Genomic DNA, 52,543 nt, shown 5'->3' with positions numbered 1-52,543 from the left:
TCAATTTTTTTTTATCCTGGGACTCCATTCTAGGAGCACAGGGCCACAACCAGTAGGCAATGGGACACACAGTCGCTCTGGGTCACCCAGCTGGGAAGTGTCTGAGCCCGACTTGAACCTAGGACCTTTCGTCTCTAGGCCTGGCTCTCAATCCACTGAGCTAGCCCAGCTGCCCCTACTTTTAGGTTGCAGTTTCTTTAGCAGATGTAGTTTTTACAGGGTGGGGTTGCTAGCCCCACGCCCAACCCTCCTCCTTTTTCATCCGGGCTAGGGACCGTCCTTGGCCCAGGAGTGGTAAGGATGGGCAGTAGGGGTCAAGTGACTTGCCCAAGGTCACACAGCTGGAAGTGTCCGAGGCCGGACTTGAACCTAGGACCTCCAGTCTCTAGGCCTGGCTCTCAATCCACCGAGCCACTCAGCTGCCCCCAGCTATTATCTCAATAGATGCTGAAAAAGCCTTTGACAAAATACAGCACCCATTCCTATTGAAAACCTTGGAAAGTATAGGAATAGAAGGACCTTTCCTAAAAATAATAAACAGTATATACCTAAAACCATCAACAAGCATCATATTCAATGGGGATAAATTAGAAACCTTTCCAATAAGATCAGGAGTGAAACAAGGATGCCCATTATCACCTCTATTATTTAACATTGTACTAGAAACACTAGCAGTTGCAATTAGAGAAGAAAAAGAAATTGAAAGTATCAAAATAGGCAATGAGGAGACTAAACTATCACTCTTGCAGATGATATGATGGTTTACTTAAAAAATCCTAGATAATCAACTAAGAAGCTTGTAGAAATAATCAACAACTTTAGCAGAGTTGCAGGATGCAAAATAAATGCACACAAATCATAAGTATTTCTATATATTTCCAACACATCACAACAGCAAGAGGTAGAAAAAGAAACACCATTTAAAATCACCGTAGACAATATAAAATACTTGGGAATCTATCTACAAAACAAACACAGGAATTATACGAAAACAAATACAAAACACTTTCCAAACAATTAAAACTAAATCTAAACAATTGGGAAAACATTGATTGCTCATGGGTAGGATGAGGTAACATCATAAAAATGACCATTCTACCCAAATTAATTTACCTATTTAGTGCTGTACCTATCAAACTACCAAAACCCTCTTTTTTACTGAATTAGGAAAAACTATAACAAAGTTCATCTGGAATAACAAAAGATCAAGAATATCATGGAAATAATGAAAAAAAAATGTGAAGGAAGGGGGCCCAGCAGTACCAGATATTAAACTGTATTATAAAGCAGTAGTCATCAAAACAGTATGGTAATGGCTAAGAGACAGAAGGGAGGATCAGTGGAATAGACTTGGGGTAAGTGACATCAGCAAGGCAGTGTATGATAAACCCAAAGAGCCCAACTTTTGGGACAAAAATCCACTGTTTGACAAAAACTGCTTGGAAATTTGGAAAACAATATGGGAGAGATTAGGTTTAGATCAACATCTCATACCTTACACCAAGGTAAATTCAGAATGGGTGAATGACTTGAATATAAAGAGGGAAACTATAAATAAGTTAAGTGAACAAAGAAGAGTTTACTTGTCAGATCTCTGGGAAAGGAAAGATTTCAAAACCAAGCAAGAGTTAGAGAAAATTACAAAATGTAAAATAAATGATTTTGATTATATCAAACAAAAGATTTTATACAAACAAAAACAATATCGCCAAAATCAGAAGGGAAACAACAAATTGGGAAAAAAAATCTTTATAACAAATAACTCTGACAGGGGGCTAATTACTCAAATATACAAGGAGTTAATCCAATTGTATAAAAAATCAAGCCATTCCCCAATTGATAAATGGGCAAGGGACATGAATAGACAATTTTCAGATAAAGAAATCAAAAGTATCAATAAGCACATGAGAAAGTGTTCTAAATCTAAATCATTAATTAGAGAAATGCAAATCAAAACAACTCTGAGGTATCACCTCACACCTAGCAGATTGGCTAAAGTGAAAGAAGGGGAGAGTAATGAATGCTGGAGGGGATGTGGCAAAATTGGGACATTAATGCATTGCTGGTGGAGTTGTGAACTAATCCAACCATTCTGGATGGCAATTTGGAACTATGCTCAAAGGGTTATAAAAGAATGCCTGCCCTTTGATCCATCCATACCATTGTTGGGTTTATACCCCAAAGAGTTCATAGATAAAGAGATTTTACAAAAATATTTATAGCTGTGCTTTTTTGTGGTGGCAAAACCTGGAAAATGAGGATATGTCCTTCAATTGGGGAATAGCTGAACAAATTGTGGTATATACTGGTGATGGAATACTATTGTGCTCAAAGGAATAATAAACTATAGGAATTCCATGTGAACTGGAAAGACCTCGAGGAACTGATGCAGAGTGAAAGGAGCAGAGCCAGAAGAACATTGTACATAGAGAGTGATATACTATGGTAAAATTGAATGTAATGGACTTCTGTACCAGCAGAAAGCAATGAGACAGGACAGTTCTGAGGGACTTTTGGAAAAGAATGCTACTCACATTCAGAGGAAGAACTACAGGAGTGGAAACAGAAGAAAAACAACTGCTTGAACACATGGGTTGAGGCGGACATGATTGGGGATGTAGACTCGAAACTACCACACCAATGCATCTATCAACAATTTGGAAATAGGTTTTGATCAATGAGATGTGTTAAAACCAGTGGAAATATTCATCAGCCATGGGGGTTGGGAGGGAGCTGGGGTGGTGAAGGGGAATGTAAGAGCATGAATTATGTAAACATATTATCTTTTCTAAAAAATAAATATTAATAAGTATTAAAAAAGAATTCTATGCTAAAAGTAAATTTTTCCTTTTATAAACCTTCATAACATCCTTAGTTGTTTTATGTTATTTTATTTATCATATTCTATTTTTAAACTACTTGAAATTCAGATCTTTTATTAATTCTTGCATCTCCCACATTGCTTACCACCCAGATTTGAATAGAATATGAATTCACTGAACATTTGTTAAATGAATGAAGAGCTGATCTTGCAAATCTTACACCAATAAAATTTTAAAACTTTTCTCACTTAATTGATAGCTATAATTTCCTTCATTTAATTGCCAAATATTAATTTTTTTCTATTCTTCTTTGATTCAGAAGTAGGCAGAGCTACTGTTACACAAAGAAAAATTTCCAAAACTGTACTCAGAATAGCCTTCTCAGTAATCCAGAGACAATTAACAAGTTTCAGTGCTAATGTGGCCTCATTACAATTTCTCAATGCCCAAAGAGATCTTTTAAAATTATCTCATTGATTATCTCCACTTTGGCTTTTCTTGACACAGACACTCTGTTTTTGTTCTATCTCTATCAAAATAAATTTTCCTCTGTATCCACTTCTACTTATTTAATTTATATCTATATCATTGTAGCATTTGGATTTGAACCAATAAAGAATATGAGACCATTTCTCTTGGAATAATATTGGATATGTAATAAAACAAGGGAAATATGAATGTATGTGCTAACCAAGAGGCTTGTATTTGAGGGCTCTATGTGGTATCAGCTGGGTCTTAAGGCAGGGAGGCTATCTCTTTAGTACAAGATAATTGGGACAGCCAGATATTGTGAGAGTCTGGCTGAAAGGTTTTATTCAGCCTCCCTGCTGTTATTCTAAGCTCCCTTCTAGAGAGCAAATCCAAGTCTATAGGAAGTCAAAGCTGGTTCACTTCCTGCCCAAGATGGATGCCTGGTTTAGCCCTCAAGAAAATAAAGGAAAGTTATTCTTTCATTCTTCAGCCTTTGCCCTAGTAGTTGGTATAATGAATCACCAGAAGTTCTTTGTAAAAAAGCCAAAGGGGTTTATTAAAGCCAAGGGTAAGCTGAGGGAAAAGGGATTAAGATCTGTTAACTGCTGCTAAGTGAGAAGCTGGTGCTGGGGGAGGGTCACAGAAGAAGGGAATCAGGCTGAGGGAAACAGCCCCTCAGCCAGGGATGAATTCACTGCCCTGATGTAATAAGGTTTAGCAGATTACTAGATGAGGTGATGGCTTGGTTTAAGGTTGTCCCTACCTGCCTATAGAAGCTAATTCCCACAATCTCCACTGAACAAAAATACCTTCCTCCCAGGGCCCAATGAGGAAATCCAGGGATAGCAGGAGGTCAAGGGAGAGGTCAATGGAATCAGGCAAAGCCCAAAAGCCAAAAAGCCCTTGTTATGATGATAATAACAGATAATTCGGAGAAGCAGATAAATGTGTCAGGGCCAGATAGAGCTTCAAGTCAAGAGCCACAGATTGACAGGGTTCAGTGAGGAAGGAGGGGGTAAAAACACTCCTGGCTCTCAAACCCCTCCCCCCTAAACAGTTGCTGGTTTCAGTTGGAAATGAAGGCAGGAATGAGATTCTTCAGGTAAGTTTCTGTTATGACTGAAACTCCAATGATGTTTTGTTTCTTTAATTTATATTCCTCACAGGTCTGATAGATGAGTAAACAGAAGCTAGTTATATAACTGTTGAGGACAGAGATGATCTTCTTAAACTGGCAGCAGACAGGATTCAAACTAAATGTCCAGGCTGAGTTGTGAGTATTCCCTCAAATAATTTCTAGGCACAGATATTGAAAGGTAAAGGTTATATTAGGATGGTAACAAGGAAAACTAGAGAGGTTAATGAGGATTTTAGGATAATGAAAGGTGAACCTGAACTGTTGAAGCTGCCCTTCCCCCCTCACAGGAGGGGATGAGGCACTTAATTAAAACTGGCTCTCTTGCTATTAATGAATATCTTTACTCTCTAATCACTAAATATTTGTTGTATTGAAGTTGATATAAACTAACCCTATTAAACAGGCTAATCATTATGTAGTAACCACACTGGCTATGCCACTATGGCCTCTCAAGTGAACCCCCAAGTGTGGAGTAGTAAGCAGGGTGTCTGTTCACTTCAACCGCCACAAAGTAACTGCCAATTCTTCTCAACTGCCCCCTCGCCCAAAGTTCTCCGGGGGGGGGGTTCCCTGGAATTCTGGGTGAGGCTGTCCCTGTATCTTTGCAGGGATTCCATGCTTTCCATCCTTCAGTTGGTACTCCAGGGATATTTATAGCCCAGCTCTAACAGTTTTTCCATTTTTTTCCGGGTTTTTCTGTGAGACCAGAACTCTGGCTGGGTTACATTCTATTCCCCCCAACTGCCAGGATTGCCTCAGGTGGATTTGCAAGTGCAAGAGATTCTTGCAGCAATCCTGCATTACATTTATTAACGAGGGCTTGCAACTTCCATTAACAAAGATTGGATCCTTCTCAACAGCCTTCTTTCTCAAAAAAAAAAAAAAAAAAAAAAAGAGTTGTATCCTCTTTTTAATTGGCCTGACAATTCAACCTTTGGACCTCCCCTGACAGTCTCATTGGTAGATATTTGCAAGAAGCAGTGGACTAAGAGACTTCAACTCCTCTCTCATTCCTTCAAAACATGGGAGGTCAGTCTTTGTCCATAAAAGGAAGATGCCAGCAAGCTCTTTCCTTCCTGCTACTTGGCTGAGCCAACTTTGCAAAGTGTGTTAAATCTTTTTAATCCTCTTTAAGATCTCAACAAAAGAAGGAAAGTTCCAACCATAGCCTGGGGTGAGGAGAAACTTGGGAGTAGCCTCAAGTATGACTGCAAGCTATTTCAGCCTGATCACAGGAATGTTAAGGGGGAAATGATTTCATATAACATCACAGTTCAATATTAATTTTCCACATGATCTAAAATTGTATTTATATATTTTAATTTCTATTCTTATCTCCATCTCTTCCCCATCTATATCATCTTCATCCTTATTTCTATTTCCATTTCATGTATATTTATATCATTTCTATCTCTACTTATGTCATCTTTTGCCCTATTTTCACTGTCTTCTGCTTTCCTCTTTCATTTCACCTCTGACATATAACACATTAGCATAAAACCTAATCATCCTGTGCAATATGTTTCTATGATAAATTGTTGCTTGGAGTTAAAACGTGGGATTTTAGGAACACATTCATATAGTGGGGAAAGTGTGGTATTTAGAGTTGTAGAACCTCAGCTTAAAATTAGATTATCCTGGGCTTCAGTTTCCTTATTTTTAAAAGAAAAAGCATTAGACTGAATGTTATTTAAATTCCTTCTCAATTTAAAATCTATTTTTTCTTCTTATTTTCTCCATATCTACAACATGAACACAGCATGATCCTGGACTTTCCCTTCCTTCTCTTCTACAACCTGAGATCTACTTCTATTGGTCCTTTCTATGGCCCAGAGACAGAAACTTAAGAAGGGTTTGATATGATTTATGTATTGGGTAGACATGGGAAACTATGAAATGGTAGAGGTGAATGGTAAGGGCAGAGATTCAGGTCATTCAGTGAGACCAAGGAAGAACAGGTTTTCCTGCCAGTAAATTCTCTTCCTTACTTCTTTTTTCTGTTATTGATTTTTTCTCTACTGCTATAGGTCTTAGGGGTTGGTTTGTTCAGTCTCATATGCTCTTCAAGTACCTATTACCTTTAATTATGTTTTCCTTTTTCTTTACTAGACTATGGCAGATTTGAATTTGCTCTCACAAGTTTTCCCCTAACTACTTGCCTCTTAAGCATACAGGTAGCTCTTTAAGAATTTCTTAGAGCTTTATTGTTTAAATTGCAAAGGACAAGGGAAATAGAATGTAAAAAGGATCTTTCCTATGACCATTTTTCCTCCATTTTTTCTTTTTTGTACTTAGATCTTGTCAGAAAAGACAAAATTGGTTTTTGTACACAAAAGATGAAATTTCAATTTAACTGTATTTCAGAAGAAAACAGACTCTGACTGATAGGCCTTTGTTCTTAGGATCTGAGATGAAAATAAAAAATCTGCAGAAAAGAACAAGATGGTTGAATGTTAAGAAGATGATATGGAATGCTGCTTTGCAGTTTGGGAAACCAGTGGCAGTGGATGAATGGCATTGGATATTTAAATCTCTTCTCTCCACTTTCTACCACCAGTCCTACCACCATGCACTAGATTTAGGTAGAATGAGAAGTAGGAATGGGATACAGGTGAGAGATAGTCCTAGGCAACAGATGAAAAGAGGATAAAAAAAGAGGGGGGAAATATCAAAAGGCAGAAATTGGTTTCCATGTAAGGAATGAAAGTATGAGAATATATGTGGGGAGAAGCTTAGATTTGGAAGAAGCTTCAGAAGTTTTCTGGTCTGACCCTTAACTGAAGAGGAAAACTCACTAAAACTTTCTTCATAAGATCATGTAGCCTATGCCAAATGTCATATAAGTTTACAGTGCTCTAAGAGTTAGAAACTTTAAATCAGAGACTGTTAATCAGGACAAGGGGCTGAATGAAAGGAGGGTGAAAAAACGTGATCAGAAGATAATTAGCTAAGAAAATTGGCAGAAGTTCTGGGACTATTCACCTTGCAGTGGATGACCAATAATGAGAAACAAAGGTCCAAAGTTGCAGGAAAACAATTATTCCATCACTTTGGGCAAAAAGATAGTTAATCTTTACTTTTCCCCTTAGTATTTTTATGGAGGAATCTCTCCCAATGCCTGAGCCATAGAATGTGTTACTTCATGAAGGGAAGGTTGCATAAAGCCCCCATTCCTAAGGAATGGCACTCATGCTTAAAACTGCAGATAGTGGAACTGAAGTAGAAAGGTATTTTAGGGGCAAGGGAGCTTACCTGGGCCTCAGAAATGCTCCTTTAGTAAGCTATCTATTTAACCTATATTTAATATAGATTAGATCCTTTCAAGTATGGCTCAGTACTTGGCTCAATAGAGAAAGTAAACAGAATCAGGACTTTTGTGATCCCAGAAAAAGCAGGAACAATAGTAAAAATAGAAATAACAAATATGAGTAAGATATGCATTTACCATGTACAAAATCCTTTGCTAGGCTTTATATATACAAAGAAAAAATGCAATATTCCTTCAAGGAATCATCAAGTACTCTACTTACCAAGGAAATGGCATTCTGAGATTTGGTTGCTTTCTTTATCTGAGGGTCTGGCCTACTGCTGTATCAATGAAATACTTACCTGACCTTAAGAAATGGTATAATTGCCATCCTTTAGAATCCTTGTCCTTACAACCTGATTCTTATTTCCTTCTTAGAGTACACATTTCTAGTTTCTGTGTTTTCATGATGTTGGTTTTCCTATTTTGGGATGTCTTTAAATACATTAGAATGCCAAAATTCAGAGACTGAATATTCTACCTTGCTCACGTTTCTATCATTGCTATGGCCTTTTTACTCCATCCCTAGGAAAGGTGATTCTCATATTTGGTTGACAAAATCATGTATATAGTTCATGAATCCACACAAAGAATTATTTCTTTATAGCCAGACAGTAAAAAGACAGAGAAAGAATCCAAACACAGATTCATTCCTATATAGATCTATTTTCAAATTCCATTCCCTCAGAAAGATTTGGAGATTGCTTTCTTGATTTCAAAAAACATGCTTCTCACACTGAAATACTGATTGAACTCAAGAGCACATAAAATTCTAGGCAACAGATGGCTGAGGAGTGGAAAGAAAGAAGACACAGAGATGATCTGAGATGCTATTTGGCAAGTTTGTCTCAGGACTGAACCTCATCCACAAGTCATGGAGAAATGATGAATCTCATGGCAACCTTTAAGTCTCTCTCTATTAAAGAATCAAGTCTATTATAAGGGTTCAAAATGCAGATTGTATCAGGGGAGAATTTTCCATCTTATCCTAACTAGTTCTCCCCCTCAAGATTCAATGTTCTCCTGGGAATGTCTCCTAAGTGATTATTGTAATCATTCCATTCTCATAGCAAAATTGCTTTGCTTTCATGGATCCCCCAGTTCTCTATTCTTTTTTTTTTTCAGTTCTCTATTCTTAAAGGGTTAGGCACAATCACAGCACCAATATAGGAGACTGGATCCTTATTTGGGACTCTCTAAACAAGATTCTGATTTCTGAATTTTGGCACCAGAATACTTAGCCCTTAGACAAAATTTCCTTTCATTTCCATGTTTAAAAACAAGAATTTGCACAGTGAATAATTCTATTTGTCTAAAGTGGTCTATCTAAACAGGTTTATTTCCTGACCATGGAACTGATGGACATGTGATGAAATATTATGGTTGCTTGCCAACACTATACTCTTCAAGATTAATGCTATCTTCCTAAATTTTAGTTTCTCTTTCACATTTCTTTGTGCATATGTTGAACATTAATTTATCTAAACTTACTTTAACATTAATTATATTTTTAATCAGTTTTTTTCTTACTATGTTCCTGAGCAAATAATTCCTTTAACTCATTCTAGATATAGAATGGGAAACAAAATAAGCAATAGAATCATAGTGTTAGAAGGAATTTTGGTCATTATAAAGTTCAAGGTTTTCCTTTAAATATGAAGAAACTGAGAAACAGATTTTTTTCCAAGGACCTATATCTGCTGACATAGGTGGAAATAGAATGCAGGTTTCATAATTGATTTCTTTTTCTAAGTCTTTTATATTTCTTTGTGGGAATAGTGGAGTTTGAGGAGAAGTATTCCCTTTTATTTAAAAAAAACATTTTATTTTCTTAAAAAAAGAAACTGTGGTATCACAGTGATACCCTAAGAGAGAAGCTTAGTTAATTAAGCAAAGCAAATCAACATATTTGCTTTTCTAAAGACATTATACCATTTTAAAGTAGGGAGACATTATATATCCTGATGTGGGCACAGCATTCTTTCCCATTAAGGCCAAGAAAATATATTTTTATTTGCAATACTTTTGCTGAAAATGTTTAGTGTTTTATGTCTTCTTTAACCCTAAAACCTCAATTGACTGCTATAGTCAGAAGATTGAGAAATAATGTGGTCTATTGGATAACGACCCAGCCTCAAAGCTAGGAAGACTGGCTTCAGTTCCTATAATAATTATGTGCTCCTAGGCAAGTATTCTAGGCAATTCTCTCTGGTTAAAAGTTGCAAAGTGCTGATCTACATCGACAAAAAGAGTTTCCTTCTAAACAGGTTCCTCATTTCACTGGAATCACTGGTCCAGTCCTTATTCTTATCTCTCTGTCTATTCAGGGGACAATGAAGGCATTATGGAAAGCATGCCACATTTGGAGTCAGAAGTCTTGTATTTAAATCTCAAATGTATCTCACATCTCCCAGATCTCATGTGTAATACTAAATAAATCAATCTCTCTGGTCCTCAGTGGTCTCATGTATAAAATGAGGGATTTAAGCTAACTGGTCTTTGATTAATTATTTTATTCTAAATCTGTGATACTATGATTCTGATTCCTAATAGTTTTTTGCTTGCCCATAACCTCACAAATCTAATGAAATTATTCTGTATATACTCATAGATTCATGCTTAGAAAATTAATGAGATTACATGGTCATTGAAGTTTAATAATTATGAATGCAAAGAACTTAATTTTTCTTGTTTTCCATCTAAAAAGACTGTTAAATAGGTGGTCTCTCAAAAGTCTCTTATGTTAAGACGCTAATTCTCTTCTCCCCAGAACTTTCCTCAGGGCTTCCTTCATTTCCCTGTTCCTAAGGCTATAGATCATAGGGTTTAAGAATGGGGTGACAACAGAATAAAAGAGAGTCACAATCTTTTGGGTCCCAGAGTCATTCCCTGAAGCTGGCTTCACATACATCACCATCACAGATCCATAGAATAGTGACACCACAGCTAAGTGGGAACCACAAGTGGAGAAGGCTTTTCGACGACCTGCTACTGAAGGGACTCTTAGCACAGCTCTTAGCACAAGGGCATAAGATCCCATGATGAATCCAAAAGGAGCAAAGAGATTCAGACAACTCAAAGTGGAACAAGTGAGCTCCATCATAGGAGCTGGAGTACACATGAGAGCTAGCAGTGGCCCAGGGTCACATACAAAATGATCAATGATCTTTGGGTCACAAAAGGACATTTGAGAGATGATAATTATGGGGACCAGGAACCAGAAGAAGCCAAGAAGCCAGCAGCTGATCATCAAGTTGGTGCAGAGACGTTCTGTCATGATGGTTGGATAGTGCAGAGGCCGGCAGATGGCTAAATATCTGTCAAATGCCATAATTGCTAGAAAAAAGCATTCTGTGACGCCAAAAGAGAAGAAGAAGTAGAACTGAATGAAACAGCCAGAGAAGGAGATGATTTTTGTCTCAGAGAGGATGTTCACCAACATATTAGGGATGATGGTAGTAACATACCAAATTTCTAAGAAGGAGAAGTTGGCCAGTAGTACATACATTGGGGTTTGGAGCTTTTGATCCCAGACTACTGCACAGATGATGGCTCCATTCCACAAAAGTGTTAGAATGTAAATGATGAAGAACAATGAGAAGAGGAGGATCTGGTTCTCTCTATGACAGGGGAACCCAAGGAGAATGAAACCAGCAATATTACTGGAGATGTTGTAGATGCTATAGCTATTCATTTCCCTGTAAGTTAAAACAAAACAAAACAAAACACAACATTTGTTTTTATTGATAAATAAAAAGGTTTATTGATACATAGATCAATAGATTGGAAAAGAAGTTTCAGTCTCTAGAGAGGCAATGTGTTACAGTGGACATTATGCTGGAAATGGAACTAGGAAGATAAGAGTTTTTTATACTCCTCTGAAACTTACCTTTTGAGGAAAGAAGCAAATCACTCAACTTTTTAAAGCCTCAGTTTTTTTCATCAGGAATTTTGGGATAATAATAACTCCAGGTTTAGGGCTCTTTGGCAGTCCAATGAAATGGTATATATTTAGTACTACTAAAACTTAAAATTGTTAGGCACTGTCCCAATATCTTTAGCAAAATTTTAAGCTATTAAAGTTTAATCAGCACTAAGCCTCCTGGAAAGTCTGTATAAAGGTCTGCCATTGTCATTATATAAGAAGCTACAGAGCTACAGTTCCTGAAAGTCAGGGGAAAAGATTGCCTGAACCTTTGTCTCATTTGAATATTGTCACTAGTGACATTCATTTCAATTGCTACTTTTCTAAATCATTTACTTTAAATTGTTATTATTAATATTTTTACCTTTCTTCTTATAGCAAGGCATGCATTTTTCCAGGATTAGAAGCAGTGGGAACAATTTTATGTCACCTCCATATTCACTTTATCTAGGCTTTTTTTGATGGAATAAAACAATCCTTACTGAAGCAAAGTCCTAGTACCTTCCACTTGCTGCTCTTCTCCAGGTATAACACTTACTACAGAGAGTGGCACATTGTAGGTACTTAATAGAAACTAATTTATTTCTTTCTGAGACAGAGAAAAGCTTCCAAAATGTTTTCATACTATCAGCAGAATGGGGTTCTATGAGTACTCTCCACTCAGGTACTGCTATATTTTACCTCCTGTGATCCTTCTGACAAATAGGTTTTTTGTTTTGAAAAGGCATAAACTTAGAAACCCTAAAGATCTTTGTTATTTCTGACTCTGCCTATCCCCCTAGTGGTAGCCATCAAAGTCCCTGAAGAGAGGAGTTTCTTCCTCTAAGTCTAAAACATGTATTCTACTTGGCATTCCTTGATTATGCCTTTTCCTTTCTTACCAGCCTGTAGCTTCAAAGATTATTCGTCTGTGATAGATTTCCTCTAAGGTTGATAATACCCACTCAAATCTTCCTTCAAGACTCAGCTCTGGAATGATTTGTTTCCTGGCACCTTCCTTTAGGTGATCTTCTTTGTTGAGTTTAATTAATTCTTAATTATATTAAGAATTTCAATAGAGTAGGAGGAATACAATCTGCCTGGGAAAGTCCATTTCAGTTGCTGCTAACTATACCAATAGCAGTAAAGGTAGCTGAGAAGGCAGAATGGATACCTTGTTCCCAAGTGAAGAAGGTACCATCAGTGGAAGTTGCTAATTAAGAACAAGAAGACAAAGATTAACACAACAGCAGCTGGACTTCCATAAGAAATAAATGGTTGCTCAGATTCAATCTATCACTATATGTTGGAATTATATCTACTCAACATACTCCTTATTTACTATCAGTCAATTAGTTTCTGGCTCTGAATACTAAGCATGGCCAGAGTGACAATGGATGGATTCTAAGAACATTTGTAGCCCAGAATCTTCTCTCTTTTCAATTATAATTTTGGGGAACAGGTAAAGGAGCTAATGACCAAGGAAGAGGATGAAATGATGAGGTTCTGGCATCCAACAGGGGAATGAGGAATGGAGAAAGGAAAAGGAAAAAGAAGATAGGGTGAAGATGATGAAGAAGAAAAAAGAGCATGTTTAGAGGATTCCTAGTGACTACTAAATCCAGCTTCCTCATTTTACACCTGAAGTAATGAAGCATTCAGAGAGTTGAGATACATTGCCCAAAGACAGTGGGAAAAAACCAGCTAACCTCCAAACCTATGCTTTGACACCAAATCCATGTTTATTTCCCCTAGGAAGAGGAGGAAAAGAAGAGGAAGGGGAGGTAATTTTCATTGTAAAGAAAATGAAATTAAATGCATTCTTATTTTTGGGTCCTGGAGAGAGGGAATATAGCCAAATGGTTACAAATTGCAGGACATAAAGAGCTAGAGTCATGGTGGTGGTGATAGCATGTTTTATTTTCCCCAAGTTTTAGGATGCAGAGATTGGCCCCTTTGATAGTCCCTAAAGGGCTGATGGGGATGTGGAAGAGCTAAATATTGTATGTGGGAGGGATTTGATTATTGGAGCAGGGTTAGAAGAACACCACATACCTGGAATAACAAATTGGCCAATAGGGAAGCTAAGAGTGAAAGACTGGAGAGGAGGATGCATCTTCATTATTTTTTATCAGGTTCAATAATTGGCCATACCCTTTTATTTCCCAGGACAAGGTAAGGCATTTCATGATCCTCATTCCCATATCCTGTTCTCCTTGTATCACTGAGATTATGAAGGAAAGAAAGCAAAGGATCAAGAGGGGAATGGCAGTGATGTGAAGATCTCCTAGAGTTTTTGCTAGAGGAGGGAGAGAATATCAGATTATGGTCACACTCCATTTTATACACCTCCCTCAAACCTTCTTCCTGAGGGATTAATTTGTTAGCTCAAGAAGAACAGTGCCAGGAGACAAATCATGCCAAATTGTTTTCTTTCCTTGAATACTTGCTCTCCCTGGGGTCCAATCTCCAGAATGATTATAATGTGATTTTAATTAGGGAAGTATATCAGTTGAATACCTACTCTGTGCAAGTCTTTTCACAATAATAATGAATAATTTTATGTTAGCTGATACATTTCTGATGTTAATCAGTGCCATCCATGTCCAGGATCTCCCAACACTTTTCTTGAATAAAGTTTTCATGATATATGAGAATGAGGCTTCTGTGTAATGTGTGAATTTTCTCATTGTTTACCCTTAAGCCATATTTTCCATATTCTCCCCTCCTATATTTTCCTTTGCCTAGTTTACATTGAAGTTTTTGGCACTGGACTTGAGTACTTGATTTCCTAGTTCAGGCCCTCATGACCTCTTTTCAGGTCTCCTTCATTAACCTTCTATCTGATTTTCCTGATTCAAGTCTCTCCCCACACAAGTTCTTTCACCCAGTTTTTTCTAAAGCTAAGGTCTGAACATATCACTCCTTTACCTCAAAACCTCTATCCTAAAGTGAGTTTCTTTCTTTCACTTCCAGGATCAAATAAAATCCTCTGTCAGCCATTTAAAACTCTTTGTAAACTTTCCAAATTTTTAAAAATTACCCCAGTGTAAAATCAAAAGAACCTTTTTAGTACTGGTAACATGTACTTCAAATTAAAAAAAAGGAGATCAAAAATAAAACCCAAATATTGTATTGCACATGCAGGATGAAAAACAATAGTAAAAATGTTTTAAAAATCAAAAATATATAGCTTACAATTAGTGACACACTCTGTCAGCCAAGGAGAGGTAGAATACAAAAGCTTCTCACCCAAAAATGAGATTAATTTCCTTTTTAACTTGGGCATGAACCACTGTGTGAGTGCAAATGATTTTCACAAAGTAAAACTTTTATAAAACAGTAATATAGCAGATAATGCACATTAAAAGAAAGTACTAAAATTCCCAAAATTCACAATAGCCCAGTTAATGATAATAGCAAACAAACAAACAGTTAAATAGGATTCACATGAGTCTCTATATAGCCACTTGTGTGACATTTAAAAAATCTATGAACTCATGGATACTTGTCACAAGTTCTACAGATGTAGCAAATCTTTCAAGCTTGGCAAAGATATTGTAAACAAAGTCTATTACTGCCATTATTTCAAAATTTGGCAGAAGAGCCTAGAAAAAAAAAATTTCTGTACTGTTGATGAAAACCTTTTTGGGGTCTAAAACCATCACCAAGAATCTACATTGTTCTGGTAGAAGCAGATTAAACTAAAGAGTTAAAATATCATTCATGCAGAAGCTACTTTTGACTTCATGCTTTATATATAAAACTTTTCTGGCAGGAACTTCTATTTTCTTCTCTACCTTTAATTCAACATTCTTTTTAATATATATAATCATTTCAGAAGCTACTAGATATCTAAAAAATAATTTCTGAAGACCCCTTAAAATCAATTGAGATCCTCAGCTACTTCCCAGCTGTGTGACCCTGGGCAAGTCACTTGACCCCCATTACCCACCCTTACCAATCTTCCACCTATGAGACAATACACCAAAGTACAAGGGTTAAAAAAATCAATTGAGATATTTAGCACATTAAACTCTTCAAAGGTTGCATACATGTTGTAACCAGTTTTGATGGAGCCCGTCTATCATCATCCATGTGACAATTAACAAAGGCAAAATGAAAGAAAAGGTTGTATGAGCAATATGTGACCTCAATGGATAAGGTGACAAATCCAACATACATAAGGAGTTATGTTTTTTTCCACTTAAAAAAGGGTTTATGCTAGTTGTTCATGGGCTTTTAAAATGGTATTTTCTTTGGTACAGTTATAGGGGAAAGGTACAAAGATCATATAGCAGCATATATCTAATAGGCAAAAACACAGTAGCTTAAAATGATTCAATGTAACAGAATAGTATGGATTAGATTAATATATGAACTTAAAAAACAAAATTAACTCTTAAAGCAATCATCAAAATACAATAAGCAATGACAGGGTACAGACAGTGAATTCAAAAATCCTTTTCTCCAATTCCAATAGATTTCTTCACTATCATGGAGGGGAAAAAACCTCAAAAAGTTAACATCAATAAGCTTCCATATCTCATTAAAGGTTACTTCCCCTTCCCCATATTTTCAACCATTTGCATTTCTTTTTGTCACAGCTTTGGGGGTCCCCACACACACACTGGGTAGTGTGTGGGCAAATCCCATAATGGGTATGTTGCAGAGGCTGGGCAGACCAAAATAGTGAGGGGGTTGATGAATGTCCCCTCTGAATCTCAGGATTATTCAAGCTAGATACAAGAACCAGTGCACCCAAGAACAGTAGTAAGAAAAAAAACTGTTCTTTCATAGAGTGAGCCATGCTTTTTAAGAAGTTTACTCCTTAAATAAAGCTAGCTCAATGGCCAAACTAAAGAAAATTACTTGAAGTCAAAGAGAGAAAAAAAAAACCTTTTTTGAGAGTTAGCTAGGAGGCTTGGAAAAGTATTCTTCTGTGCCCTCTTCTTTAAGGGCAAAACTTTGAAGGAGAATAATAGGGTATGTGAATTTGAAGGACTGGCTTCTCTTGGTGTTTTGGGTCAGGATGGAAAAAAAACCCTCAAATCCACTGATTTTGGCCTGTCTGCTCTCCTTGCGAAAAAACCTTCAGTAGCTGCTGTCTTAACCAGGAGCCTAGAGTCAGCTTTTGTTTTCTTTTTTCTTTTTCTTTTTTTTTTAATGGCTTGAAAACTAGAAGGGGGTGGTTTGGGCCTGAATAGTGCAGTGTTTTTTTTTTTTTTTTGCATGCTTTGTTGCCCTACTGAAAATGGCAAGGACAGGCTGGAAACTCATGTTGGGAGGTTGGGGGAAAAGGGGAGGTTTGAAAGATTTTTATACATCACTCTCTCTGCAGAGACTTGAATCAGAGATAGTAGTGGCAGGCGGCAGAGGAGTAGCTCTTAGACTTCCAGAGCACTTCAGGGAGACCTGGGCAGGAGCAGCAGTAGCAACAGCAGCAGCAGCAGCAGGAGAAAAATACTTGCTCAAGCAGATGTCATGAAAAATGGCAGGAAGGAAAACACAGCTTGCAAAATTTATCTAGGCTATTTTAAAAAATATTTGAGAATTCTATCCCTTCGTGGTCAGACAAATTGTAAAGATTAAAAATTAATATACATTAACCAAAATAAATAATTTTATTTTATAAAGTTTATTAATAATAACTAAAGTAAAAAACTAGCTAACCCAGCCCTGGTCAAAAGAGAAGAGAGAGGCAGAGTTTCCCACAACTATGAACAAAATGTGACCACACAATGTGGTGGAAAGATTAAAAGGAATTCTGGGAAATACCAAAATGAATTCTGGGGAACATAGTTCAAAAGATACAAAATTTCCAATTATACAGTATAACCATTCAATTTCCTATAAAGAACTTTTCTAAACTTCTATTCATCTCCTTAAATTCTTTCTTTTTTGGCTAGATTTATCTAATTATTTTAGGGGAAAGTTGAGGTTTCCCAATAGTATAATTTTACTATTTCCTTCTATAGTTTATTTAATATTTCTTTAGAGAATTTGAATACTAGTCCCTTAGCTGCATGCATTTGGTATTGATATTATGCCAATATCTCTGATACCTTTTTGAAAAATATAATTTCCTGTTTATTTCTTTTAACTAGACCTATTTTTGCTCTTATTTTATTTGAGATCATGATTGGCACTCCAACTTTTTTTTCACTTCAACAGCACCCTAATATTCTTCTCTAGTCTTTTACCTTTACTCATTTTTCATTCTTATGGCACAATAGTATTCCATTGCAACCATATATCACATTTTGTGTTAAATATTAAAATATTAGCTCTACTATATCTTACCATTAAATACAATACAGAGTAAATCAGTTTACTTTCTTAGACAATATATGTATATAGTTTATTGGAAGCTCTCAAAAGAATATTTACTGACTCTATAAATAGCCTATTGCTTTGGTCAATTTTTATGCTCCTGTGGACATTTCTCAGAGCAGCATTTTTCTCCTTATTACATAGACTATAGATCAGGGGATTTGCAAGTGGAGTTACTACTTAGTAAAACAAAATTAAAATCTTTTTTTTTCCCAGATGCATTTCCAGAGTTATGGCTAATATACATGACCATGAGTATCCTGTAGAACAGAAGGACTACCATTAAGGTGAGCCACATGTAGAGAAGGACTTAATACAACTAACTTTTGAAGGTACTTTTAAGACTGCTCTAAGTACCAGAGTATAAGATCCAAGAATAAAAGGGAAGATGAGGAAAATGATGAGGAAGCTCAAAATACAATAGAAAGAGCTCAATCTTGGTGGTAAAGATCAGGAAAAAACTAGTAGGGTTCCTGGATCATAGATAAAATGATCATTGCTATTTGGGCCATGTAAGGATGATTGAGTCATGAAATAATTGGTTGAGACTGAACAGTAGAGGAAGCCATTCTTCCAGCAGAGAAGTGATGCAAATGTCCTATTATGATTGTGGGGTAGCACAGAGGCTGACAAATGACCAAGTACCCATCAAAAGCCATGAGGTATAGGAAGAAAGTCTCAGTGATATCCATGGAACAGAAAAAGTGGAACTGAATGAAGCAGACAGTGAAGGAATTAGTCTTGGTTTCAGAGAAGAAGCTGGCCAACATGTTGGGAACTGTGGTATTAATGTAGTAGTTTTTAAGAAAGAAAAATTAGCCAGTAAGATATACATTGGGGTGTGGAGTTGGTAATCTACTCTCACTTCACAGATGATAGAATCACTCCCCATCAGGGTCAAAATATAGGTGAGAAAGGACACACCAAACAGGAAGATCTGCATCTCTTTGGGGCAATGAAAGCTCAGTAGAATGAATTCAGTCACTCTGTTTCTTCTTGATATGTTTATGGCTATAGAACTTGTGGAGTTAATAGAAGTAACTGTGACATAAACTATCTTATTCTTTATTCTTTATGAATTTCCTGTTTTTAGGAATATCTAGACTCTCTCCAAGCTTTTTTAATCTCTATGATTCTGTGGTTCATGTAGTGTTGCACTTCTGAGAAAAGCTGTTTCCAATTACACATGTGAATAGAAAATTATATAGGGAATGTCAATCAATAGATTTCCAGAATCTATCTCCAATTATGTACTTTGACCTTATCTCAAAGCATTCACTCCCAGAAGCACTATGCTCTTTTTGAAATATACTCCTCCTCCTCCTCCTTCAAGCAAGTGACAAACTCTGTTATCTCTATGGCTTTGCTTATATAATATCTTATATCTGGGATGTTATCTATCTTAGACCCATCATTCAAGGCTCCAAGATTCTATCTTTTCCATGAAGTTTTCCTCAATCCACTCAGTCTGTTAGAGGAAAGCAACTATCAAAGAATTCATAGAAACACTTTTGATCAGAATCAAGGAGTTCATAAAAGTGAGGGATTACTTTAAATTTTAAGGATAAGTGCTAAGGGATAGGGGGAAATTCATGTATTGTCTTTAAGAGGAAAGGAGAAGAATTTGGATACAAACCCTGGGGGCCTGGAGGAAAGATTCTGGAAGGAGAGAAGAATCTTGGGATTTGACTGGTTTTAACTGTCACTCCTGAGCTAGCCTGGATCTTTGCTCTGGCATCCCTGGGAAAACCTAATCTTGTGGAAAGATTTAGGGATTCCTGGGTTAGAGAATTTGCCTTGGAGCAGACTGTCTTTTTCCTGGAGTACAGAGAGAACAACCTGTTAGAGTTCAGCTAGTCAGAGATCCACTTGCCTAAGGTAATTCCAAGGGTTTGCCATCTTGGACTCTGGGTTACCTAGGAAGCCAACCCCAGGCTCCTTATCCTTATCCTGATCCTTATCTTTATCCTTCTTAAAGACAATTTGGGTAGTTAGATTAGTAGATAGTCAGATAGCTTCTGGGTTTTAAGTAAGAGCAGGCAGTGGATAGGCAGGATCTGCAGAAGAAACAGAAGAGTAACTCTCCCTAGGTGTGTAGAAGTTGGGTGGAGCTTAGATCTGTAGTTTTATGACTCTTTCTACCCTTTCCTTTTACCCAAACTAACAACATAAACTTGCTTTCAAAGGCCCAAGGTTTTGTGCTTTACTGGTCCTGGGAAGGTCTCTAGGTGGGTTTTTTCTCATCTCCCATCCATCCTTTCCTAAATAATTTACCTCCCTTTGGAGGAAGGATTTTATTTCAAAATGTCCAGATGGTTAGACTCTTATTTCCAATTAACTGGCCTCCTATGAATATGCATAGCAAGTTGTACCTCTCCTATTCAATTATTATTCACTAGTTTAGCATTTTATCTATTCATGTAAAGATTCCTTTGAAGAGACCAACACCTTCTTTTAAGATTTCCTTGTAATAAAATCCAATAATGGTTTTCATTCATTTCTCTATATCTCTCTGCTGTGGTTAATCCTATTTGATCATCCCTTTTTTCTTCTTAATCTCTTATCCCTTAATTCCTAAAATAATAAACTCATATGATTTCTTACTTCTCTTATCCTTTAACATCTATAGATGGATTGTCACAATGCTCTATTCTTTAAAAAATTTGATTTTTATTATCATGCCAAATATGCTTGAATATGGTTCATTGTTATAAAAGCACACTTGTATATAACCAAAGCCCCCAAATAAAACCATAAATACACTGATGTGAATAACAACTTCAATTGTTCTTACTCTGAAGGTTGATAACATTCCCTATCATAAGTCTTTCAGGATTGTCCCAGATCATTGCATTGTTAAGAGTAGGCAAGTTTTTCACAGCTAATCATCATACATTATTGCTGTTACTGTGTACACTGTTCTCTTTATTCTCCTTATTTTATTTTGCATCAGTTCCTACAGATCTCTCCAGCTTTTTTCTGAAATCATCTTATCATTTCTTTTAGCACAATAGTATCCCATCACCAAAAGTAACCACAATTTGTTCATCCATTTGCCAATTGATTGACCTCCCCTCAATTTTCAATTCTTTGCACGATAAAAGAGCTTCTAGAAATATTTTTGTATAAGTAGGTACTTTCCTTTTTTTTTATGATCTCTTTGAGACATAGACCTAGTAATGGTACCACTGGATCTAAAGGTATGCAGTTATATAGCCTTTCAGGCATAGTTCAAAATTGTTCTTCATAATATTTGGATCTATTCATAACTCCACCAGCAATGCAATAGTGTGCCAATTTTGCCACCTCCTCTCCAACATTTACCACTTTCCTTTATTGCCAAATTGGTCAACTTGATAGGTGTAAGGTGGTACCTCAGTGTTATTGTTTTAATTTGTATTTTGCTAATCAAGAGTGATTTAGAATATTTTTTCATATGACTATTGATGGCTTTGATTTCTTCATCTGAAAATTGCTTGCTCATATTTTTCAAACATTTGTCATTTGGGGAATGGCTTGTATTATAAATTTGATTTAGTTCTCTATAAATTTGAGTATTAGACCTTTATCAGAGATACTTGTTAAATTTTTTCCCCCAGTTTGTTGTTTTCCTTCTTATCTTGGTTACATTAATTTTGTTTGTACAAAAGCTTTTTAATTTTATATAATCAAAATTATTCATTTTACATCTTATAAAACTGTCTATCTCTTGTTTGGTCATAAATTTTTCACTTCTCCAAAGATCTGCTAGGTAAACTATTCTGTGTTCCCCTAATTTACTTAGGGTATCATTCACTCTTTATATCTAAATCATATATACATTTTGATCTTATCTTGATATAGAGTGTGAGATATTAGTGTATTTTTGCTTCTTCCGGGCTGTTTTCCAATTTTCCCAGAAGTTTTTGTTAAATAGTGAGTTCATATTCCAAAAGCTAGGGTCTTTGGATTTATTAAACACAAAGTTGCAAAGGTCATTTACACCTGTATGTTGTTTGTCTAATGTACTCATTTGATATGTCATTCTATTTCTTAGCCAGTACCAGGCTGTTTGGATAATTGCTGCTTCATAGAACAGTTTGAAATCTGGTATGGCTAGGCCACTTTCCTTCACATTTCTTTTTATTAGTTTCCTTGATATTCTTGAAATTTTGCTCTTCCAGATGAATTTTGTTATTAATTTTTCTAGTCCTATAAAATGATTATTTTGTAGTTTAATTAGTATGGCACTGAATAAGTAAATTAATTTAGGTAGAATTGTCATTTTTATTATATTAGCTTGGACTAGCTATGAGCAATTAATATTTTTTCCAATTGTTTAGATCTGATTTTATTTGTGTGAAAAATGTATTCATATAATTCCTGTGTTTGCCTCAGCAAGTAGACTTCCAGGTATTTTATATTGTCTAGAATGGTTTTAAATGGAGTTTCTGTTTCTAACTCTGTCTGAGGGATGTGTTGGTAAGATATAAAAATGCTGATGATTTATGTGGATTTATTTTGTATCCTGCAACTTTACTCCAGTGATTGTTTCAACTTTTTTTAGTTGATTCTCTAGGATTCCATAAGAATACAATCATATCATCTGCAAAGAGTGATAGTTTAATTTCCTCATTGCTTAATTTAATTCCTTCAAATTCTTTTTCTTTCCTTATTGCTAAAGCTAGCTTTTCTAATACTATATATAATACGTATTTAATAATAATGTCTAATACAATATAACTGGGGTGATAATGAGCATCCTTGATTTACTCCTAATCTTATTGGGAAGATTTCTAACTTATCCCCATTGCAGATGATACTTGTGAAGGTATTAGGTAGATACTACTCATCATTTTAAGGAATGACCCATTTTCCCTTATGCTTTCTAATGTTTTTAATAGGAAGAGTTGTATTTTCTCTAAGGTTGTTTTCCTTATCTATTAAGATAATCATGTAATTTCTATTAATTTGGTTACTGACATGGTCAACTATGCTGACAGTTTTCCTAATATTAAACCAGCCCTGTCTTCCTGATATAAATCCCACCCAGTTATAGAAAATGATCTTTGTGATATATTGCTTTAGTCTCCTTGCTAGTATCTTATTTAAAATTTTGGCATCTATATTCATTAATGAAATTGGTCTATAATTTTCTTTCTCTGTTTTGCTGTTCATGGGTTAGGTAACTACCATATTTGTTTCATAAAAATAATTTGGAAGACTCCTTATCTGCCTACTTCCCCAAATAATTTATGTAGTATTGGGATTAATTGTTCTTTAAATGTTTGATAGAATTCACTTGTGAATCCTTCTGACCCTGAGAATTTTTTCTTAGGGGGTTCATTGATGACTTGTTCAATTTATTTTTCTGATATGGGATTTTTTATTTCCTCTTTTGGTAATCTAGGAAATTTATATTTTTATAAATGTTCATCCATTTCACTTAGATTATCAGATTTATTGGCATATAATTGGGCAAAATAGCTCCTGATGATTGCTTTAATTTCCTCTTCATTAGTGGTGAGTTCACTGTTTTCATTTTTGATACTAATTATATGATTTTCTTCTTTCCTTTTTTTTAAATCAAATTAACCAGTGCTCTTTCTCTTTTATTTTTTTCATAAAACCAACTTCTAGACTCATTTATTAGTTCAATGGTTCTCTTTCAATTTTATTAATTTCTCCATTAATTTTTAGCATTTCTAATTTAGTCTTTAATTGATGATTTAAAATTTGTTCTTTTTACTTGCGTGCCCAATTCATTGTTCTTCATTTTCTCTATTTTATTGATGTAAGTGTTAGACATAAAATTTCACCTAGGTGCTGCTTTGGCTGTATCCCATAAATTTTGATGTCTTGTCTCCTTGTTGTCATAAATGTTAATGAAATTATCGATTATTTCTATAATTTCTTCTTTGATTCACCTCTTTTTTACATTAGATTATTTAGTTTCCAATTAATTTTTGATTTACCTTTCCATGGAAACTTATTGATTATAATTTTTATAGTATTATGATCTGAAAAGAGTGCATTTATTATTTTCTGCTTTTCTGCATTTTGTTGTGAAGTTTTTATTATCTAATACATGGTCAGGAGTCATGTACTGCTGAAAAGAAGGTATATTCCTTTATATTGCAATTCATTTCTCTCCAGAGAGCTATTACTTCTAACTTTTCTATGATTTCATTCACTTCCCTTTCTTCTTTCTTGTTTATTTTTTATTTTTTTTTTGATTTATCAAGATCTGAAAGGGGGAAGTTGAGATCCCCTGCTAGTATAGTTTTATTGTCTATTTCTTCTTGAAGTTCATTTAATTTCTCCTTTAAAAAAACTTAGAGGCTATACTATTTGGTATATATATATATGTTTAGTACTGATATTACTTCATTGTTTACAGTTCCTTTTAGCAAGATGTAATCTCCTTTTCTTTTTTCAGTAGATCTATTTTTGTTTTTGTTTTGTCTAAGATCATGATAGCTACACTTGCTTTTTTTTACTTCAGATGATGAAGAATAAATTCTGCTCCAACCTCTTACCATTATTCTTTGTATGTTTTCATGTCTCAAATGTATTTCTTATTCACCTATAGTAGGATTCTGGTTTTTAACCCACTCTGCTATTTGCTCTTGTTTTATGTGTGAGTTCATGTCATTCACAATACTGATTACTACTTGTGTATTGCCCTCCATATTATTTTCCCTTTTTGATTCTGCTCTTTTTACTTTCACTCTATCTCTTCTCACTAGTGTTTTGCTTGTTATCACTACCTTGCTTCCCTCTCTGACCTGTTCTCCATGCCTTCTCTTGTCTTATTCCCCTCCTACTTCTCTTCAGGCTAAGATAAGATTCTGTACGCCAATGAATATGGTTGTTATTCCTTTTCTGAGCCAGTTACAATGAGAGTAAAGATTAAACATTGCCTGGCCACACTTTCATCCTCCCCTCACTGTAATAGTTTTCCACACCATTTTAGGTGAGAACATTTACCCTATTCCATTTATCCCTTCCTTTTTTTCTCAGTGTAATCCTCTTTTTCACCCCTTGATTTTTGCCTAATATATCATCCTAATTAGCTTCCTTCCCTACCCATCTATATATATATTCCTTCTAATTGCTCTACTACTAATAAGAATTTTTAAGATTCATAAATATTCTCTTTCCATGTAGGAATACATGCAGTTTGACCTTATTGAGTCCCTTAAATTTTCTTTTTCTTATTTACCTTTTTTTTTTAAGACTTCTCTTGGGTCTTGTGTTTGGACTTCAAATTTTCTGTTTAGGTCTGATCTTTTCATAAGAAATGCTTGGTAATCTTCTATTTTATTGAATAACTAATTTTTTCCACCTGAAAGAATATTATCATTTTTGCTGCATAGGTGACTCTATGTTTGAACTGAGATCTTTTGCCTTCTGGAATATCATATTTCATGTTTTCCAGTCCTTTAATGTGGAGGTTGCTAAGTCCTATGCAATCCTGATAGTAGTTCCATGGTATTTTAATTGTTTCTTTCTGGATGTTTACTGTTTACAATATTTTCTCCTTGGCTTGGGGCTCTTGAATTTAGCTATTATATTTATTAGAGCTATCATATAAAGATTTCTTTCTGGGCATAATCTGTGGATTCCTTTAATTTCTATTTTACTCTCTTGTTCAAGAATATGCAGATAGTTTTTTTGATAATTTCTTGTAGTATGTCAAGAGTTTGTTGATTTTTATTTTAATCATGGCTGTCAGGTAGTCTAATATTGTCTCTCCAGGATCTATTTTCTAGGTTGTTTTTTCAATGAGACATTTCACATTTTTTCTGTTTTATTGTTTCTTGATGTCTCATAAAGTCATTTGCTTCTAGTTGCCCAATTCCAATTTTTAAGAAATTATTTTCTTCCATCAGCTTTTGAACCTCCTTTTACATTTGGCCCATTTCTTATTGCATTGGTTTCCTTTCTCTTCATTTTTCCTCTGCCTTACTTAATTGATTTTTGAAATAATTTTTAAGAATCTGAATCCAATTAATATTTTTCTTTAAGATGTTGCATGTGTCTTGCTTTGCTTATACTGTCTCCTTCTGTATCTGCCTTGATGTTCATTGCCATCAAATTTTTCTATGGTTTTGTGGTTGTTTTTTTTTTTTTTGATGCTTGCTCATTTTCCCCATCTTTTTCTTGACTTTCACTTTATTTATTTATGTAAAACCCTTACCTTCCATCTGTCTTAGAATCACTACTGTGTATTGGTTCCGAGGCAGAAGAGTGGTAAGGGGGTTAAGTAATTTGCCTAGTGTCACACAGGTAGGAAATGTCTGAGGCCAAATTTGAATTCAGGACTTTCTATCTCTAGACCTGGCTCTTAATCCACCGAGCCACCTACCTTCCCCCTTTCACTTTATTTTAAAGGTAGGCTCTGTTCTCAGAGAAGAGAGGTCACTCTCTCAAACTTCAGTTCTTCCTTGATGCTACCTTTAGTTTTATTTCTGGGTGGCTGGAGGTTTCAATTCTTCCCAGATGATATGATGACCTGTGGACTGGGAGTTCTGAAAGTCACCTCCCACTGTTTATTTAATCACCCCCTGAGACTGCAGATGGCTTAAATTCTAGCCTCAGGCTAGGGAATAGGCCTTTGGTCTCACTCTGAGCTTGATCAGGTCAAACACACCTCACACAACAGACTTCTTTGCCCTGGGGGCTCTGCCTTAAGCTTTGACAAGGGCCAGCCAAGCTCCCTCAAGCCAGCACCCTGGAGGCTTCTGCTAGGGATCAGGGCACAGCTCAGAGTCTACTGATTGTCTCAAATGGGGATTCAGGTTCTCACCACAGTTCTGAATTGGGACTCCTGGCCTTCCTCTGGGCCCACACAGATCAGGATGTGTAGCACAAACTTCCCTGGGTTAGAATTCTGGACCTTGCTTCAAGTTTGCTTAGAACTTTAAGGGATATAGGTTGGGTTGAACAGCTGTTGGCCTAGGCACAGGGTCTCAAGATCTGGATGTTGGCTTGGGCCCAGATTCATAACCTGGAACAGTAAATGTGGGGTGGAGGTGAAAGCTTGCTCCTTACTCCTTGTAGCCTCCTACTGGTTGTGCTTTCTCTTTCACTCCAGTGCCCCATATGTTCTCTGCCTACCTTTCAAGTTGTTCTCTTCATGAAAGATGCTTCACTCTGTCTCCTTGTTAGTTCTTTCACTCTTGTATTTATTTTGTGGTCTTATTTTAAGATTAGTTGGAGAGGATTCTCATGGTGGTTTCAAGCTTCCTTGTTTCTACTGTACCATCTTGGCTCCCAATAGAATTCTAGATGGTTTCTAAAGTCTCTTTTAATGCTAAATGAAGAACATAAACAGAGAGAGGTAAGAAGAAAGATAAGAATCAAAAGAAAGCAATAAGATATTGGACCAGAAATCAGGAGGTCAAAGATGAAAGAATTTAAAATCTAGAAGGAAACAGAAAGCAAATCCAACTTACTTTGCAAAAGAAGGAAATGAGAATCACATCTATTAAGTTGCTTGGACTTGTGGTTTGGTAATTATGAGGACTGAAGGAGAAAGAAAGGGCACTGTTGCTTTATCAATAAATATTTATCAATAATACTAATCATGTCTTGGATATAATATTGGTTTTGGTGCTATATACTTTTTATCTGCTCTCTTTTCCCCTCCATTGCCTTTCTTACTTTGAGAGATAACTCTTCTATGCTGTTCACTTCATTTACAACTCATCTCATTCTCAGGCTGCTTTTCTTCAATATCAGCTGACTTGCCCTATACTCATATCCTTTCTCTACTTGACTCTTTATGTTTTGTCTTCCTCTATCAGAATGTAAGTTTTTTGAGATCAGGGTTTATATTGTTTTCCTCTATTTGTAGCCCCAGCATTTAGCATAGTACCTTTCACATTGTAAGAACTTAATATGTTTTATCTATTTTTAACAACATAAAGAAATCTCTAGGTTCAATGGATTGAATTCTAGCCAACATGTTTTGTGTTGAATATTAGCAAAGAGGTAAAAGTAGTGAGAGTATTAAATATGATTGATCTTCTGGAAAAACTATTTTTGCTGAGAAAACTTCTCTAGAAGAAAAAGAGAAGGCTTAGTAGGACGTCATGATATTTCTATTTAAGTATTTGAAAAGGCAGACATATAAAACACAGATTTTACTTATTCTACTTGATCTCAGAAGACAGAACTAAAAGCCAAAGGATCAGCATTATAGAAAGATACATTTTGACTCAATATAAAGAAAAACTTTGAACAATGAAAGACTCCTTTCTCATTGGACCTCAGTGAATCAAACTGCACTGCTAAGAAGTGAGTTCTCTATTGGTGGAGATCTTTAAGGTGCAATTGCATAACTGATTATTAAGGAGCTTATAAATAGAATTCCTTCTCAGACATATGAAGGATTGGATGATGTTGAAGATGTCTCTCTTAGTTGCCAGTTCTATGAAACCACTAGAAAGTATAACTGTGGGATCACAAAATATGCAAAATATTAAGATTATCAAAGGGAACAAAATCCTTTTCGCTACAACATCTCTAGGAATAAGGAACACTTCTTTTAGCTAATGGATTTTTGTTCTTTTAAAATCTATTCCTATCTTTTATTTTTGTATTAATTTAATTTCTAGTTTCTCTCCCAAACTCCCCCTATAGAGGGTCCATCCCTCTGTAGCAAAGACTAAAACAGGAGTATAAGAAACAGTTCAGTGAAATTGACCAATCTGTCACTTAAATTCAACATTATATGCGATATTTCACATTCATAGTTCAACATAATTACAAAGAAGGGAGAGATGTACATTCTCATATCTCTCCTTTTGGGCTAATCTTGGTCATAAGTCTTACATTGGGTTATGTTTTAATTTTTTTTTTAAAGTTTTGTTTTTTTCTATATAGCACACTCTTATCAGCAAGAGAATTTTTTTTTGGAGATTATTTATATTATGTTACTTGTAACATCCATGATCTTAAGTAGTATGAAACTGCCTCACAGAATTCCACAGTACCCCCCAGAACTCTAGGAGAGGGGCCATTTGGGGCAGTTAAGAATGTGAGTATAAAAGCCAAGACACCCAGTTTGCAAGGACTCACTCTTTTTGGGGATAAAAGGAGGCTTGGAGAGAGGGAGAATGGCTTCTCTTTTAGTTAGCTCATCTCTGACCTCAGGAAGCAGAGTAATACTTTGCTGTTTACCTTATATAGACTAAACCAGACTGTGTGCACTGGAAAATACCTCACTTGCAATATCTCAGTTAATTCCTCATTTATATAGATCTACAATAAAGATTACCTTCACCTTCTTAAACTTGATAACATTAGATTAAAAGGAAAGTTAGTTTGTGAGGGAGTTAGTGGTTATTTCCTGAAGATATTAGATAGCTTTCCTTACCCTCAATCCTGAAACTTACCTCCTTCCCCTGTTTTCCTGAAATTAATAAATCCCTTCCCTTGTTAAGTTTGAGAGCCCGTGTGAAGTTATACTTGGGCTTTACCAACTAATATCATGCATTACCTAGGTAAAATCTTCATCCAGGCAAGCACTGGAACAGCTATTATCCAGAGAGCAAATCTGCTATAATAGAAGACATCCTGAACCTTTATCTATCTCAGGCTTTGGGGAATAATCTTCTAACAGTGGAAGTTTCTAATCTCAGTGGAATTATTTCCTATCTGTCTACCAATTTAGCCCTAGATTAGCCAAGCCTAAATAGCCTCGATTTCTTGGTCTAAAAGGGATACTGTTAAAACTGTTACTCCTTTTGCTGTAACTGCCTCAAGATGGGGAAGAGAAAGAATTCTTTCACTAACACCCTTCCCTCCTGCTAGGATAGCCAGCTTCATCCTTTGCTCTGACCCATTACCAATCATTGTCAATCTGAATCAATCTTATAAACTGGACATAGAAATGCCAGATAATTCCATTTTGGTAGCTTTGGTAAACACAAAATGTCCCCTCTTTCATGGTACTATTCTGTCCTCTCTTCTCAGGGTGTAACTAACAGGTCAATAAGAGACAGCAGTCGAGGGAAGGCTTCTAATGGCTCTGCCATTGTCAAATCACTTTGGTGTTATAACAACCAATGAGGCAAACTGGATAAACTAATATTGTTAACAAGGGAGACACTCCATTCCAACTCCTAGATTGCCTTCAGTCAACATATTAAAAGTAAAGAAATTCAGAACCTCTGGACTGGTTTCTCTTTGGCCTTCAAACTGTCACTATAAATTAATTGTATTGGCAAGATGGAGAACAAGAGAAGAATTTGATTTTCTTCATGAAATAACAGCTTATCTCTGGGGAGAGGAAGATTATTGTTCAGATTTCCCTTTGGTCTTTGTGTGTTCCTGGGCTAGGTGAAACTCTGAAAGATGCTTGTGTATTTCGGTATGCTCTAAACTGCCTGAGGTCTTAGGCACAGACAACAGTAAATGATTGGGTAATGAGTTCTCTGTATTGCAAGGTCAGTGTCATCTGAAAATTTTATAAAACTTATAGACCTTTTACTTATTCACTTAGTTAAACCTGATAGAAGTCAAGGACTTAGGAAACTAAAAGTTTCAGGACTCACATTTGGTAGTTACCTTATTTTTCTGTTTATTCATTTTCTTAACCCCCAGCCCCCTTTTTTTTTGCCTGTGGACTATAAACTTGCCAAATATCTTCCCTGTACTGATTTACTGGATTAGACTGGTTGAGCTACTGTACCCTGTGGCTAAGACTTTGATGTAGCCAGTTACCAAGGCTGAAGGTACTCAGCCAGATGGACCCCTGGTCCTCTCTGCCAGCTGCTGCCAGACCCTGGGACCTTGAGGGGTGGGTCTGAGGTACTCCTCCATCAGCACAGCCACTATCCTGAGATTCCCAAAATCAGCCCATGGCAAGGTAGGTAGAAGTGGGGGTGGCGGGTAGGGAATATACAAGCATTTCTTTTTGTGCAGTTTTGTTTCCAGTCCTCCTCTTATCCCATGAAAATTGACTCTCTGCCTATCTTTCAAGCTGTGTTCAGCAGGAGAGCCCTGTGACTCTGTCCTGTTGCTAAATTTGGATTCCTGTCTTATTTAAGCACTTTGCTGCCACTAAGCCACCATCTTTATTCTGACCCCTTCCATTTCCCCCATTCCCCTATCCCCATCGCCAGGACTCATATTTTGGAAGAATTCTTTTGTGGTTGATCAAAATGATTATTATTCCTAGACAAGAAGATTTAAGTACTAATATTCAAGTCTATAAATACTTGTGGGGAATTCATTTTCCCATTTTGGAAGCTGTTTCTAGTTTTCAGATAGAAAATCACTTTGTTTTATTTATTTTATAAGATTCAAATGAAGTTTTTCACCAAAGAGTCCTGGGCATTCATTCGACTTGCATTGATTAAGTGGTCTGTATGGACTAGGCAATGCTGGATCTAAAGAGAAAGAAATAAAATAGTCCCAGTCCTTTAGGAGACTGATGAGAGGCAACCTGAATACAACTAAGTAAATACAAAGTAATTTCTTGGGAGTGGGGAGAGAAGAGGGAAATAGTAATTGGAAAAACCAAGACAGGCATCATAATGGTAGTGGTGACACCTGAGTTGAGCATTAAAAAAAGCTAGGATTCCTTAAATTAGTGATGAGAATGAAATACATTCTAGGTATGGGGCATACTTAGGGAAGGGGAAGAGAATACACATTTATATAGAGGCTACTATGGGCCTGAACTAACAGTATTATCTCATAATTAGGAGATAAGAAATAGTTTATTTGGTAACAGCAAGTAGACCAGTTTGACTGGAATTTAGAATTCATAAAGGGAAAGTTATGCCTAATAAACTTGAAAATGTAGGCTAGAGTCAGACCATAAAGGTCTTTAAATGTCAGAGAGAGGAATTCTTTATTTTACCCTAATGGCAAGAGGGATTTGATATAAGGGCTTGGGTTATTGTGGAGAAGAGTGTGAGCCAGATGTGGAACCTGAGAAAGAAGGAAGGGACAGTAGATGTTTGCCAGTCTTGTAAAGGAGTATATTTGGATGGAACAATAAGCAAGGGAAGTTTGCCGATATTGATAGAATCCCTATTCAACATGGAAATAAAAGTAGAGAGGAAGGTGTATGCCTCAAACTTTTGTTCCAGTATGTCAAGGTACATAAAAAAGGGTACATTTCTGCAGAGAAAACTGAAAGATGAAATGTCTTCTCAGGGAAGTCAGGCCTTTATGAACTTCAGAAGATGGAAGAAGTGAAGGAGAAAAAGGTATAGGATAAAGTTTATTAACAATAACATAGAATTCCAGAAGGAACTGGACTCAATTTAATTCAATTCAACAAATATTTATAAAGCACTATCTATACTCAAAGACTTGTTTAGGAGATAAAAATGCAAAATACAAAGCAAAATGGACTCTACTTTCAAGGAGTTTACATTTAGTCTATGATTTCTAGTTATTCTCTGCAGGCTTAGGGATTGGTTTAAGGAGGTTAAGTGGAAATGTTTCTCACATGTGCTAATAGGGATATGTTGAAAAGTATTTGTTAAACTGCTTAGTAGCAAATGGGTGATCTGGCCCTTCCTTATATTGATACAATCTTTTTCTTGGAAATCTTTCTCTTCATCATGACTGTGCACAGGGCAGATAAAGACAGGGTGTTATGTTATGACCCCCAAGAAGAAATGCACATGGGTACATTATTTAAATGATATTTCAGGATGGATGTAAAAGAGCCAAAGGGGACATGCAGGCCAAATGTTACAAAACAAATCCTCTTCTACCAGAACAAATTAGTACAGTTAGTACATTAGAGAATCTTTTTCCTTTAGATATGGGATTGTCAATGATATATTGTAGAGAGATATCAGAATGTACTATTTAGATTTTTCTTCTCTGTAGTGGACCACATTTACTTAATGATACTCATCATTCACCTTACAAATGAGCTTTTGTCAGAATTTATCAATTGTTAATTAACTGTAAATAAAATTGTTGAGAGACAAGCATGGCACAGAAGAAAGAGGCAGATAGGTAGCACCATAGTGCACAGAGCACTGGGTCTGGAGTTGGGAAGACCCAAGTTCAAATTTGGTCTCAAATGCTTAACTAGCTGTGTAACCATTGACAAGTCATTTCACCCCTCTCTGCCTCAGTTTGTTCATCTATAAGAGGATACCAACAGCTTCTACCTCCTAGGGTTGTGAGAATCAAATGAGATAAAAGTTGTCCTTAGCACAAGGTCTTACACAAAATAAGTGCTATATAAAAGTTAGTTATTATTTTAATATTTTAAAAATTAATATTAAAATAAATATTAAATAAAAATTAAAATGTTATTTTAATATTAAAATAATAAAAAATAATAAAAAAATAATGCTGACTTCAGCCTTGGAGTCAGTATAACCCATATTTGAATCTTATCTGACACATATTAGTTATGTAACAATGGGAAAGCCATTTAACTCTCAGTGTCCCATCCAGATGCCATCTTTCACTAAAACCATGAATTATAGATGAATTGACAATATGTATCAGAGAAGGGAATTTCCATACTAGGAAGCTCCCCATCATGATGAAATCACAGATCTGGAGGAAAGAATAAAAATGACCTCGGTATTGCCTATTAATGGTAACAGGCATTTCTCAAGCTCTTCCTAGGACTTTTTTCAAAGCTTCCTTCATCTCCTTATTCCGGAGGCTATAAATAAGGGGATTGAAGAGAGGGGTCATCACAGAGTAGAACAAGGTAGTGAATTTCTGCATACCCTCTGCTTGTCCTGATCCTGGACTCACATATGTCATCATGACTGAGCCATAGAATAGAAGAACCACAGCCAGATGTGAAGAGCAGGTAGAGAAGGCCTTTCGACGGCCTGAGGCTGAAGGTACTCGTAGCACAGCTCTCAACACCAAGGTGTAGGATCCAATGATGTAGAAGAAGGTGGCAAAGATGAGGAGGGAGCTCATGGTGCCACAGATGAGAACAGTCCCCGGGATTGGAACACAAGCTGAAGCCAGGTCCAGCAATGGCCCCAGATCACACAAGAAGTCATCAATGACATTTGGACCACAGAATGGTAACTGAGTGACAAGGACTACTGGAACCAAGAACCAGAGGAAACCATATACCCAACAAAAGATGACCAAGTGACTGCAGAATTTAGTGGTCATGATGGTGGGATAGTGCAGTGGACGGCATATGGCTAGGAAACGATCATAGGCCATGATGGAAAGAAACAAACACTCTGTGGTACCCAGGGAAAAGAAGAAATATAACTGGAGGAGACATCGAGTAAAGGAAACGGCTTTGGTTTTAGATAGGAAATTGGCCAGCATGTTGGGCACATCAGAGTTGACATAGCAGATCTCTAGGAAAGAGAAGTTGGCCAGCAGCAGATACATGGGAATATGAAGCCGGAGGTCCCAGTACACAGCACAGACGATGGCCATGTTTCCAAGGATTGTCAGAATATAAGTCACAGAGAATAGACAAAAGAGGAGTACCTGAATTTCCCAGCGGCTAGGGAAACCCAGGAGGATGAATTCAGTCACTGTGTAGGAAATGTTTCTGGCCTCTGAGGGCATTTCCTCCTAACCTGTGAGGGTGACAAGAATGATGAACTTCCCCATCACTTTACATTTGTCTTCCCTATTCAGTGATTCAGAGACATCAAGTGTGGTTCTCAGGTGTGTGTGTGTGGGGGGGGAAATAGAGCTGGACTAAAAAAATGAGCTTTGGGGTGGTTAGCAGGAGACCTACTGATAATTCTTTTAACCAGAGAGTAAGCAGAATGATTCCTAGACTACTTGGAACAAAAGTAAGAGCCTTGAACTTTGGGGGATTCTTTTTCACTTAATTCATAGGATTCTGGATGAGATTAAGACCTTGCAGTTTTATTTTATAGGAATGGAGGAATTTTCTAAATACTTTATAAGAAAAAAATTTTAAAAAAGGTTCTGTTTCATTTTGTTCCCATCCAGGAGAACTACTGACACCTTTCTAGGTAGGTAATGAAGAGGAGAGATGATTAATAATAACTAGCATTTATGTAGGGTTTCCTTACTTATATCTCATTTGATCCTCACAATAGTGCTATGAGGCAAGTGCTATAATTATCTCTATTTTACAAATTAAAAAGCTGAAGTTAAATGACTTGCCCAGGGACACAGTGTTAAGCACATTGGAACTCACAATCTAAAACTCCATCCATTTAACAACCTAAATACCTTAGACTGACTGATCTGTAGAACTCCTTTAAAGGTAACAAAAGCATAGAAGCCAATATGACAGTCTATGTTGCACACTTGGATGCTTTTTCAATAAAAAACATCACATCAATTAAGGACTTTGAAATTTCTTTCTAATGGGACCAGCGATGTCGAGGGGCTATTTTCCCCTAAAGGACCCACTTTGGCAAGACTCTTCTGCAGTTTTTCCCTGATATGTGAAATTATTCCTCTTTCAATAAAAGTTCTTTCTGCCTCCATGCTATGGTTCTTGCTGCCATGATTCATAATTTCCTTGAGTTACAAATGACATAGTAGTGGCTGGATCTTGAGGTCTCAAGGTCAGGACCATTCTGCTTTTCAGAGCAGAAAGAGGGAAAAGGGGAAAGGAAACTTCCTGTAAAATACAAAAAAAGATGGAAGTGTGATCTAAAAGCACTGGCTGTATGCTTATGTATTGTAGTGTGGCAAGGAGACTTCTGCTCCATCTGAGTTAGAGGAAGTGGCAGTTCTGCCAGGCAATAACAGCTGAGTTAGTACAAGAGTAAAGGTTGGGAACTACAGGTCAGGCAGAACCAAAGGCAGAAAGAGATGTAGCATGATTCTATTTTTTTTTCTGCCCCTTCAGTTATCACTTGCCCCCAAAAGAGACTAACAGCAGACAATCAGGCATAGTTATTTACAGGGCACAAAGGAAAGAAATTAGGGGTTAGGAATGGAGCTTGAGTAGAGCAGATGGCAAAGTAGTATCTGGGCTGGGTCCTGCCACTGAATGTATTTTGTCCCAGGAAGGAGCTAGGGACAGATAATTTCAGTGAGACATTGAGGCTTGTGGGGAACAACAGTGCCGATATAGAGAAATAGCAGAGAATGCCATAGAAGAGCTGAGTAGTGGGGTTGGGAGTGGAGATAGGAGGTGTAAAGGATGAAGACATAGCTGCTAAGGAAAAGGGGCCCTTGGTGAGATCATCTTCAGACCACCTCCTCTAGGACTGTATGAGATTACACTCAGACTGAAATGTGACTGGCATATGACGGGGACAGGGTTGAAAGTTTGGTGTTCCAGCTCTACAGGTGAAGTTATTGATGGGAGAGAAGTGGAGGTATTTTTACAGAAGGCCTTTTAGTAGACCCTGACCACTAAGAAGCTGCCTTTCCTTTTTTGTAGGGTTTTGCTCCAAGAACCAAAGGGGCTAGAGTACAGTCAGGGAACTGGAGATGTACTTACCTGGGAAGAGAACCTCCTTCTTCAATTCCCTTTCACCAAGTATAACTTTTAAACCCTAGGAAACTATTGGGAAAGACACTCTGCAGAGTTCAGCCTGAAGCCATTCTGCAAAACTATCTGTCTGCAGCCAAATTACGTCTCAAATATCTCAAAAGACGAGAAGGAAAATTTGCAGACAATTTTACATGGGATGACATCATGAAACAAAAAGGATATCACTCAGTTTTAGCTAGAGTGGCAACTGCTTTTTACAACTTGGCAGAAGAACTACCAGTAACATAGAAGCATGAGCCCCACCAACAAGTGGAATCTCTTTATCTGGAATAACTGCCTAGAGACATATGTGACTTTGAAGGTTGCATAGCCAGGAATGATCTAAATAAAAGGGCCTATTATAGACTTTTTGAAGTTAATGATACTGGAAAGATTCCCCTATAGACTCTCATTTGGTTGTATCTTAATTCCATATAAATTTGTTTCATTACCACATTGTGGCTTTTGTTCTTCTGTTGCTCCCACCATAGAAATACAAAGCAATTCCTCATCATCTTATAGATTAGGGAAACTGAAGCTATAAGAGGTTAATTGACTTGTCAAAAGTCGCATAGGTAGTAATTTACAGAGACAGAATTGGAACTCAGTTCTTCTTTATTTAGACTGAGTTCTCTTTCTAATATACTATAATGTAGGAATCTGGACAGTGACACAGGCAGGGAGCCATTACTGAGGAAAAATATTTAATAATTTCTATGACACTATGGACCGAATCAGACCGAATCATACCAATGCTGAGAATAGTGGTCTGAACAGTTGATACTTAATAAGTATTTGCTGAATCAATTTGGATTTAATTGGCAAATCCATTTTTACACTGTAGGTCATTGAATGGTAACTAAGTATTTTGAATGTGAAAAGCATCTAGGTGAATTATTTCCTGCTGTATTTGCTAATGTGATTCACCCCCATTTTGTCCCTATAGATGTGAGAAGACTTCAAAATTAGATGTTTTGCTTAGGGAATCAACTCAGATGGTAAAAGCAGTATAGGATGTTCCTGTGAGACCCACATAATGGAGGCATGCATTTTTGTCATTGCATCAGATCATAAATCTTGGCTGTGCCACTTTTACCATGTGATTTGTGAATTACTGGAGCCTCCTCAGACAAAAGTCACCAGTTTGCCTCTTTGCCCACTAGTTTCTAGGGCTTTCTTGAGACTTTGATGATATTCTTTTTTTCCAGTCGTTGGGAGGGGCAATGGGAGATAAAAAAAGGCAAATGGAAAAGTGAGTGAACACTTTTTCTCATTCCCCCAAAATAATCTACGAGAGATGCTGACCGCATGGGTCACTGCTTGAATCGTGAGGCAGGTGAAACATTAATGGAATCAAATTACTCTAGTTTAGTTAGGAATAAAACCTGGTGACTTTTGGGTGAGAAAGATGAGTTGGAGGCCTTCATAGTTGTTTCACAGACTCTTCAGGGTACAGAGTGCCACTGTGAACCCTGACTAAGAAAGGCAGAAATCTGTTAAATTTCTTATGGATTCCAAACCTAAAGGCAGCTAAGTGGCACAGTAGATAGATTGGTGGGTCTGGAGTTGGGAAGATTCATATTCCCTCTGCCCTCAGACACTTACTAGCTGTGTAATCCTGGAAAAGTTACTCATTTGTAAAATGAGTTTCCTCTTTTATAAAATGAAATGGCAAATCATCATAGTATCTTTGCCAAGAAAACCCCTAATGTGGTCACAATAAGTCACAACTGGAAACAACTGAACAACAATTCCAAACCTGGCCTGATTGAAAGAACCTGAAATGCACCAGAATCCATAAACATCACAACTGAGGCTTCTCCTTAAAAACCTCTACCAAGGGACATCCTGCTGCTTTCTGAAGCATCCCATTCTACTTACAGACAGTTTTAATCCTCAGGTTTTTCCTTACAGCAAGACTCAATAGATTTCTCTGAAAATGCCATCCTTTGTTCATAGTTGTCCCTCATGGGGCCAAGCAGGACAAATTCTTCTTTTCCACCTTCTTGATAGACATTCATATAGTTGAAGATAACATTGTTGCCTCTGACCCTACCCCAAATGCTATTTTCCCTCAAAAAGATATGGCATCATGACCTGACCATTGGTTACCTGCTATGAATTGTTTCCATCTTCTTTGTGTCTTCCCTAAAATGTGGTTACTAGGGTTGAACAAGAAATTCTGAGCATTAGAAGACCTAGGTTTAAATTCTGTCTCCAATATTTATAGTTTGGGTGGCCCAGTAATAAGTTTCTTCTTCTTTTTTTTTCAAATTTATTAATCTCTTTAATCACATGGTTTGCTTCACAGTGTTGTTTTGGAAAAAGTTATTTGTAAACATTAACATGTTTTTAATTTTACCTCATATATAAATATGAATTGTTCCTCATAGAAATGTTAATTATTATTCTTTGGATGGGGGAGGGATTAGAGATTAATTTTTTTTTGTATTAGCTAGAGCTACTTCCTCCTTTTCCCTTAGTCCATGGCTTCCCTGAATGTCCATCAGTCTGGTTGTCTCAGAAGGACAATCTTCCCCTAGATTACCTTTTTCTTACTCTTTTCCCCTCCCCCTATTAGAGGCCATATCTTTAATTGGTAACATTATAGTAATATCCCTGAAGAAAAAAGTGAACTCTATTCATAGGCCACCTAGTCCTTCAAATTCCCTAGACAAAATAAAAAAAAGAAAAAAACAACATATAATCTTGCCTCGTACAACCTGAAGTAAAACTACTCTTGTTTTCCATAATCTTTAAAATTCTTGGACTACAAGAAGATTTATTAAAATACATTGTTCTTCTATCATTGACTCTAAGGATAATCATAGAATCTAACAATTTGTAAGGACTTTAGAGGTCTTCCAATAGATTTATGCCAATAGAAAACTGCAATCTCTTATTGTATTACTGACATGGGATCATAGATAGTTACTGAAACAGTTCCAAGGATAGGAAAAGTGTCACATAACAAGGCAACTCATTTCATTTTATATAGCTCTCATTTAATAGAATACTGGATTTTTAAGGGACTCATGTCTTATACTAAAATCTTTTCATTTTACAGGAAAAAAAATAACTTGTCCAAGGTCATATAGGAGCAAGTGGAAGAGCAAACATTTATTTCTAGGTCTTTCTCCCCCACCAGTACACCAGCTATCATCTAATTAGGAAGATTTTTCTTATACTGACCCCCAAATTTTTCACCTTATTACATATGTTTGTTAGCAATAAATTTATCCCTTCTTGCCAAACAGAATAAGTCCTTGCTTCATGTGCCAGAATTTAAATTTTTTAGATACCTATCATACTTCTCCTAAGTTTTCCAGCTAACCCCTTCCTAGTTCCATGCTCCCCCCACCCTGAGTTCCACACATGATCCTGTTTCAAATGTTCTCAAATTCTCATTACCATTCTCCTAGAAAACTATAGAGACAAACAACATTTCTTCTAAAATGCCACACTGATACGTAACCTTCTTCATTCAAACATTGATTCATTTTCTCCATCCCTAAAAGTAGCCTTGTGTGGTGAAGGGATTTATGGAGGGGATTTAGAAGTCAGAGACCTGAATGTGTTGACTTTGACATTATCAGTTCTGTGATTAGGTAAAAGACTATTACTCTCATCTAACCATAGTTTCTTTATCTATGAAAGGGAGGTAAAAATTGTTCTACCTATCTAACACAATTTTTGTGAAAAAATCTTTTAGCCAATTGTACAGTGCTCTGAGTTATTAATGTTAATTTATTGTCCTTAGTTGAATATTTTCTATGCATCTAAAGAACCTAGAATTAATTCTGCTATTCAAACCACTGATTAAAAAAGTAAAATAGTTTTGGGTTGAGGTTATGTCCTTATAGTATGCTGTCCAATTTTTGTCCTGGAAATACGACTTCATTCATGAACAGAAAAAAACACTTTATCTGGGTTACCAAAAAACTCGATTTAAATATCTCAGTGACCCCTAAATTTATATATTTATAATGTCTCACCTGAGGATGGGGTGTATGAACATATGAATAAAGATCTTAGAAGAGGAGTATGAACATATGAACATAGAACTTAGAGGACAAATACTCTAACTTTACTTCACAGATGAGGAAACTGATGTAGAGAAGTTAAGAGATTTGTTCAAAGTTACATAATAAGTAAGTATTAGCTAGCATGGAAACAGAGGTCATTTTACTTTAGAACTTTTACAGTTGACTTCAGTAGAATTGTAGGTGACTGTGGCTTCTCATTTGAGATCTTCTAAATATTTAAGTGAATCTTGCCAAATATATAATAAAAAGGTAACTTCCCAAAGGACTCATTTTTTGTCTCCTACTTATACAAATTTTCTTTCTGCTAATGCCCAGCTTCTCTTTATGATCTCAAATTCATCTATCTTATATCTTATTTATAGATAGTTAACCTATCTCTCTCCCTAGACTGTGAAGTCCTTGAGAGAAGGGACTTTTTTTTTTGCCTTCCTTTGTATCTCTGGCACCTAGCACACTACCTGACAACTAGGGGGACAAAAATGCTTGTCTACTTGACCTTCTTTCTTGCAGAAGGAGAAAGTGTGTTATAAGAGAAAGAATGCTTGACTTGAAGCCAAAAGTTCCAGACTTGAATATTGGCTTTTCCTCTTGTGTGTGACCTTAGTCAAATTACTTTAAATCCCCAAGTTTTAGTTACCTTGTCTATGAAATAGAGACCATAAATCCCTCCTTTACAAACTATCATAGAAGGATTGTTGAGTGGATCAAATGAGTTAGTGCATATGATGATTCTTTTACATATGTCCCAAAGACTATTTCATCAACTTACCATTTAAGTTGTAGTTTCCTAAGAACTCCAGTTAAGGCCACTGTAGATGATCCATGCTCAGCAAAGGCTTCTGAAGAAGGGAACAAGATTATTACGAAGATTCTGGAAATATTTTTCTTTCTCTTTTAGGTGTCAACTATATTTCATTTGATGAAACCTGGCCCAGGATTTGAAGTGAATTTTAGAAAATTGTAATCAAAGTTTTGAGGAATGAAAGACATTAGTGCCCTGAGAGGACCTGCACTGATTCTCATCTTCTTTTAGTCCAAAATAGATTCCTTCCTCTGCCTCATTCTTTATCCTGAAAGTAGCAAAAAAGAAAAAAATGTCAGTTTGAATTTGAGTGGAGATGGGGTGTGTTTTTTTTCTGTAGTAGGATTTTGATTTTTTCCCCCTGGACTTTTAAGAGGTATCTTTATAGGAGTTTTAACTGGATAGAGAAAGAACACACACACACACACACACAAATAAAAATAAATGGGATTGCAGTGATGAATAAAAATAAGGTAACATATTATCTTTTAAATTGAAAAAGCAAAAAAGTTCCGTTGCCAAACTCATATTTCTAGAATAGAAACCATGACTTCAAATCAAATATTGTTTTTCCTTTTTACTTCTCCATGAAGAAACAGGTCAGTTTTGATTCATGAAGAGACTAGTGTCAGGCATATATGGTCTTTATTCTGCTAGTTATTACCCATGGTCCACAAGGCTCTGTCTCTGGGGCTTCCATTCTGGGGGCACTTGGGGAAATCTGGGAACAATGTTAGAGATGAGACGTTCAACAAAGTTTTTTTTTCTTCAGTGATGAGAAAGGGAATTTGTGTCATCTTTTTTTTTTTATCCCCAGTGAGATTGTTATCATGGGTACCCTGAGGTATTCTCACTTTGATCCAAATGGAATATTTTGCCAATTCTCAGTTTATTCTAGTCTCAAGCATTTGCTGAATTCAATCCTATGGCAAAGCCATGTCCATCTAGCTCAAAGGACCTTGGGGTATAATAACAGGCCTACATTGTCCAATGATATTTGTACCTTATCCTTTAAATTTGGGTTTTGCTTGAGGTCAACAATAGATAGTCTGTCCAAGTTTCTGAAATTTTGATTCCTTCACTTCATATGATCATATGTTCTCTGATTTTAGTTATAAAAAATGAAAAATATGACACAGGCTGTTTCTGGGATCATGGAATGCTATTGATCCCACAAACAAGTAATTATTGAGTTCTGTAAATCACTACCCAACATAGGAGAATTTTATCAGTTTTAATTAACTAACTTCACATCTACAAAATAATGTCTTGCTTTATCATTAATAATATTTATATAATCATCAATCGGGTTTCTGTCTCAAACCCTTTCCATGACCTTACCTCTCCTTTATTTTATTCTTTATTTTCATCTTCTACATTCAACCATTTCTATCTCTTTTTCTTTCTTCCCCTCCTTTTGAACTTCCCTCTCTATATTCTTTCTTCCATCAGCTTCTGCCTATACCACGGGTGAGAAAACTTTATGTTTTTCTTTCATTCAGTCCTCAAGACTAGTGAAATGTTAGTAAAAGCATGATTCTTGAATCACAGAAGAGCTACTTTAAAGTATTCTATAAATGTCATTATTATTATTATATACTATTACATATAATATAATGTTATTTTATACTATTAACTATTATTCACCATTTTTATATTTCTGACCCCATCTGCATCTTTTACTATGCCTCCTTTTCTCTCTAATATTTGACAAGGAGACTTAAAATACATGTAAATTTTAACATTTATATACATACAATTAACACATATACACATATAGTTTCAAACATCTTACTGAAATATGAAGCATAAAAATAGATGAAAAGATTGTAATATAATGATAATCTTTATGAAAAATATATAAATGATTTTTGGGAAAGGAGCTGAAATGGAACTTGAAGTGCATACACATAAAATGACTTACTAAAAGGATTTAAAAAAAGAATTTAAACAAATTGGTTTGAATTTATTAGTCTTCAAAAGTTTTTAATAGAAGGTAGAAACTTTTATTCAAGAAACATAAATAAAATAATTATGTATATAAACAGATCTATCTTTCCAAAAGCCTTAGTGCACTTTTATGCTTTAATAGCTTAAAAACCGCATTAAGATTTTGGGAACATAGACACAAACACACACGTGTGTGCATACTGTTCCAAACAAAGTTTTTCTAAAACACATATTTTCTATTTTTGCACAGAAGTATAAGTTTGATGTATATATGTATATAATCTCTCACACATATGTGTATGTATATGTATATGTATATATGTATAGATTTATATATGTGTGTGTTTGATTCTCACAATTATCCTGGGAAGTTGGTGTTATTATTAGTTCTATTTTACAGTTGATTTGGGAACTATCTCTAGAGACATTGGAACACTACCTCTGCAGAGTGGTATTGTTGCCTATTCTATACAAGAATACAGGAACTTCCTGAGTTACAATAGAGTGCACCTTATGGGATGCAAATATGTTTTTAGTATTACTTTGACTTTTCCTGAGAAGTTTATGATTGACGAGTCTTATAATTTATAGAAGTTTAGGGAGACCGGAGATTTAATGCTATCAGGAATGTGTAACAAGGGCATGGATGTGCAACAATACAAAAGAACTAGGGAAGAGATTCAGTTCTTATGGCTCTACCTGAGCCCTTTGATTTTGCCTAAATGTTTTTTTTTTTGGCAACGAGGCATATTGTTGGAGTTCCTGGGATATTTTGAAAGAGCAGAAACTAAAGACCAGGGGAGGGTGACATGGGTTAAAAGTATTAGATCTGAGCAGTAACTTAGGATATAGCTAAAATAACTGTGTCCTACTATAAGGAGATGTAGAGAGAAGAGAGGAAATGAAGAAGCTGCCTAGAGAAGTCTGCTGGATGTTTGTCGTTCAGTGTTTTTCAGTCACATTTGGCTGTTTATATTCCCATTTGGAGTTTTCTTGGCAAAGATAATGGAATGGTTTGCTATTTCCCTTTATAGCTCATTTTATAGATGAGGAAACTGGGACAAATAGGGTTAAGTGACTTCTCCAGGATCATAGAGCTAGTGAGTGTCTGAGGCTTGATTTGAACTCAGGAAGATTGTATCCTGACTCCAGATTCACTGTGCCACCTTGCTGCCTGTGGATGGTAGTGGAGATTCATTCTTTGGGATGTATGTTAGTGGAAACACCCAAATGCAGAGATATTCAGGAGTGGTGATCTCTGTAAGTAGAGGAAGTCAGCAGCAAGCTGTAAAACATAGAGAGCTCTACAGCAAAGAATCTCTGCTTATCAGAAAAAGCAGCTCATTTGGTGACATTACCAGAGAACTTGAGTATTTTTTTGTAGGTTTAGAGGTTTGCATTGTCATGGAAAGTAGGATCTGACCAGAAGTGATTCCCACGTGTGTGCTCACTCTGCTTGCTCTCTAGTTATGTGTGTTCTTGGCATGTATTCTGCCATGTCCTCTGGAGGTATGATTATATGTGGCAGAATGTAACCACATATGCTTAGGGGAAACTTTTCTCTAATACTTCTCTTGTTAGTTAAATGTCTTTTGCTTTTTAAGGTGCTCTCTGGTTGGTTGGTAAAAGACACGTTGGTGGAGGCTTCTGAATAAAGGAATTGGATGGAAACTGAAACCATGTTCAAAATGTGCTTTGTAAAAGATGGGGCACCAGGGATGTTAAAATATAACCTAAATGGTTTGTGGGTACACACACTGGGTGAAAGGAGAGACAGGACCAACCAGGATAGGGAGACCAGATTTCACTGCCAAACTGTTGTTAACTGTCAGAATGGCAGTTAACCCCAATGGTCACCCATCTCACCCCTAGGCCAGGGTCTTTGGAACCAGCAGGCAAGGTAAAGGTTTTTAACAGTTTAATTATGATGAACTAAATAAAGGTGGGATAGGGGATTCTGCACTTAAAACCCTAAAGGGCAAATCACAGGGGCAAGGGGAGGACTTGTCTACTCTAACTCTAATTGACCAAAGCCAGGCAGGGCCCAGATGAGCAGTACTGGAGTCACTGGGAAGGTTGCTTCAAACCTGGTTCCTGGCCATAAGCAGATGCAACAAATAGAGTAGGGAAGGCTTATATATTGAAATCTGATAGAGAGAATGGACTGTAAGAAAACAAATAATTCCATGGTTGTTGAAATGACCTTTGCAGAACTGAGAACCAAGAATATTGTGACATCTAAGAAAAGTGTGTGTTTATGAGTGAAAAAATATTAGTTCCCATGATAACTTCATTCTAGTGAGACTGCAGTGAGAACAAAGGAAGTTGCTTCATTCACGTACAATCTGAAATGAGGCATATGTCCTGTTATAAATTTTTATGTTATTTATGTTAACTCCAACACAAAATTCAGAATTTCATTTGGATTGGTAATAGTCCCAGTGGTATATAGCAGGAGGGTTGAAAGGTCCAGGAATCATATTTCTTTTTAGTATGGGGATAAGGATCATGCTGTCTTTGTTACCCTTTTGAGGCTGAAGAAATATTTCATATTCCTTTCTCTAATATGAAATAAAAATTTAATTTCCCTAATCGGGAAGATAAAATAAGTATATAAAAAGAGTAAGATTTATAGAATTGTTGAGTCTAACTCCCATAAGTTTACAGAAGTAGTAACTAGGGCCCAAAGTAGTAAGGTGACTTTCCCAAGGTCACACAGATACTAAATGCAAGACTTGAACCCAGTCCCTATGATTTTATAGTCAAGATTTTTTATTATATCAATCTGTCTCCCTGAAGAAGTGTAGTCCTTTCCCACTGCCCTTGCATTTTACAGAATGTAAATATAATGCCCATCACCACTTACCCCATAAATCTACATCTGGTGTTAGATATAAGCTTCCTTGTGCTTCAGTTGTTTAAAGGAGTATCAGCATCTGATGTAATAGAAAAAAGGCACCTTTGATTACTGTAAGAAGACTGTGTTCTCTGGAAGTTATTGCTTTCTTATGATGGTTATTCTTTCCTATTCATACTTGCTTTTATCCTTTTGGGACTTCTCCAAAGGACTATCAGGAGAAATTACTGATTGCTTCAATGAGCATTACAATAAATCAGTCTCTCCTTCTTCTTCTATTCTTCATCCCAGTCCTCCAGTATAGGATCACAGAGGACCAGAGAACTTCTAAACAGAGATCAACTCATCTAATTCTCTCATTTTATTTACTGATGACAAAATTAAGACCAAGAAAACGAAGATGCCTTTTCCAAGATCAAATAGCTAGTTAAGTGTCAGATGTGGGAATGAAATGTGAATCTTCTGTATTAACTTTAAGACCAGTGCTCTTTCCGTTTCCAAATAAATGATAGGAAACCAAGATGTACCTAACAAATATAGTAAGTAAACCAATATGGAGGGGAGAAGAGTAGTATGAAATCAAACTTCAATTATTTGCATCTCTTTTTAAGAGGATTTAGATATTCCCATAGGAAAAAAAATTGAGAAACTAACAGTGCTAAAAATATTAGACATTTAAAATTTACAGGCATATTTTACTTTCCACAAGGGAAAGTGCAACACCTGGAGGTCTAGGAATGAAGATGGGAAGTCTTGGGTTTAAATTTGGCTCAGACATTTCCTTACTGTATGAACCTGGGCAAGCCACTTAACAAATTGCCTAGCAATTACTGCTCTTCTGCTTTGGAACTGATAATTACTATTAATTCTAAAACAGAAGGCAAAGATTTTTAAAAAATCAATAGGACTGGTTGACATATGGAATTTGCAAGTGAGGGATAACATGCTATAAAAGATGACTGGAATTTCACGTCTATATTATTAGAATAACACTATTGCTATAGACAAAGAGAAGAAAATAAAAAAGAAGCAATTTTGTATGGAGACATTGGGTACAATATTAGATAGATTTTAATTTTGACATGCTAAGGGAATTTCAAGTAGGGATAAGTGTGACTGGTCAGGACCAAAGACATACAATGAAAAGATGTGACAATGATCTTTCTTTGGTCATATTTGGTTATAGAAAGTATTATAATGTCATGGAATCACAAAATCTCAAAATGGGAAGGGATCCTCCCATTGTCATTCAGTCAATTCAATCATGTCTGACTCTTTGTGACCTCATTTGGGGTTTTCCTGGCAAAGATATTGGAGTAGTTTGGCATTTCCTTATCCAGATCATTTTACAGATGAGGAAACTGAGGCAAACAGGCTTAAATGACTTTCTTTGGGTCACATAGCCACTTAGTGTCTGAGACAAGATTTGAACTCAGGAATATGTCTTCCTGACTCCTGGCATGGCACTCTATTCACAGTACTACCTATCTTCTCTAGGAAGGAATCTCAGGTGTTATATAGTACAATAAAAACCTATATGGACAACCTCTCTACAATGGATCAGCTAGTAGTTATCTAGACTCTTCTTTGAAGACCTCCAACAGAGAATGTGGTATCTCCAGAGATACACTTTGGGATAATCATTGGGAAGTATCTCTTTATATCAGATTAAAAAATATTCCTCTTTGTAACTTCTATCTGTTTTTATTTTTACCTTCTGGAGTCAAGTAGATCAAGACTAATGTTTTTTCCAATGATAGGATTTCTGAAGCTTAGAGGATATCATGTCTCCCTTAAATCTTCTCTTGTCTATGTAAAATGTCATTAGTTCTTTCAAATGATCCTTATATGGTATGGTCTATAGTCCTTGCATTATTGAAGTTGGCTCTTTTTGCATATGTAGCAGCTTATGTAATATAATCAATCTCCTGATATTATCTGAATTTGAACTGCATGTTTCTATTAGACTAGAACCAATGACCATGCTTTATATTATTTTTACTTTGAAAAGTGCAAATTCAAAATTATGTGACTGCTTCAGGTGACTTGCACTAATTGGGATCTAACTTTATATTTTGCCTCATATGAGCCTTTTCTCTATCCACACACCCATCAATTAACCTAGGCCTTCATTACGTCCCCAACCATGTTGCAGCAGTCTCCTAATTGATTTCTCTGATTCTGATCATCTTTCCATTTTTCACAGAATTGCCAGCTGATATTTCTGGAGCATAGTTCTAACCCCTGAAGCTCAAAAAGCTTCAGTAACTTCCTATTGTCTCTAGGATAAAATAAACCTACCCCCTTTTTGTAATGTAATGCCCTTCACAGTTTGGCTCCAATCTATTTTTCTAGGATGATTACCTATTTCTCCTTCTTGCACTGTGTTATATACAATTTGGCCTACTTGATGCTTCCTGTTTGCAATATTCCATTTTCCACTTTGGTGCCTTTGTATAGGCTATTCACTATTCTTGGAATGCTCTACTTCTTCATTTGTACATCTTGTAATCTTTACTCATTGAGGTTTAACTTGAGTGCTACTTCCTGCACAAGTCCTTTCTCATTTCTCCTCTGGTTGTTAGTTTTCCTTTTACTTCCCAAATTACTTAGTGTTCATTTTTTATATATTTTACTTGCCTATATGTTGTCTCTCCTGGTAGAACTTAAGCTCCTTAAAAGCAGTGATTCTTATTGTGTTTCTATTTCTAGCTTCTGGTGTAGTATTTGGTGCATCATTAAAGAGAATTGTTAAATCAAAAGCTGGGTAAGATCACAAAAGCTAGTATGCATCATATTAAGAGATATACCCCAACATGCTGTGTTCTTTAGTTATTGAGCCATTCTCTTGATTTGTTTTGAGCTTGTTGTCCACCAAAACTCCCAGATATTTTCGTACACAATCTTGCCTTCCCATTAAGTAGTTGTGAGTTTGTTTTTTTCTGTCATGTAAAACTACAAAACTTTTTGCTACTACATTTTATCTTTTTTTAAATTCAGCCTACTATCCTCTCCTTATTCTGTAATTTAATGAGTTAGTTATCTCTCTAAGCTTTTTGCCATCCGGTAATTCAATAAGTATTGTTCAAGAGAAGCAAAATTTTGTAGTTGAAAAATAACTAGATTTAGAGGTAGAGGATGCAAATTTTACTCCTAGGTCAGCTACTTGTTACCTATGTGAGGCAAGCTGGACAATAAAGGAGTTAATAAAGAAATTAACTATTTGGGATGGGAAACAAGGAGAAAATGAGAGATGGGATTTCAGAGGCTTTTTTTGAAGAATATGATTTTTATGAATGTAAGGATTGTTATGATGATAATAACAGATAATTTGGAGAAGCAGATAAATGTGTCAAGGCCAAATAGAGCTTCAAGTCATGAGCCACAGATTGACAGGCTTCAGTGAGGAAGGAGGGGGTAAAACACTCCTGGATCTCAAACCCCTCCCCGCAAACAGTTGCTGGTTTCAGTTGGAAGATAGAGACTGAATAAGATTCTTCTGGTAAGTTTCTGTTATGGCCGAAACCCCAATGATGTTCCCTTTCTTTAATTTATATTCCTCACAGGTCTGATAGATGAGTAAATGGAAGCTAGCTATATAACTGTTGAGGACATAGATGATCTTCTTAAAACTGGCAGCAGACAGGATTCAAACTAAATGTCCAGACTAAGTTGTGAGTATTCCCCCAAATAATTTCCAGGCACAGATTTGAAGGTAAAGGTTATATTAGGAAATAACAAGGAAAACTAGAGAAGTTAATGAGGGTTTTAGGATAATGAAAGGTGACCCTGAACTGTTAGGTTGAAACTGCCCTTCCTCCCCCACCCCCCACAGGAGGGGATGAGGCACTTAACTAAACTGGCTCTCTTGCTATTAATGAATATCTTTACTCTCTGATCACTAAATATTTCTTGTAATGAAGTTGATAAAGACTAACCCTATTAAACAGGCTAATCCTTATGTAGAAACCACACTGGCTATGCCACAATGGCCTCTCAAGTGAACCCCCAAGTGTGGAGAAGTAAGCAGGGTGTCTGCTCACTTCAATCTCCACCAAGTAACTGCCAATTCCTCTCAACTGCCCCCTCACCCAAAGTTCTCCGAGGGGGGGGGTCCCCTGGAATTCTGGGTGAGGCTGTCCCTGTATCTTTGCAGGGATTCCATGCTTTCCATCTCCACATAATAGTAAATTCCCCCTCTTCTAGTAGGAATTTCCACTGGAAATTCTGCAGGCTTAAGATATTGTAGCCTAGATTACCCTGTCTACACTAAACCTAAATCACTTCCTAAATGTCCTATTCCAAACCCCTTAACAGTCTTGCTATGCTATTGCTTTCTATACTATCTACCCCTGTCTAAGGAGGGAAAAAGGAAAGTATAAACAAGGGAAAAAACAGGTTTTGGAATAAAATACAAGCATCATAACACATGTAACAAATCATCACAAACAAAAATCCAAATCTGCAACAATTATAAGTTGCAAGCACTATCCCTAAAGCATGCACTATCCCTAAAACATCTTTGAAACACATCCAAAACAAAAATGTAAGAACCTACAGATCTTCTAAAACTTGCTCCTAACTCATAACAAAAGAAATATGGTAAAACTCTATATGCAAAATGTCATAGAACTAAGTTTCCATGTTAGTACCTTTCTTAAGCTAAGTTAGTGGTATTAATAATCCTAAATTCTAAATTGTTAGTATATTAATTTCATTTTGTCAGTCATTAATATATGTACACAAAATACATTACTTATTCTTATAGACTATAGTGACTCTCCCTGACTAACTCTGTATTTCAAAGATCCCTAAAGCTATCTTTCCCTAAGATGTTAGTAATTCTATTCTATGGATTAGTAATTATAATACAGGCTATCCACAGTGCCTATTTACAGATGGAAGTTACCTTGATGTTTACCAAATCAAAAAACAAACAATGGATCTTTTGATATGTTAGAGATCCTAGGATACCCTTCCCTTACATATATATAATACATATATACAGAAGAGACTCTCATTTATCTACATGAGGTCTATATCAAAAAGGTGAACAATCAATTTGTGCTGTGTCCAATGAACTAATGAATACTGATGTATGCACATACTTACCCTTACTGCAAGAATCTTCTGGCCCACTGGAGAATCATAATTCCCCTTGTGTAGCCATATGTTGTGTGGCATGCAAGTACTGTGTGATGTCCCATGTGCAACATGTGTAACATAATATTGCTGTTCCACGTATTTCTTCCTTCCAGTCCTCTTCCTGCACAGTACTTAATAAAGATTACAACACTCTCATGATTGTCCATTCCTTGATGCCGTCTCTGCTGTAAATTTCTGCAGCTTCCAGCTTCTGTGTTCTTCGTTTCTTCCTCTGTACTGCATACATACTTGTCTGCCGTCTATTGTCTTGTCTGATGGTTGACTTGTCACCATCTTAATCAGGAACATTAGTTGTTGTGATGTAATTGTGTTAACTTTGTGTTGTTTTGTGTTGCAAAAATTTTTTGCAGTTTTTTTTCTTGTTTTTTTCCTTTTTAGAATTTCAAGCAGTTCATTCATTTTCATCATAACCGTCTGTTTGCTGTGGATCTGGCAGTGCATTCATTTCATTTTGCTCTATGTCAGGAGATTCTTCATGATGTTCTTTAACAGGCTTCACATTCGTGATGTGGAACCACGGGTATCTATTCTCAACTTTCACACAAGTTGGGCTAGTTAATAGCACCTGGAAAGGCCCGACCCATTTAGGGTCTAGAACAGATTTTCTTGTAAAGTTCCTCATCTCCCAGTTTAAGCTGATGTAAGCTAAAGTCTAAAGGAACTCTCTGGGTTAACAAACCAAGTTTGTGCAATTCATCCAGTCTCTTTTTCAAAGCTTTTATATACCTATATAGCTGACACTCAGCTCCAATGTGTGACAAGAGAGCTGACTTCTGGGATGAACTATGCCATGGAGCGTACCCATACAGGAGTTCATATGGTGACAATCTTGTGTCACTACAGGGTTGACTTCTCAAATAAAAAAGAACAATGGGGAGTGCTTGTACCCATTTCAGATGGCTTTCAGAACACACTTTCCCAATGAGAGTTTTAACTCTCTTATTACAGATTTCAATTTGCCCTGAGGATGAGGGGTGATAGACTGAATGTAAACTTCTCTTTATCCCCAAGGTCTTATAAATCTCATGCAAGATGTTCTGGGAAAAGTGTGATCCATGGTCCAAATCTATTCTAGCTGGTACAGAGAATCTCAGAACTATCTCTCTCAGAAGCGTCTTCACCACAAAGGCTGCGTTGTTTTTCTTTGCAGGGAACACTTCTGGCCATCGAGTCAACCTGTCTATGATGATTAGGGCATATTTGGAAACTTGACAATTGGGCATTGATATATAATCGATCTGCAAGCACTCAAACGGGGTATATGCCAATTGTCTGCCTCCTAGTCCCTTAATTCTGGTCACGCCCTGATTGTAT

The 52,543-nt window shown here is 36.3% G+C and overlaps 2 protein-coding genes and 1 pseudogene across 2 annotated transcripts; all 3 read right to left on the bottom strand.

Annotated features, from left to right (window-relative positions):
* Window positions 1–10,481: 10,481 nt before the first annotated feature.
* On the bottom strand, window positions 10,482–11,432 carry LOC123234148 (olfactory receptor 11G2-like). Its single transcript, XM_044660089.1, has one exon. It carries the CDS (start codon window positions 11,430–11,432, stop codon window positions 10,482–10,484), a length of 951 nt encoding a protein of 316 aa, XP_044516024.1.
* Window positions 11,433–17,981: 6,549 nt separating this feature from the next.
* LOC123234146 lies at window positions 17,982–24,753 on the bottom strand (annotated as a pseudogene).
* An 8,810-nt stretch (window positions 24,754–33,563) lies between these two features.
* Window positions 33,564–34,505, bottom strand: LOC123236071 (olfactory receptor 11G2-like). The gene has a single exon (XM_044662332.1). The coding sequence runs from the start codon at window positions 34,503–34,505 to the stop codon at window positions 33,564–33,566; it is 942 nt and encodes a 313-aa protein (XP_044518267.1).
* Window positions 34,506–52,543: the final 18,038 nt, after the last annotated feature.

The sequence above is a fragment of the Gracilinanus agilis genome, chromosome 2 (genome assembly GCF_016433145.1).
Source record: "Gracilinanus agilis isolate LMUSP501 chromosome 2, AgileGrace, whole genome shotgun sequence".
Lineage (NCBI taxonomy): Eukaryota > Metazoa > Chordata > Mammalia > Didelphimorphia > Didelphidae > Gracilinanus > Gracilinanus agilis.
Note: the sequence above shows the minus strand (reverse complement) of the source record. Positions and strands in the feature narration are given on the sequence as shown.

Bases quoted from the DNA above. Each gene is read 5' to 3' on its own strand.
- LOC123234148 (XM_044660089.1), bottom strand. From the start codon at position 11,432: ATGAATAGCTATAGCATCTACAACATCTCCAGTAATATTGCTGGTTTC.
- LOC123236071 (XM_044662332.1), bottom strand. From the start codon at position 34,505: ATGCCCTCAGAGGCCAGAAACATTTCCTACACAGTGACTGAATTCATC.